At 35.1% G+C, this 72,089-nt stretch overlaps 2 protein-coding genes and 1 pseudogene across 2 annotated transcripts in view; 2 read left to right on the forward strand and 1 right to left on the reverse strand.

Moving 5' to 3' along the window:
- Positions 1-926: 926 nt before the first annotated feature.
- Positions 927-19,680, forward strand: LOC148942020 (uncharacterized; annotated as a pseudogene).
- Positions 19,681-28,878: 9,198 nt separating this feature from the next.
- On the forward strand, positions 28,879-29,301 carry LOC148942021 (zinc finger MYM-type protein 1-like). The gene has a single exon (XM_089103207.1). It carries the CDS (start codon positions 28,879-28,881, stop codon positions 29,299-29,301), a length of 423 nt encoding a protein of 140 aa, XP_088959333.1.
- A 6,499-nt stretch (positions 29,302-35,800) lies between these two features.
- LOC148942022 (neuferricin) overlaps positions 35,801-72,089 on the reverse strand; it is a 57,849-nt gene continuing 21,560 nt past the window's right edge. The window contains exons 3-4 of the mRNA XM_089102835.1: positions 42,890-43,076; positions 35,801-36,081 (exon numbers count right to left, since the gene is read on the reverse strand). Of these exons, the coding sequence (XP_088958961.1) occupies positions 35,868-36,081; positions 42,890-43,076 (401 nt within the window). The 3' untranslated portion in view covers positions 35,801-35,867. The remainder of the gene's footprint in view (positions 36,082-42,889; positions 43,077-72,089) is intronic.

The following is a 72,089-nucleotide window of genomic DNA, read 5'->3' on the forward strand; positions in this document are numbered from 1 at the left end:
TACAATTAAAACACATAATTAAAGCAATAAGATAATATACCAAATTTTGAGGCCTGAAACAACTTCTTTATACCGATAAATCGCAATAGCTTTATTTGGAAAAAACATTAGAGCTAGAGTTTCATAAAATATTTAGTTGGTATTTAGGCTATTCGGGGCAGTTATTATAATTCAATTATTTCGGCTCCCCCTCTATAATTCTTGTGATTTTCAAATAGATAAATATGAAGGCAAAATTTCTTGATTGTAACAAAAGGGCAAAGAAAAAAAAAATATTTACTGACATTTTGAAAGCACAACAAAAAAAAAGGCTCATAAAACCTGGGCGAGGAAGTGTTTATAAATTTGTTGGCCTTTAAAAAGGCCGTTGGGTAGGGGGACTGGGACGATTTAAAACGCATTTGGAAACCATTAACCACCAAAGCCATAAAATGTACGACCTTGACGCTTCAGAGCGTAAACTACATCCATGGCAGTTACAGTCTTTCTTTTGGCATGCTCTGTGTAAGTGACAGCATCGCGAATAACATTTTCTAGAAAAACTTTAAGAACGCCACTGGTTTTCTCGTAAACTAGGCGAGATATACGTTTTAAACCACCTCGGCGAGCCAGTCTTCTGATAGCTGGCTTGGTGAGTCCTTGGATAGTATCACTAAGAACTGTACGAGCTAGATGTGCACCTCAAGGGCACAGCCCATGCAAAACAGGGACAAGAACTGTATTATGTAAGTCAAGAACGTAGGCAACCTAAGAAACGTCCTTGTTAGTTAGAATAACTACAATCCTTTTAAGAACGTTTATTTTAAATGAAACAAGCTCTAACCAAAATCAGTTCAGATAATATCTCTTATAGCGCGCTTACGCCGATAATGCATTATGCCCTGTTTTACTTTGTTCATTCTATTAAAGAGAGGCAAACTATCAATATGGCTGGGACAAAACAAACAGCAATAAAATCAACGGGCGGAAAGGCACCTAGAAAGCAGCTTGCGACCAAGGCAGCAGGTAAGTCGGCTCCTGCTACTGGTGGGGTAAAAAAACCGCACAGATACAGGCCCGGAACTGTAGCCCTGAGAGAGATTCGTCGCTGTCAAAAGAGTACCGAACTCTTAGTGAGAAAAGGGTCCTGTGAGTGGCGTTTGCAGGATAGTGACAATGATTTTTAAAATTACTATAGCTTCCCTATCTTGGCTGGTAAGGCCCTACACGAATACAGCGAAGTGACTCTAGTTGTACTTGATGATGACAAAAAATTGCAATCTCTTACTGCAAAAATGGTGAAAAAAAATCATTAATTGAGACAATTCGCCCTACGTCTCCGTGTCTAGATATATGCAAGCACATAAGTCTCCGCTAAGGAGTCCGAACCCCCGGCCCTTTTAAGGGCAAAGCGCTGTCTTAAACACAAAAACGACCGCGAGCTCAACATCCCTCGTTTTCCTTGGGGGAAATAAGGGTCTGATTCAAGGGGTACAATAACAAAAAAAGGTCGAAATTAATCAGATATACGTCAAATTATTGTAAATATGAGTCATAGATTCGGCCTGGCATTCAACAAGATACAAACCATCTAATGAAAATAAATTGGCACAAAAGCCAATTTAGGCTAGCCTAAGAAATTCAAATATACCCAAGAAAATGAACAACTCCCAATGGGGGCCACGGGCCTATAAAAATGTTTTCTATGTTTTTCGATGGAATGTCATGAAAAAGCCGAGGCCCCCTTTTCTATTCTCTTCAACGATTCGTCGATAGATCTTAATTTCTATACAAGCAATTTGGGGCCTGCCTCCGAAACAGGAGATTTTGAATATAGAAGAGTTTTCTTCTTTTTTTTATAATGGTTTAGTATGGGTTCTTGTTTACCCGCGATTTCGTAAATCAAGGCCAGGAGCAATGAAAGCAATTTGAGAGCAGATTATTGCGGAGCGAGTTGGTGAAGGCACACCCGTTTACTTTGCAGCGGGTGTATTATCCTCATGTATATGAAGATGTAGGATTTTTAGCGTTAAGTGTGTTACATGGCCCTGAGAAGGACCGTTGTGCAGCTTAGTATACAAATGAGACAAAAATCACACCTTCGTTACACAAATTCAACTTGACTAAACGCTCTTGCTCAGCAGGGTCGCCAGTGTAGAGGGAACTGGTTGACAGCGCTGTCAGTCCTCTCCAAACTATGGGACATCAGTAGTAAGGCATCTAGTACCACTGGATCTACATTGAATTACACATGGATATGTGTGCAGTTTAACCGGTACATTGGCTTACCAGGGTCACTCACCTATTACTATGAACGATACTTGCCTTACTAGACGGGTTTCTGCAAAGTGTTATGGGCTTGCTTGAAAAAATACCAGTTTAAAAAAAAAAAAAAAATAAACACGTATCCATGATCTTTATTATGGCAAAAAAAAATACAAATTCCAATAAAAACTGGTCAAATGTGTTAATAACCTGTAATTTTTAGCTATCTGATAAATCGTTCAGTATCGCATTTATTTTTAGTGGTATCAATGGTATTTCATTTGCGTTAAGCTATCTCGATTTGCCGAAACTTTTATCATTCGCATAAAACTAACTCAATTTGCAAAAAAGGTATTCCATTTGCGTAACTCTTCTCTGAATGTTCTTAATGAGGATATAAATAATATAGAATGACATTGTGACTTGACCTAGCTTTACCTCTCCAATGTGGTCTGTATAATACACAAGTAACGTTTGAAAAGTATTGTCAATTTAAACAAGTTTTTCTGACACAATTTACAGACCAGATTTCTAGTTCATATAGTTTTTGATAACTTGATAGGTGATTTGAATAAAATGAATTCAAATATTTTGTCTATGAAATAGAAGCTAACTCAATTTGCGAAAAGATACTCCATTTACACTATTCTGATCTGATTGAATTGTCGTCGACATTGAGATTTAATCACTGCAAGGCCTCTTGTTATTGCGAGAGGATTACCCAATTTACAGCTTAGTGTTAATTGACAGAGTTTCAAATACGAACATTTTGAAAAGCAGACAAACAATCAGACATTATAATCAGAATTATTTGATTAACATTTAAAAAGAGGTAATGAGATATATGATCAGTATAATACACAAGCGATTTTTGATAAGTATTGTCGATTTAAAATGGGATCTGACGTCCCCTTCGTCCCCCCCCCCATTTCTAAGTGCCAGGGGCGTCGGGGTCAATTTCGGAGGTCCGAAGGAGTTGTTAACTCGGGTAATTTGTTATATATTTGAAAAATGCCTAAAGATGAATAGAAAATGCATTTTTTCTTTACATAGTGTTCGTTCAATAAAGCGAGGATTTCTGTTAAATAAATAATTCTTATATTTTTTCCGTTCAATTGAAAGCGAGGATTTCTGTTAAATAAATAATTGTTATACCTTTTAAAATAGCTTTACGGGGTTTGAGGGACTCTGTCGTTTTATTCCGTGTGATTTTTTCTTTACATGATGTTCGTTCAAAAAAGCGAGGATTTCTGTTAAATAAATAATTCTTATATTTTTTCCGTTCAATTAAAAACGAGGATTTCTGTTAAATACATAATTGTTATACCTTTTAAAATAGCGTTACGGGGTTTGAGGGGCTCTGTCGTTTTATTCCGTGTGATTTTTTCTTTACATGGTGTTCGTTCAAAAAGCGAGGATTTCTGTTAAATAAATAATTCTTATATTTTTTTCTGTTCAATTGAAAGGGAGGATTTCTGTTAAATAAATAATTGTTATACCTTTTAAAATAGCTTTACGGGGTTTGAGGGACTCTGTCGTTTTATTCCATGTGATTTTTTGTTTACATAGTTTTCGTTCAAAAAGCGAGGATTTCTGTTAAATAAATAATTCTTATATTTCTTCCGTTCAATTGACAGCGATGATGTCTTTTATATATTTTATTGTGTTTGATTCAAAATTCGCTTTTCGGGGTTTGATGAGCTCTGTCATTTTATTCCGTTTGATTTTTTCATTACATTCTGTTCATTCAAAAAGTAAATATTTCTGTTAATTAAATAATTCTTTTATTTTTTCCTTTCAATTGAAAGCAAGGATATCTGTTAAATAAATAATTGTTATACCTTTTAAAATAGCTGTACGGGTTTTGAGTGGCTCTGTCGTTTTATTCCGTGTGATTTTTTCTTTACATGTTGTTCGTTCAAAAAGCGAGGAATTCTGTTAAATAAATAATTCTTATATTTTTTAAGTTAAAATGAAAAAGATGATTTATTTTAAATAAATAATTGTTATAAATTTTAAAAAATATTTACGGGGTTTGAGGTGCTCTGTGGTTTTATTCCGTGTGATTTGTTCTTTACATTGTATTCGTTAAAAAAGCGAGGATTTCTGTTAAATAAATAATTCTTTTATTTTTTTCCTTAAAATTAAAAGCGAGGATTTCCGTTAAATAAATAATTTTTATACATTTTAAAATAGATTTACGGGGTTTGAGGGGCTCTGTCGTTTTATTCCGTGTCATTTTTTCTTTACATGGTGTTCTTTCAAAAAGATAGGATTTCTGTTAAATAAATAATTCTTATATTTTTTCCGTTATATTTAAATCGAGGATTTCTGTTAAATAAATAATTGTTATACCTTTTAAAATAGCTTTACGGGGTTTGAGGGGCTCTGTCGTTTTATTTCGTGTGATTTTTTATTTACATGGTGTTCGTTCAAAAAGCGAGGATTTCTGTAAAATAAATAATTCTTATATTTTTTCCGTTCAATTGAAAGCGAGGATTTCTGTTAAATAAATAATTTTTATACCGTTTAAAATAGCTTTACGGGGTTTGAGGGACTCTGTTGTTTTATTCCGTGTGATTTTTTCTTTACATGATGTTCGTTCAAAAAGCGAGGATTTCTGTTAGATAAATAATTGTTATAAATTTTAAAATAGATTTAATTTTTTTGAGTGACTATGTTGTTTTATTCAGTGTGATTTTTTCTTTGTATGGTGTTCGTTCAAAAAGCGAGGATTTCTGTTAAATAAATAATTGTTATACCTTTTAAAATAGCTTTACGGGGTTTGAGGGACTCTGTCGTTTTATTCCGTGTGATTTTTTCTTTACATGGTGTTCGTTCAAAAAGCGAGGATTTCTGTTAAATAAATAATTCTTATATTTTTTCCGTTCAATTGAAAGCGAGGATTTCTGTTAAATAAGTAATTGTTATACCTTTTAAAAGAGCTTTACGGGGTTTGAGGGGCTCTGTCGTTTTATTCCGTGTGATTTTTTCTTTACATTGTGTTCGTTCAAAAAACGAGGATTTATGTTAAATAAATAATTCTTATATTTTTTCCGTTCAATTGAAACCGAGGATTTCTGTTAAATAAATAATTGTTATACCTTTTAAAATAGCTTTACGGGGTTTGAAGGACTCTGTTGTTTTATTAAGTGTGATTTTTTTCTTTAAATGTTATTCGTTCAAAAAGCGAGGATTTCTGTTAAATAAATAATTGTTATACCGTTTAAAATAGCTTTACGGGGTTTGAGGGACTCAGTTGTTTTATTCCGTGTGATTTTTTCTTTACATAGTGTTCGTTCAAAAAGCGAGGATTTCTTTTAAATAAATAACTGTTATACCTTTTTAAATAGCTTTACGGGGTTTGAGGGGCTCTGTCGGTTTATTCCGTGTGATTTTTTCTTTACATGATGTTCGTTCAAAAAGCGAGGATTTCTGTTAAATAAATAATTGTTATACCTTTTAAAATAGCTTTACGGGGTTTGAAATAGATACCGAGAGTTCAATGACTCTTCCCCGCAAAGACTTCCAAGGGTTTTATGACTCCTCCCCACAATGAATTCAGATGGTTTTAGGGCTCATCCCCACATACCCATAACTCCATTCAACCTTGAGCGAAGGTATAAAAGTTTGATGAAGTATTTTTCTACTTAACAACTACATTAATAACTTCCAAGATGATAGGACTGTATGACACAGAATTTATCAGTTTGAAAAAATCATCTTATGGTGTTATATTTGAATGTGCATTTTTATTATTGTCTATGGAACTCGAAGAAATTAACTGTTATCATTGGCTAGTGAACTATAACATGTTTGAGTATGATAAAAGCTTGTGGAGTACTACATTACGTCATATAAACAGACTTGGATTCTATAATAGAGTGATTACACCGCTTGAAAATGATGGTCGGGAACAGAGAAATTTTCAGAAGGAAGTCAGTGAAATTTGCAGATTTGTCGATATTGAAGCGCTCTACATAAAGGGCAGTGTGCCTAACGATAAAGTTTTAATTAAAAAGTGTGACCCTAGGATCCCACTTTTCAATCTAGACGAGTTTAAGTTTCCTAAAATTGAAGGGGGCTATCACCATCCTGAAGACAAGGTTAGGTTCTTCGCACAGTGGATACCTAAGAGCATACCTGATCGTGATAAATCCATAAGATATGGTAAAAACTATTCTATATCATGAGACCATCGTTTGTGGATGTTTAAGAGTGAACTCTAAGTACTAACTTTTATGTAAACATTTGTTGTTGTGTTTTTTTTTCTCAAAAAAAAAAATCTTTTACTAAGTTTAAGCAATAAATATATTTAAGCTTAAACTGTCTTTATTATTTAGAATAGTTCTATTATTTTAATTAAATTGTTAAGAAATTGTAAGTAACAATAGCTTTCTTGAATTCGCTTCCTGGACACAATACAGATATTTAATTCGAGAAATCATGATAAAATCGCAAGTAAGTAATAAACTCTTTATTGTTTTGATATTTAATTCGAGAAATCCCATCAGTTGAATTCAAGAAAGAGTTTGCTACTTACGATACTTTGATTTTGTCAATGCTATCCCAAGTATCTGTCAATAGATGTCGATAGAGAATTTATTCATTCTAATACCTAGACTTTAGATATGTTAACGTATATAACTAATATATGATGTTTTCAAATTTTTTTTCTTATATCTCCTATGTTTTAAAAGACATTCTTGATGTTCAATCCGCGAGCTTACTCTTAAAATAATGAATACATAAGAATTTAAGGTATAATATATTTTTAATGAAATAATGTCATGTAGAATTGAATAACTTTGGATATTTTGAATCTGTTCCGTAAAATGCTTCACCATGTACTCTCTTGATAGTATAGCTATTGTCTTCTCTTAGTTCGTAATCAGTAGAATAATCATTATTCCATTTTGACTCATACACAATTTTTATAGGTGTGTCATCGACAGGGTCAATATGCTTTTCGTCTTTGGTATTATTTGATTCATTGACTGTTTGATCAATGGCAGTAACGTTTGCTGGTATTTTGTTTTTCATCGATTCATCTTTATATTCCTTAGTGATATTTTCTGCCAATGCCCTTTTTATTTTCTAGCAATTTCACTGTCTATTATCACACTATTTTTACACAGGTAACAGTTCTGGCACGTAGACAGGATATGGTTTATGATATTAGTAGAAGAGTAGGCCTTTCTTTTCGTCTTTGCTTTCGTTTGAATGCTAATACCCGAAAGCTGACGATATGGTTTAACACTGGGTAACATGTTACCACAAGCACTAGCAAGAAGATGCCCCTCTTTATCAACTGTTATTTTTATGTTGGCATTCTCTTTGAGTGTAATCATCTCCGGATATCTCAATCTTGCATATCCACCATCATAAGAGTTGAATTTTTTTGGTACTCCAAAGAAATTCAGTTCCTTACTGTCATGACAATGCACGCATACGTTTCCGATAGTACTACCACTTGCACTTATTTCATAGATTAAATACTTCTCCTTGTCAGCATTCAATGCTACAATAACACTATCATGTGAACACACGTTCTTAAAATGCTTCATCTTCACTTTTTTAGAGATATTAGTTATGTGTTTATCGTTCCACTGTGTAAAAAATACTGAAAATACTAGGCAGTGTCGATAACCGGCCATAGAGAAATAATGAGAAAGCCACATCGTGTCTCAGGGACAAGCATAGAGTACAATTGTTAGAGCCATAAAAATATCTGTCGAGGAGGTATAATTAGCAATAACATGTAGAAATTAAATTCAAGAAATTATGAAAAAATTCTCAGTAAGTAACCATTTCTTTCTTGAAGTCAACTCTTGGATACACAATACGGAAATTTCATTCAAGAAATTATGAAAATATTTGTAAGTAATTAACAAAATCTTTATTGATTTCACCTATTGGATATACAGTACAGATAATTCATTCAAGAAATTATGAAAAAATCGCAAGTAAGTAACTTTTTTCTCATTGTCACAAACAATTTTCACCTAGCTACACGATGTAGAAATTTAATTCAAGAAATTATGAAAAAATTCTCAGTAAGTAACAATTTATTTCTTGAAGTCAACTCATGGATACACAATACGGAAATTTCATTCAAGAAATTATAAAAATATTTGTAAGTGAGTAACAAGCTCTTTATTGATTTCACCTCTTGAATATACAGTACACATACTTCATTCAAGAAACGTGATTAAACACATTTTGAAACTACATGCTATTTGCATGCCTTTCCCTGGCACCTTTCCAAACGAGCGGGGATTCCCCACTGGTTCCTACACATTGCAAAAAGTGAGCAGTACGAAAACTCCACGTTTTCAGCCAGACTAGTTTTTTAGACAACACCCATTTTTAGGGACCAATCAGAGACAGAGCGGAGGTTGCTCAATATACAATAACCATGCAAAGTCGACATAGCTTTATTTCATTTTTTAAGGTCAATTTAGACGAAGTTACGTGCGCGCACGTAACCTCGTCTAAATTAACCTTAAAAAAATGAAATAAAGCTATTTCATTACTCTATTATACTCTTTACGCAATTCATTACGCAATTTATACTCTAGGCAGGCATGCCTTTCCAAAAACTAACCTGACAAATATGTGTCCAATAAGAGAGTCATTCATACTCCTGCCATTTACCCGTGCCCCAGCCATTTAAGCATTTGCCTCTCAATTACTTGGACTATCTGTCTTGGCTTTTCTCTGTCTACAATTACCCAGCCCAGTCTTGATGCAACCTATTGCCCAAAATACTTGATAAATTCAATTAAAAATCAACGGATAATTTTTTGAAGATATATCTTCAAAAATTGTAGTGAGAACCAGATAAAGAACCAGTTCTCACTACTTTTTTGAAGATATGTCTGAAAATTCCCTGTTTGACACACATTTGAGAAGTTCTCACTACTTTTTTCAAGATATGTCTGAAAATTTCCCTGTTCGACGCGCATTGCCAGCCCAGTCTTGATGCAAACTATTGCCCAAAATACTTGATAAATTCAATTCAAGTATAAATTCAATTCAAGTATATAGTATAAACAAGGAGGGTTGCTAGTATAAATTAATGGCGCTGTAGCATTTTAAGACCATGAACCATTTATTTGTTTTCCTAATTTGTTTCTAAGTGATGGATATATCAAATAAGCCCGCACAGGAAGAGGAAAGGGTGGTAAAGAAAAGGGACAGACAAAGAAACGTAAAATCGGCATTACTCCACGTAACAGTTTTACTGTGCCTAAGTATTCAGATGAAGCGCACCACTTAGAATCGAGAAGATTCAGACAGTCACGTGTATGGTGCCGCAGAGAGTTTATAGTTGGCTGCCGAGGTCCTTGAGCGTACTGGTCATGCTGCATGGGACAATAAAAAAACGCGTATCAGTCCTCGTCACCTTCAGCTTGACATTAGAAACGACGAAGAACTGAACAGTCTCCTCTCGGGGGTTACCACTGCCAAAGGAGGCGTTTTTCCCAACATTCAATCCGTCCTTCTACCAAAGAAAACTGAAAAAGCGCCAAAGGAGTTAATAAAACTAGCTTTGTAAAAATAACATAACCCAAATAAAAAAAAATCACGTGTAATGTCACCAAAATATTTGAAAGAAACAAAATAAATAGCCCAAAAGGGACGGACCTAGATATAAAATTAAGGCAAATGAACGTACGAAAATGGGGGTGGGGGGCATACAACGGGAGAGCGGCCCCCCGCGAACGAACGGAAGGGTGACGGTGGAGTTAATGGTCATGTCGTGTTCTTTTGTACATAGGTCATAAGAGTTACCAGCTAAGACTTACCTAGTAACAAAAGGCAGGAATTTACTGGAGGTGAGCGAGATATTTTTCTTAAAAACCAATAAATTATAGACAAGAAACCTTTGTATGTGTCTTTGATCGGGATGAAATAGGAACCTAAAGTTCAAAAGTACCGATTAACAAATGGATCTTATTTAGTGTATGCTTACTATATACAAAAACCTACTATCAATGAGCATAATCGTCTTTTAGTGTAGTCACAATACAAAATTTATTATTTCACAGTATTACAGAGAACCTTAATATGACTTTATTGTACGATAATAGGGTAAATGCCAATAGGGTAGCCTAGTCATCGAAGTTGGAAATATTTTGGGTGCTAGCCATTTTGTTTCAGAATAAAAAGATATTAAAAACAATAAATACACCTACTGTTATTACCTATTTACTTCGGTATTATTAAAACCATTATTAAAGAATCTATGAATTGTCATGATGTTTCTTATTGGTTTTTTGGGAAATTAATCCTTATGATACAATCCTTAAACGTACCTCTGTCAATCACCGTGAACAGTACAAAGTGTCGTCAGATCGTGAACTTCAAAACCCGTAAGACCAGGTCAGTGCTTAGATGGGTGATCGCTTGGGAAAACCGGGTGCTGTGGACATTATTTTTAGAAATTGTGATTTTTTTTTCTCTTTGACCCATTTCTTTTTAAGGATTATAAATTAATTGGAAATTATACTAATAGAGAACATCTTATTTAAACTTTTATATAAAAAAAAAAATTGCCAATTACAAACCACTTTTTATGTGATGCTACAACCCTTTGGCAATGACTCGTTCGTTTTAAGCTGATAATTGTTGCCACTTTATTAATAAGCTTGAACCTTACGAGCCAACCGTCACAATTAGTCAGGAAGAGTGTTCTTTTCAGAATGTTATATCCCTATAGTTATAAATTAATTATTGTATATAGTTATTGATGCGTGAACATAATATGAATAATATTTATTATTGAGTATTAGCAAATCTATTTAAAAATAAATATAATTTGAAATTTCTGAACATAAAGTTTCGAGATTCGAGCATTTGATTTCATAGCCCTTAAAAGGGCTTTTTTGTAGTAGATGATAACCTATTATGGAAATTACTTTTTTTGCTTTCTTGGCTAATGTCTTTTTAGATGCCACTTTCTTTGCGTGAGCATTTGTTATAGGATACATAGTCTGGTTTTTCTAGTTATGTTCTGGTACGGCTTCTTTGTCAACTGGGAGTTTCTTTTTAACCTTTTCATTTTAAGTTCTATTATACATAGTTTTTTCAAACTTTTTTTCGTTCTTTTACATTTTATATGTAGTAGGTGTGTCTGTTTTCGTTACTGTGGATTTCTGCTCTGTTGTATTTGTTGACTTTGAACTAATGGGATTTTCGTCCTCGAAAGTCTTTGAAATCTTTAAATAACCAGTTACGACAGTACCTTTTGGATTTATAACAAATACATTTGCAAGTCAACTATTCAAAGCTTGCTTTAGATGCATATTAACAACTTTTGCATCATTGCCAACCTGAAAATTTGCATGTATGTAGTTGAGAATATCTTGACGGCTAGATAAAAATCTTTCTGTTCTGTAAGTAACTACGTGGTTGAAAAGGTCCGGTGCTTGCTTGGGTTGTGCTGGTGTTTTGGCTTTGTGCGCACCGTTAGGTTTTTCAGACTTAGCTGGTTTTGGAGCCTTTTATTTATTGTCATACTAGGATGGTGAATAAAAGATACGGTTCAATGAATATGTATTTGATACATCAGCTTCAACTTAACATTACGACTTACTCTCAGTTGTATCTTTGTCACTTATGAGACTAAACTTCGATTGTATTCTCATTTTCAAAGTTTTAGGACTCTAGGTCACAACCACACCTGATATGGTTGAACATTCATTATGCGCTAGAGATACTTAATTCTTGCATCGATATTGTGGGTGTTCAAGGCCTTTATACCCTAATGCCAGGATATTGAGTGCGTGTGTGAGATAAAAACTCTTCCAGAGGGTACCATGAGTAAAATGCGATGTATTTAAAATACCAAACTAAAGTTCCTTCTTTCTAAAGATAATTCCGATTTCCTATAATTAAGTTAAACCTAGTTTCAAAAATGAAGTCCTTAATCAGCAAAGAGAAAAAGTGCAGTCACCCCAGACAAAGAACAGCGCTATCCAGGCTTAAGATTTCGCTAAGAGAGTGAGTAATAAAAAATATGCTACGTACAATATTTCTAAGGAAGTTTAAATGGCAAAAACCGTGTGAACGCTTGAATCATCAAAAATATTTAAAAGAATTTATTGGACGAATGGTTTGCATCCTTGAACCATTCGCGCCAATTACGAGCCAGTCATCATGACGTAAGACTGAAAAGCGATGTTCGATAGTGGAGTAAAAGTACTTTTTGAGATGATTCGTAAATCAGATTTGGAAGGATTCGTAAATCAGATTTGAAGGGATTCGTAAATCAGATTTGGAAGAAATCGTTAACTAGAGTCAAGATCACACAGACGAAATTCTTATATTCTTGTCACCGTTATTGTCAATTCGAGTGACCCAATGCTGTGCACCTAAGCATTTAAGTTCAATAAATCTATTGCCTTTTTTTATCTGTGTTTATTTCATTTTATATGTCTGCATCTAGTCTGATAATAGGTAATTAGTTCGCATATCTCCAAGGTAAATGCTCCCAGGGAATCGGATCTCCAGATAGCTCGAGAAAAAGAGGTAACGTTTACATGGCTGTACACTTCATTTTCAGCCAATAAGTGAGTGTGGCGCAGGCCTTGTTGGCACAATCTCCGGCGCTATAAGCGGCGCTATCGGAGAAATTACAAGGTGTAAGTTCACGACCTTTGGTTATAATATTGCCTTTGACGTGGTCAGTATTTAGCACCACACTTAGTACAGCCATACCAATTTTCCATCGCCACAAATACTAATTTTACTATCGCTACAAATGGCGTGTTTCGGAAATTGGAGGAAAACTGCGAACTAATTAGGCCATAAAAACTTCGTAATTTAAATTTAATTATTGGAGAGATACAGACATATAAGCAAAGTGATTAGGCCTATTGCCGCTAAGCTACGACAGGAAAACCCTTATAGCTCATAGGAGATAATAGCCTCCCCCAAAATAGGTTAAGTAAAAATAAATTTATTTTCAATTGATTCAAAAAAAAAAAATGGACGAACTTAATGAATTATTAATAGTGCAGAAGTTAGTCACGAAAAATATAAAAAGAGCAAAGTCTATACCAGAGTACAATGGTCAATCAGATATTGACAAATTTCATATCCGATTAACCCAGTTCGTACAACTAACAAAAACAAACGTAGCAGCGTTAAAAGACATGCTCCTACTACGATTAAAAGGCCAAACCATGACCTTTATAAAACAGATCGAAAAGACGATAGGCAATAACGCAAACTTGCCAATATATACGGTTGACGACTTGTTAAAAGCATTCAAAGATAGGTTTATAGAAACCAATTCAATAAACAAATTAAAACATGGAACAGTAAACTTTGACTTTTCGCAGAATATTACACAATTCCTGGATAATACACGCATTTCTGTAGAGGCAAAATACGGAAGTCGTTCAGGACAACTGTATGAAAAAGTCATACTAAACACCTTTTTGCAAGGGCTACCCCCAAAACTATACAGAATGGTAATATCCAAATATATTCAAACGTTGGATCTTGCAGTTCAGGAGGTAGAGGGATTGATCGAAGTTGATACGATGGTTGCTAATCATAGTAAAGCAAAAATAAATAGCCTAGGCGCTTCAAACGTGAACCTAATCTTCAAGGGCGATCAGGCATCCCCCAATTTCTTTTCAAGGGATAACTCCCCAATACCACAAAGAAATTGAACGCAAGAAACCGCTAGGCAGAAAACAGTACGTTTTCAGCCCATTAAAAAATCTAATTACGGAAATAACCCTACAATAATAAGGTGCTAAATTGTAATCGTGTAGGCCATATCGCGAGAGAGTGCCATTATGTCCCCAATCGCATACCAAGAATTGCTGTCGGTAATACGCAAAATTACGGCAATCATTTGTTTTGCGGAAAAAATTTTAGCACCAGTCGTGCTCAAGGCTACAGCCAGGGGGGAGCGAACGACGTAGTATTTTACAACAATTACAAACAAAATTTTTGTAGCCCGTCCCCGAACAGACAAATAAATAATCTGTGTCAAAATCCAAATACTCTCCATGACCAGTTTAAGGTAAGGCTGCAATATCGCAATTACGAAAATTTTCCAATGGGAAATGAAAATTTTGCAACCCAACGGCATTGGCAGTCAACGCCAGCAAGCGGCACCGACACGAGACATTCATGTTACCGTAATAATACAGAGCGAAGACAAAATTATGTAAGTAAATTAGATACGTATACGGAAACTCATAGGTCTCAAGATCTGTTAAATGCACAGAAACATGAAACAAATCCTTATGGACACACGTCTGGCCCTTCAGAACAGGAACAAGTACCCCGGAAGTGCCAAAACTATTTTACGATTGAACGACACTATTAGTACTGTATTGTAGTTGCTGTCATAACCAGTTAACACTAATTAATTAGTTTCGTGTAAAAAAGTCCTGTGCTAGGTCTTTCACTGAATCCAGTTCAACAAGTTATATCATAAACTCTAGTGTATTCAATATGTTGCCTCTATAAGTCAGGCGACAGAGGAACCCTGATAATCCCAATTTAACGAGTGTGACAGGTCAGAAATTGAATGCAAAAGGTTTAATTGGCCTAAACATAAAAAGAGACAATAGAACCTTTATGACAAAATTTTATTATATGCAACAATTTCTCATATGAAACTATTATGTGAACAAATTTTCTAACGTCTAAAAGAATAATATGAGACGTAGCCCATTAGAGGTATGTCTACCCAGCTAAGATAGGGGACGAAATTTATACCCAAAGAAATTATGACAGAGGTTGCGAAGACACAATAGCAGTAAATAGAATTTCTGGTGGTATAATGTCGCAATATTTTGAACCTCATGTCTTGCAAAGACATGGCGTAATTTGAAATTTGTTCAATTACCCTGAGAGATATTTCATAAATGAAGGAAAATTAAATTATAAAAGTATTGAATCTGCAAAAATAAAAATAGGAGATATACGACAATACAGGTCAAACGAAATTAAGAAAATAGCATAGTTATGGAAGAACATAATAAAACCCAACGTGACGCCACAAGATGCCGCAATGGCACAGCATAGCACCAGTATGAATCTAATAAATAATGAAAATAAAGAGAAATATTACAGATTCGTGATAAGGAAAACAAAAATCCCTCCCAAAACGATGCAAAAAATTCAAATATCACAGATTATTGAGCCAGTGATTAGCAAATCAGAAATATAGTTTGCGACCCCATCTGAAATACCCGAAAATCTGCTATGCGAGGAACAGATTATATCTTATGACAAAGGGGAAAGTTTTATTTGGGTAACTAATAATCACGAAAATGATACAATTACAATTAAAAAGGGGACGTGTCTAGTTCAAATCCAGGTTTTAACGGAGAATGATTTAAATAGGTGGGAAAGTTCTAAAAGAAACCTAGTTAACGGTTTTAAAACTTCACATAAAGAATATGCTTCAACTAAATCACAACTTTCAAACAAATTTAATAGGACTCATATTGCGGCCTTAGAACTTAAGAAAAAATTATGCGAATTATTAAGGAATTTTAAGGATGTATTCTCTGCATCTGAAGATGACATCGGGCTAATACCATTTTATGAACATTCAGTTTTAACGACTGGTAATCCCGTAGCAAAACAGCCATATCGTGTGCCATATAAGAACAAAGAGTGGTTAAAAAATAAAATCCATGAATTAGAAAAAAACGAAATTATACGCCCAAGTATAAGTCCGTATAGTGCACCAGTGATCTTAGTACTAAAAAAGAATGGAGATCTTAGACTCGTAATAGATTATAGAGCCCTCAACAAACAAGTAGTTAGCGATAAATTTCCTCTACCAAGAATAGATGAAATTCTTGACTCAATTTCAAGAAAAAACAAAACTTTTACTTCTTTGGATTTTACCCAGCGCTACCACCAAGTGAAAATATCCGAAAATGATGTCCACAAAACTGCATTTTCAGCATCTGAATGTGGTTCATATGAGTACTTAAGAGTACCATTTGGACTGAAAACAAGTTCAAGCGCGCTATTTAGACCCCTATTGCACCTGTTAAGAGGATTAAAGAATATAATTCATTTTGTTGATGATGTTGTATGCACGGGAGAAAACACTGAACAACACTTAGCAACGTTAGCCAAGGTGTTCGAGAAGTTCAGGCAATGCAATTTAAAATGCTGACCTGAGAAAGTAAATTTATTTCAACCTAAAATTAAATTTTAAGGAGTAGTAGTAACCCAGGGAGAGATATCCCCAGACCCTGATAAAATAAAATGTGTTGAAAACCTCAAGCCCCCCAGAACTATGAAAGAATTAAGGGGAATTTTAGGTCTTACTGGCTACCTTAGAAAATTCGTACGCAATTATGCCCAAATTCCGAAACCCCTCACGGAATTAACTAAGGGGAACTCCCATTATATTACCTGGTCCCAGGAAGCTCAAACGTCCCTAGACCGTCTCAAAAAGGCACTCACTTCTGAACCAATATTAGGACTCCCTGATTTCGAAAACGGAAGATTTGTGGTTACAACGGATGCTAGTTCAAAAGACATTGGGGCAATTATTTCGCAAATAATCCCGGTAGAAAACCCTAATCCTCTAGACGGAAAGCCTAAACAAAACAAATAGAAAAAGTTATATACTATTCGAGTAAAACCTTATCAAAAGGCGAAAGTAGTTATTCCGCCACAAATTTAGAATTATTATCTATTATCAACCACTTCGACAAATTTAGAAATGATTCAATTGGTGGAAAATTTATACTACGATCAGACCATAAAAGCTTGCACTACCTGCGCACATTTAAAAACCTCACGGGGATTCTAGCTAGATGTATTATGAAAATCCAAGACCTAGATTACGAATTTGAACATTTAAAAGGTAAACAAAATGCAGCTTGTGACTTTTTGAGTAGATACCCAGAAAATATTCCGTCGGAAACTGAGGAAAACGAAGTTAACGCTATAAATGCCAAGAGTAAACATGGATGCAAGAAAAACAAAGTCAAACACACGGTAAAAGAAAATAAAATCAACTATCGTCACTTGTCTTTGGAAAATACAAAAAGAAAGCAAAAAAAGGACGAAATGTGTGTAGCACTAATTGATTATTTTGTGAATGATGAGACGTTACCAGATAAATTAAAAACTCTTAGAAAAGAGATAGATAATTTTTACTAAGATTTTGATGAAGAGGTACTGCGTAGAATCGTGACTTCAGAGACAAGCAAAAACCAAACTTCAATAATACCTGTGCTACCACAAAACTCGATAGGGCCTGCATTTGAATATTTTCATTCAGATATAGGTGGACATTTAGGAGTTATGAAAACGTTCCATAAGTTAAAACAATATTTTTACGTACAATCTGCAATGACAAAAATTAAAGAATTTGTAAGTACATGCGAAGCATGTAACTTAAGAAAAATCCCTCCAGCTTATCATAATTCTTCAATGGAGAGGGTCCCAATAGCAAAGTACCCCTTCGATATCATCTCATATGACCTATGCGGAACAAGCGAAGCCTTGCCTATTTCCAGCAGAGACCATACTGGTATGCTATTGGGTATAGATACTTTTTCCTGATTTACTTTTGCAAATGCATTAACAAATCAAGTTGTTTATACCACCAGTAAGGTGTTAGCAAAATTATTTTTACAATTTGGCATTCCTAATAAAATTTTGAGTGACAACGGGGGACATTTTGTTTCGAAAGTAACAAGACTTAATGAGTTTTCTCAATATAGAGAAAATGGTGACAGCCCCGTACCACCCACAAGCTAATGGTAAAATAGAAAAGAGGCATAAAATATTTTCGAACGTCTTAAGTATTTATACAAAAGACAATAGAAGCGACTGGGATAAATTCTTACCTTATTTAACTAACGTAATCAACACTGCTTATTCAGAAACAACCAAAGACAATCCATTTTATTTACTTTTTTGTTGTGATTTTAAAGTCCCGTATGATGACATTATTGAATCTCGGCAGTATTATAACAACTCAGAAGATTATAAACAAGAATTCTCAAATAGGATGAGGAAAACTTATAAAATAGTTAGGCAAGAACTGGAAAAATGTAAAATAAACCAAGAGCTAAGAAACCAACCCAAAGTAAAGGGGAGTATAGATTTCAAAGTAGGAGACTGCGTCTACCTTAAGAACGAAGCAAAAACGGAAGGAAAAAAGCTTTCCAACAAATATTCTGGACCGTACAGAATAGTCAAAAAGTACGATAACGAATATACTTTTAAAATGGAAAACCCCGATAGTGGAAGAACTTACAAGGCGCATGTTAGCCGAATAAAAAGAGCCAAATTTTCAGAGAGATGGGTATCACATCCCTCCTCTACTGATTCGTCAGATGCAGAAAATGAGCCCCCTAGGTCAAGATTGGCAGAGCTAAAACCCTTTAATTTCAAGCAAGACTATTTCGAGAATGACAGTGATGAACAAAACTTTGAAGAATTTTTAGCAATGAAAAATCTAGTTGTTCCTAAGAAAAATCCCTAATACCAGGATTCTTTCCTGAAACAAAAACACCAAAAAGTCCAAAAAGTTATTCATCGGCGAGCGCAGGAGATTTAGATTATACAATATCCCCAAAAACCCAATTTTTCCCCGATAGAATTTCGACCCCATGTCCCCCCAAAAGATTTCCAGACGATATGGTTTACCCTGTAACTCCGTTAAAAAGACCCCTGTCTTTACAGGAGGAAATAAATAGAGCCGCAAAAAGCCCCAGTAATACTGTAAAGAAAACTCCTCCCAAAAATTTAACTAAAACAAACCTGGGAGAGGCTATGGATTTAATAAATTTTCCCATAAAAACGAGACAAAGTACATTACCCGAGAATAAAACTCCCAAGGATGACCAGCAAGGTCATCCTCATGATATAACTGTATCCAAGGTCAAACCTAAACAGTGGACTTCATGGAGGGAAACCCTAGTGCAAAAAATGCCCCATCCCCCTGAGGATATGGCATTCAAACAATGGAGGAATCCCGCAAAAACTCATGATTCCTCCCAAAGCTCCCAAGAATCTTTCAAATCTCCCGAGTTGAAGACTCAAGACGACGACCTAGGGAATAAACCTTCTACTTCCAGAGGAGTAGAAATTTACGAAGGAAGGGCAGGTGATACCTCAAAAAGTGCCATCTCTAAAAGTTCTAATCCGGATTCGTCGGAAACTAGTTCTGAAGAGTCTTACGGCAAATCAGACCATACAGTAGCTAAAGAAATAGAGAAATCAAGACCGGCCTCAGCAGCCGCACACGGGAAACAAACGAAATTAAAAGGGCAAGAATTTTTGAAAAAAAAATACAAAAAGTTTGACCTTATTTCGCTATAAAAACCGAAAAAGAAAAAACCGCAAGAAACAGAGCAGAAAATAACGACACAGTCAGGCAGAACGGTTAAAAAACCTGACAGATGGAAATATTCCTAATTAATGTAAAGACAAATTTCAAATCCCTTATTAAAATCAATTAGTGATCCACCATAATAAATTTAACAGTGTGCAAGTGAAGTTAACCAAGTAAATATTAATGAAAAAAAAATATATAATACAAGTGATGTCAAAACGTCGGTGATCAGGGAAAAATAACCAAAGGTAGGAAGCTCGTGGTTGACTGAAAACGACAAGTGGTGTTGAACCACGTTTTGTGGGAAGCCTGGGGAGGAACTCAAAGCCTATGCAGACTTTAATCTGTTGTGGGCGTGCTTGCCCTCGGATTTTCTATGAAAAATCGACCCATGTCCTAACTAAGATGGATATTATCCAAAACAAGAAATTATCAGTACAGAAGCGTCTAATTATATGAAATATTTTGTCTCAGTGCAGATTATAATTATTTTAGGCCTACACATAAAAATAGGATACCAGTGTAATTACGTGCTGCACGCTTGCTTAGTCATGTGTGTCTTACTCGAGAAATATAATGTTTCATACTCGAGAAATATATGTACCAATAGTTGGCTATTGGTACGTTTTTATGTAGAATTTCACGGCGGATGTGGAATTATATCTCAATATTAATATGTAAAATTTTAAAACCATTCCATCAGTTAAGATATATGGATTGAAACCCTGTGTATGTCCAGTGGCGACTAAGTAAAACCCACAAGGAATTCCCTATTAATGTGAAGGTGTTTTTCGCTTAACGGATTCTAATAAGACTTTAATATCATATTTATTTATTTATTGCTGAAGGGTTTGATCAAACAATCGCCTTCTAAAAAGATTTTGATGTCAGTTCTTCTTTACGCTTATATTCTTTGCCAAGCCTCTACTGGAATCTACGCGGGGAAGCTTGGAAATCCTACCTCTAATTACCTTATTCGAAAGGCAAATGTGAGGCACCAATGTTGACTTCTAATTATGGAAAAAGTCTGAGACTAACAAGGCGAAAACCAAGAGAAGAGCATGGAGAAACAGCTGAAATGCAGAGGTTAAACTCAGCACCCCATGAGAACGTCTAAGCCAAGAAATAGGGAAGACATTAATAAACGAGTGGGTATAGAGGTCTCCCCTTGTCCTTGTTATTTCTCGTTCCCTCATTGTAGTATCGTTTACGTAAAACCGTGTGGTTACGACGCTGCAACATGCGTTTCTTAAACAGACGGACGTGCGTGAACAATACAGGCATGAAATTTTTCGTAAAATTAGACCTAAAAAATTAACCACGTAGCATAAACTCTATTTAAATGATTATCTTAAATCTAATGTAAAATTAACTAAGTGTTGAAAGAAGTTAAAATAAAGTGTATGTAGTAGTGTATTTTAGAAAGTATAACAAGAGACCACGCTTAAAGTTGAAGGATTAATATTTGATGATGTCGCTAGGCTATAACAACTTAGAAAAAACTTCCATGCATTGAATTTCCCAATGGTAAGTATGTTGTTGTATCATAACCCAATTAATGCGTGACTTATTTGTACTATAAGTATCTACTTCAAACAACGTGTGATTCTACCTCGTTATTTTTATTACAGGAAATAAAGGGACAAATCGGCTATTGAACATCACAATGAGCTGCCCAGTGCAGATATAACCTAGTAGAATCTATTTTCATCATATTTCAACCAACGAAGAGCACTTGCTATGGAATCAAGGTAATTTTACTCCAAGCATCCTTTGTAAAAACAACAGTTACCTTTGATCGTTGTTTCTTCGACCATGAACCATATTACGTATCAGGTAACACTATATTTGAATATCAGTATCCAGTGGTTTATCGAACTATATAATCACATGTATTCTGAGAACCCATCGATCAGTACAAGATATAAATACATAGATATTGCCTTTGATACTCACTATAAACCCCGGAATCATTTGGAAGTATAGTGATGATACGTGAAGCTAAATGGTATTTTAAATATATCAGATGTTAAATGATATCTAAAGACATTTGAAGATATTTGATGTCAAATTTAATGACGCCTTGAAGTTTAATTCTGAGAACCCCATCAATTAGTAAACGATAACCGACACTTAAAAATATTAGAAGTTAAATGATATTTAAAGATGTTTGAAGTTGAACTTAAAGACAATATATTAAAAGAGTCACTATAGCATGATGACAACCCGTTCCAAATCCAAACTTCAATTACCCCGTGATTAACCTAAGAATCACCGCAAAGGCTAATCAACGCTAGCTATGAGCTAACAATTTTATAAAAGGCACAAATGAACAATTTTACGCGAGAATACATTCTCTATGTGCCTCAAAATATCCTAAAAATGATATGCTGAGAAGAAATATGCCAACACCTGTAGTGGGAAGCATCATTCCCCAGTTGACTATTAGAGAAAACTTGTCGTGTGAAGATAATAAGGCTCGAACTGTTCCATGAAGAAACCATAACGTAAATGCTTCAAAATTTTTACCAAGACAAAAAGAGTGAAGGACAATAATTTACAACAGAAGGATTGAGTACATTAAAGACTCGAAGGTGATGAATAGATGTGAATCTACATATATTACTTCCTAATAACTTTGATAACTCAAAAATCCCAATAGTGAAAGTGTTTTAATGTTACTAGTGAATATGGTAAACCCAATATTGTTTGTTATAAATCATTCATGTATGTACCGCTAGATAATCAAGTAGAATTAGGTATAGTGTCATAATTTGATTCATTTAATGTAGCGTAGATAGAAAGTAGTGTGACACATAGACAGCAAAAAAAGTGAATTAAAAAAAAACTTATGTAAAGGTAGAAGAGCCCCAACCTAATTAAAATTGTAAAAGTAATCAGTGTTAGACGTAGAAAAAAAATCTTTAGCATGGTAGCAAACCTAGAACCATGAATAATCTTAGTCCGGTAGATGAATTTTAGATAGGGATGTAGAAAAAAAAAGAAAAAGAAAAGTAATAGAGAAAAATTTTAGCACTCCTGATTAAGCCATAACATAAATATAAAATAATAATGTAGAAAAAATAGTTAATAAATGGCGAACATTTAAAAGCTCAAAGGCGAGCAGTTACTAATGACGGGGCGTCATTAATTGATGGGAAGGGGGATATGTACCATCAGTAAAATGCGATGTATTTAAAATACCAAAATAAAGTTCCTTCTTTCTAAAGATAATTCCGATTTCCTATAATTAAGTTAAACCTAGTTTCAAAAATGAAGTCCTTAATCAGCAAAGAGAAAAAGTGCAGTCACCCCAGACAAAGAACGGCGCTATCCAGGCTTAAGATTTCGGTAAGAGAGTGAGAAATAAAAAATATGCTACGTACAATATTTCTAAGGAAGTTTAAATGGCAAAAACCGTCTGAACGCTTGAATCATCAAAAAATATTTAAAAGAATGTATTGGACGAAAGGTTCGCATCCTTGAACCACTCGGGCCAATTATGAGCCAGTCCTCACGGCGCTAGACTGAAAAGCTATGTTTGATAGTGGGGTAGAAGTGCTTTTTAAGATGATTCGTAAATCAGATTTGGAAGGATTCGTAAATCAGATTTGAAGGGATTCGTAAGTCAGATTTGGAAGGATTCGTAAATCAGATTTGGGAGAATTCTTTGACCAGACTCAAGATCCCACAGACGGAATTCTTATATTCTGGTCACCGTTATTGTCAATTCGAGTGATCCAATGCTGCGCACCTATGCATTTAAGTTCAATGAATCTATTGTCGTTTTTATCTGTGTTTATTTCATTTTATGTATCCGAATCTAGCCTAATAATAGGCAAATAGTTTGTATGTCTCCAAGGTAAATGCTCCCAGGGAATCGGATCTCCAGATAGCTCGAGAAAAAGAGGTCACGTTTACATGGCTGTACATTTTATTTTCACCCAATAAGTGAGTGTGGCGCAGGCCTTGTTGGCACAATCTCCGGCGCTATAAGCGGCGCTATCGGAGAAATTACAAGGTGTAAGTTCACGACCTTTGGGCATAATATTGCCTTTGACGCGGTCAGTATTTAGCACCACATTTAGTACAGCCATACCAATTTTCCATCATCACAAATACTAATTTTACTATCGCTACTAGATTGGAGTAAGATCCTTAGTTTAGACGTACTGTATTTGGTTAGTGCTCGTTAAGGGATTCGTTTACTACAAATTATAAGTGAATATTAGAAATTCGCAATAAATTTAGATATTTACTAAAAAAACGCCTTTCTAATCTGACATTCAATCATTGATGAACAGTTTTTATTTTTTTACTAGTAAAATTCAGTACAAGTGCTTTCAGACAATGTAAGTTAGATGAATGTGCGTTTGCAAATTCGTATTGAAATTAATTCTAAAACTCAAACTAAAAACACAGAAGCTAAATCAATAATAAACTATACCAAATTTGGAGTAGTTTTTGTTAAATTTTTATTTTAATTAAAATAAATTTATTTGAAATATAGTATTAAATTAATAAAAAAATACATATTGTCTTACGGTGCTCTAGATGCGTGGGGGAGGGGCAAGTGGTTGAAATCGGGAATGAACCTACATGGATGGCGAACTGCATGTCACGCCTTGCCCGTGGCTAGATAGTCTGGTCTCTCAGATCGACATCTCTCCACCCCTCCCCCATGCCGAGCTGGGGAAGAGGTACACCTTCCCCCCCTCTCCAAGAGAAGGGGCATCAGAGGCTGTATATCCAGGTCCAGTCGTAGCAAGTACGGTCAAGAGGAGGGGTTATTGATCTCCTGTCCATAGAATCTTTTAGGTCTCAAGTGGCTCGATTAAGCTCCAAATTCACTTGAATACTTAATTTGTTGCTCCCGATATGCAGGTAAGGATTCTGCGGAATAGTTCAAGTCCAAAGATACAAAAATTTTTTAACTCAGAAATTGTATTTGCTATCAGTTTATCTGCCAAAACAGAATTTGAAAAGATATTTTTTTCTATTTAAATCAATATTTAAGGCAAAAAAAATATCTTTAAACTACATACAATTTTTAAAATAGCCTATGGAATAAATAAATTTGAACACTGGCTTAGCAAATTACCTAAATAATTTTGATATCGAAAAACAAAACTTTGAGGTTTGAATGTAGAGTAGTTGAATTGCCCTATCGCCGGAGGTTTGTACTCGGAGGTTTAAAAGAGGTGCCATCTTTTTTTAATATTTTTTCTATTCTCGCGCCAGTGTATGGCCCTTCTTTTCAGTATTTCATAGCTCTTACAAATTGTGAGGCAAAATTTGGTTGTTTGCGAATTTGCACAGTAACTTTTTCAAATGGGGCCGAGTCAGAATCTAAGGTAGTTGAATTTTTCCATCGTCGGAGGTTGGATCTTGTAGCTTCAAAATTTGCAATTGGTTCAAATTCCTTCACTAATCTTTTCACCTTTGGATCGTAACTACTTTTATTCATATTTGCCTTATCCCTTTTTCTTAATCAAACAAGTATTGTTTCTTTAGTATCTATTCGTCAAATAAACGCTTTATTATCATAATGTTACAATTGTAGTATCGGAAACCGCCGTACCCGGGTTAACATTTCTCTGTGCGCGAGCTAAGGAATTTTGGCCTTACTTGTGTTTGTTTGCAATGGCTTTATTCACATTTTTGATTAGAAGGTAGGATTTTGAGGAATGAAACTTATACTAAAGAATAAACAGGTCATTCTTCTATAGGTAGATTTTTTTTTCAGTGCTTCATCCATGGTAACTTGCCAGCAAATGTGTATATAGTATTTAAAATTCGTAAAAAATTTTGTTAAATGTAGTTACAAACATTTTTTCTATTAATGTTTATCATTGTCATCGACTTTTTTTTGCTCTTCTTACACGGTCGTGCAATTGATGGCTGAAAATATACGATCTATTACTGTGTGTTTGCGAATTAGCATTGAAATTAATTATAAAACTCCAATTAAAACACAGAATTAACTCAATAAAATACGATACAAAATTTTCATGCCTGAAACAACTTCTTTAGACCGATTCATCTTAATGTTTCCTTTGGAATTGACAGTTGATATAGATTTGACTTAAAGATTGATTTGGTATATTTTTAAGTTTAATCATTGATTTTACTGCGATCATGTCGGCCCCCCTTAAATACGTCCTCTGATTCTAGAAAAGAAATATAATAATTAAATAATTCTTGATTGTAACAAAAGGGCCATCAAATATTATCACTATATCGTGTTGTGTTTTCTAAAATATAGCTTTTTATTGACTATATATAAATGTATTACAGTAAATTCTTAAAATTAGTTAATAGATAAATGTGAAAGGCCCCCCCTTTTTACATTCCGTTTCCTTAATTTTACAGCTTTGTCCTTCCCACGTGGTCACATGCTATAGTATCATTGTATTTGGGGTAGTACATTGTATTTTGGGGTATTGTTTTGTCATTGTCATTTGGGGTAGGGCCAAAGTTAGATTCACTTAAGCCTTTCCCGCTTTTTCAGTCTTCTTGGGTAGAAGGACTGCTTGAATGTTGGGCAAAATGCCTCCTTGGGCAATTGTAAACCCGACAGGAGCTTGTTCAGTTCTTCGTTTCTAATGGCGAGCTGAATGTGACGAGGAATGATGTTACTAGATTAATATGAAATGGTAAGTAAATCTTTGTTACTAGGTTAATGTAAAATCGAAATTCCTTAGAAATATATTCGTAAGAAAAACATTATTTTTCTTATTAATGTAAGCTTATTAATGTAATGGAAATTCCTCTGAAATATATTCGTAAGAAAAACATTATTTTTCTTATTAATGCAAGCTTATTAATAAAGCTTAACAAATTCTCATATTAAACCTAAATCATAATAGACGTATGGGTATAGACTCGCCTTAAACTCGTTTATTATAAGGTTTGATATGGTACATTCAATTTCAGACAAATCTTTTATATGCTAGACTCATGACAAGGTTAGAGTCTGAAACGCACTAGCAATTCCCCAAAATGTTTCTACCTATTTTTTAGGTGAGCCAGTACAGATTCAGCTGGGCGAGTATAAAAATTCTATCCATCTTGTGAACCAGCGTTACAGTACCTTTAACCATATGTATGGCAAACCCAAAACATTACTTTTAGCCAGTGTACCCGAATCCTATCTTCGTGTTGATTTTGTCGGTAAATACCACTGGAACTATCGTTCTATTTTGACGATTCAGAATACTTACTAAAGGTGGAGGGATAAATCGCTCCACGCTCCAGGGATATTTTCCAATCGCAATGGTTCGCTTTGGAAAATACATTATAGCTATAGTTTAATTAAATATTTAGTTGTTATTTTGGTTAGGTTATGTATTTAATATAATGCGCTCATGGCGGCCCCCTTCTATAATTCCTATGCTTAGCAACTAGATCAATGTGAAAGCAAACTTTATTGCTTGTAACAAAAGGGCAAGCTTCAAATATATATTCAGATTTTGTTGGGGTATAATTTAACAATTTTTATGGAAAATATCTCCATCGCTTCAAGTAAATTCTTAAACTTTGTTGCTAGATAAATGTGAAAGGTCCCCTACAAAAATTATTTGTTGTCTATATAAAAAATATAGACAACAAATGCCTATGCTTTGTAACTAGATGAATGGGCAAGCAAACTTTATTTTTTGTTACAAAAGGACACGCCTCGAAACTTTATTTAGATTTTGTTTCGTAAGAACTCTTAAACTATATTCATATTTTTTTTTGTAAGAATTCTTAAACTTTATTTAGATTTTGTTGGGTAAGAATTCTTACTAAAGGTGGAGGGAAAAAATCCCGCCGCCCCCCTCCCCCCTCAATTGAGGCCAGTGGTATTAATAATATTGATGTAAACTGCTTTTAAGATTTCACGTCAAACATTGACACAATTTCTTATTTTGAAATTAACGTTACTAAACAATTTACTATCTTTATTCAAGCATAATGTTTTTATTATAAAATAAGTAAACTAATATAAAATAGTTTAATTAGGCACGGATAGATACATTTTAACCCAACACGAACCACACTAAACTAAATTTTTTTAATATCAATTTAATTATAATTTATTTATAATAATTTTAATTTATAATGCAAACATTAAAATGGATTGGATGCACATTTAGCTTTCTGAAAAAAGAAAAGAGGGGTTTCTCACTCCGTAAACACCATATCTGCATAGCCAACTTTAATTAACGCAAACTTGCGTTATTTAAGTAAACTAAACTACTTTAGACTATGTTAGGGGGGGGGGTGACCCCCTACCAATTGATCTAAATGGTGCCAAATGGCTAATACTATAACTACAGAAACTATTTTCGATTGTTACAAAAAACTTTGATGTTTAGATATAAATAGCTATACCTAAAATAGGGCGCGAAAAAACTTAATGAGAATATTATGCATTGTCTCAATATTTGTCATCTTTGTCCCTTAAACTCCTAAACGGGACATTTTACAATCCAGAATTGTCAAACAGAGCCAGTTTAACCCATCGTGGCCCTCTGGGGGGGTCAGGGCCCGATCCCGGGTGAGTGATTCCAATTGGGCACCACGCTGCCATGAAAATACACACTATTTTTTTAAAATAGTTGAATATTCTTAATAATTCCTGTAAGTGTTTCTTCTGGAGATAGATCATTTTCCAGGCTAAAACTAACAAAAAAAAATGTCTGATATCAACAATGAATCAGGAATAGATTCAAAGTTCAGCAGTTATGCTAATTAAAACTGAAGACGCAAGAAAATTGGAATTTCGGACTGTTTTAGAGGAATTTACAGAACAAAAAAATATATATAGGTACTTATGCATTATACGGGCACCGCTATATACACCGGTATATACTGTATAAGGCAAGGTCATATCCAGGGGGGGTGGTTAGGGGTTTTGAATCCCCTCTCCCCGAAATGTCCGAGAAAATTGCTTTGCGTGGAAAGCAATTACAGCATTTACAGCGTGGAAAGACGCGATTAAAACTTTCGCTTGTCACAGTAAATTGAATTTCCATATAGGAAGTGCTGTACTTGGGGAGGGCTTTGCAGCCGTACAGAAAGGCAAGCAAGACAATATTCTCTTCAAGTTAGATGATGCTCGAAAAGCTCAAGCAAAAGAAAATCGCATGAGACTAAAACCAGTTGTAGAAACTATTGTTTTTTGTGGTCGATAGAAGCTAGCCCTTCGTGGTACGAATGATCACGGTCTTCTGCGTTCCGAAGAAAAATGACCAGCTTTAAACGATGGACATTTCCGTGCTCTTTTGAGAATGAGAATGCGATGTGATGATGACGAGCTGAAAAAGCATATTGAAAAAAGTGTGGGAAATAGGATGTATCTGTCCCCAGTTGCGCAAAGTGAGCTTATTGGTGTTTGTGGAAATATGATTCAAGCTGATATTGTTAAAAGAGTAAACGAAACTGTGTGCTATTTGGTTTTAGCGGATGAAACATCTGACATAAGAAACACAGAGCAGCTGTCCATTTGTGTTCGGTATGTTTCAAACAGAGCTTTGCGCGAAGATTTTCTTGGGTTTGTTCCCGTATCAGATTTAACCGGACAAGGTCTTGCCACCACAATATTAGAAACCTTGAAAAACCATGGTTTGGATTTGAGCAAGCTTGTAGGACAGGGGTATGATGGAGCAACCGCTATGAGCAAGTATCTGATAGGGACTCAAGCTTGGATTGGACAGTAGTATCCTCGAGCAATTTATGTCCACTGTGAAGCACATACACTCGACCTGGCGATCGCTTCAGCTTTCTCCATTCCAGTCATGAAAACTTGTTTTGGGACAATATCTCGATCTGAAAATTTTTTGGCTCACGCCCCTCCCATACTCAGGTACTCAAAGACGGAATTCGTAAATGCATGCCGAAATCTAGAAAAACCTCTCATTACCATTTGTGAAACACGGTGGGTGGAGAGGCGCGATGCCGTTAACTACTATATAGAGCTCTACATGCCAATTATTGAAGCACTGGAAAAGCTTCAAGAAGGGAACATGAATGCTGAGACTTCCGTAAATGCCCTTCAGTTAGCAAGCTCAATAGAGCAAGGACAGTTACTGCCAATCTTATTCGTAGTAAAAGAACTCTTTGGTCTTACATTGCCGCTTTGTAAAGTTCTTCAAGCTGTTGAATGTAACTTGGCGCTTACCTAGAACCTCGTTGACACTGTGGTGTACACAATTGTGGCCCAATGTAAAAGCGCAGATTTCTTGGTTAAATTGTTGTATTCAAAATTAGAAGATTATACAAGAACTATTAAGGCAGGGTTAATTTTTCTAGAAAATGGTCACCGTCGAAACGACGACTATGACATCGGTTCGCCGAAGGAGGCGTACAGAGCTTCCATATGCATTCCATTCATGGACTACTTCATGTCAGAACTCAAGGAGAGATTTACGGTGCATCGTACAATTTTGATAACTTTAAGCGGCTTCATACCTGCGAACTTAGACAAAAGAAACTTGTCTGACGCAGAAATCAGTGAGAATACTGATATTTACTCCGATCTTTTACCAGAGCCAGATACACTAAGCCACGAACTGAAATTGTGGGAAACTAAGTGGCAGAACGTTAACAACAAAGAAAGATCAGTCTCAGCTTTGGCTCCACTTGATACGTGCAACACTGATTTCTTTCCAAACATCAGCCGCCTTCTTACAATTGTAGCTACTTAGCCTGTTTTAAAAGCTACATCGGAAAGAATCTCTCTACCTTGCGACAGCTTAAGACATAGCTACAGAATGCAACCAGTCAAGAACGTTTGACAGGTCTAGCGTTACTGTCAGTGTACAGGGATGTTGCTATTGACACTGATACGGTTATTGACATGTTCTCAAGTCAAAAAACACGTCGAATTGATTATGTTCTGTGAATTCATTTTGTAACTACTACGTTTCTTAACTTCAATATACCGTATTTTATGTTCCTATCTATTGTCTTCTTTTACCGTTAGACTTGGATTAGTTCCGACCCGAGGGGACCCCCCCTGAAATAATTTCCTGGATACGGCCTTGGCATAAGGAAACTAGACATGGAGACCCGTCAAACGGGTATTTGCTATCTAAATTGATTGCAAAGCGTGGTTTCTTATCGAGTTTACAATATTTAAACGATTGTTTCTAAGGGGTTTAGGGAGGGGGGGAAGGTACCTAGGTTAGGTTCGGTTACGTATTTAATATATGCAATGCTTTACCCCCCAGCCCCCCCCTAATGTGCAAACATATAGGCTAAATTTGTTTCTAAACTATTATATATTCATTCTATTTTATTTCGTTAGCATTAACCAAACTTGACTTCTTTCGTGGGGCCCGTATAATGCATAAGTACCTATATATATATATATATATATATATATATATATATATATATATATATATATATATATATATATATATATATATATATATATATATATATATATATATATATATATATATATATATATATATATATATATATATATATATATATATATATATATATATATATATATATATATATATATATATATATATATATATATATAATTCCAATTGGGCCCCGCTCTTAGTCAACCCAGCCCTGAGGGCATCTAAGGGGGAGGGGGGTATTAGGATGGCAAAGCCTCATCCAGTGGGAAGGTTAAAATAACACGAAACGAGTTTTTCGTTAAATTGAAATCAAGTTGTTGAACTGTGATGAAAAAGTTAAGAGCCATGGCTAATTGGAGAAAAGCCAAGACCGATAATCTGAGTTAGAGGCGAATTCAGAGGTAGATAGTCTGAGTGAGAAGTCCATGGAAATTAGGGGGCCAGGCCGTATCCCAGAATTTGTGTCCGACTTTTAAAAACGTAGCAAAAATACATTTAGACTGTAGACAGTATTGAAGAATAGATGGCCTTCAAGTACAATTCCAGTTTCATAATAGCATAATTTGAGCATAAACTTCTCAAAACACCCTACGCTTTGAACCCTAAAGAGGCAAGTTGATATTTTTCGCGGTTGAAGGCCTCTTTGATTTCTTTTTCAGCATCAATATCGTTGATACTCTTATCCATCGCAATCACAAATTCAGAAAGCTCGATTGTGCCGTTTCCTAAAAATTGTTTCTTTTATAGTTTTCTATTGCCTACAACAAATTCTTTTTGAAAGGGGCTAAAGCAAGTTCAAAGAAACTAAAGGAAGTCGGAAGGATCTACAATATTTAATTTCCTATCAACATTTTCATGTTTATTTTAAATAATAATTATAGCCTATTCTAAAAAGAAATATGCAACAGCTTTAATCCTTCCATAAACGGCATGATAATCATGCCATCCCTGTCATACCAACGGGCTGAAATATCTAACCACACTCCTCCCCCATAAACTAGGATTTAGACAAAAGGGACTAAGAAAGTAGAAATGGGATAAAGAAAGTTCAAAGAAATTTAAAGAAGTCAGAATGAACTACGATATATAATTTCCTATCAAAATTTTCGTGTTTATTTTAAATAATAATTATGGCTTATCCTAAAAAGAAATATGAAACAGCTTCTATCTTTCCATAAATGGCGTGATAATTAGACCTAAACCGACCCTGTCTACGCAACAATGTTTTCTTATTGACATTTTACAAAACCTTCTAAAGTTGTTGCGTGACCTTTTTGTGTTAACTTATAATTCACCCCCCCCCCCCCAGCCCTCATAATAAGTATGATCAATCAATTCGTTTAATGAGTAATCCAGTAGGATGTCTACCTTGGTCTGCAAGAATATCAAAGGCTTTTCGGGTTTTCAAAATACGCTAAAAGTCTTACTTCCTCGCTTTCAGGAATGGTTGAAAACTAATTTTGATATCGATAACCCTTGTTACGATTTTTTATTGGTGACAGTTTTTGCATTTTTTTTTCTTTTTTTATGTTTCGTTGTTGTTTTTTGGGGAAATTTGGACTTCTCCTTATTTTTAAAGGGGTCATTGTATTGGGGGAATAAGGGGGGATTGTATTGGACATCTTTTAATGCAGCTCCATATTATTATTGTATTACAAGTTTCGTTTTACTTTCCTCAGTTGAACTGTCGGTACTCAGTAGGCTGCTGTGAAAGACGAGAAAACTGTTGTCAACTTTTGCGATTTTGGATATTAGGTGACGCGACTTTGCGATGACGTTTTGCATCTCTCTGATGACAGGGGTGTAATTTTCAAGGTCCCAGAAAATTTTCAGAGAACCGAGGTTCAAGACCTCGGTTTGTATACCTTTATATAGTACCATGAAGTACCTTTATAATACTTTTAAAGTACTAAATAGTACCTTTATGGTACCAAACGGCTTATACTTTTAGTTTTTACTGCAATTTTCACTTGATTTGGGAAAATTGACTCCAACTTTGCCCCCCAAAATTACACCCCTGCCTGGTCATCATGTTCACCCTGTTGAATCATCAGTTTTTTAGGCGAAATCATCAAACAGAAAAAAATACCAAATTTGGTGATAAATCACCAACAGTGTAAATCCTGTGAACAAGTAAACTTGACGCCTAGAGATTATCAGAGGCAACGCTATAGCGTTTGTAGGTTTGCTTGGAATCTAATAAGAGCAGAGTTTAAAGTTATGTTTTGTTTCAACAGCTGAAGGACGGTGTATATATATGCCGGCAGGGGAGACTTGGTCCCAGCGGAGACAAAGCTCTATGTGGACCTTAGTTTTCATAAATATGGGCAAAATATTGATAACAGTATTCGGTACTTTGAAATTTCCCCTCTTCCTGTGAGGTACTACTTGTACTTTCCAGATAGGGAAAAAGCATTGCTAATAGAATCGTCAACGATATCTTTCAAGGAATTTTTTTTCAAAATGAGGCTGGCTTGGGATTGACCTTCTTCAAGTTTCTCTTGCCCTAACCCTGTTTATTGATTGCTTCCCATCCCTTGAATGTAATGAATAATATATACACATATATATATATATATATATATATATATATATATATATATATATATATATATATATATATATATATATATATATATATATATATATATATATATATATATATATATATATATATATATATATGTATATTACGAGTCAAAACCGTTTTGACATAACTTGCATTATTTTTCACCTTGTTGGAAGCGTAATTAACGTGTCAGTTATGGGCCTTTAAAAAAGGATTTTTTGACGTACCTGCGCATTCGCCTGTACTTTTTAGAAGAAAAGATTTAGAAAACGTAAAAAAAAAAAAAATAAATAAGAAACAGAAGATTAAATAGAAAATTGTTTGCTACTGTTAGAAATGTGAAGAAACATCTAGAACATGCTGGAAGGTAAGTATGATATCAACAGTTTCAAGTTTGGACTAAACCGTTTGTAGAACTCCCAAATGAGTCACCTCTCAGCTTAGCCTAGATCTAGAGTAAGCGATTTTGATGAAATATTGTAAAGTGAATTCAGGCACGCAAACATAAATAAGCAGCACTTTTTGCGCAAGAATTCTTGATGCTGCATACTAAATAAGTTAGCCTTATATAATAATAAAACATGATAATGCTAAGGAAATGCTTTTCTGGGTATTTGCCTAGAGAACTAACTGGAGAGAAGGAAATAGGTTAAGAAAACAATTCTTACTTCAGAATATGCAGAATAATCATATTTAACATTATTGCATACAGCCTCGCAACCCTTTACCCCACCCCCCGTAATGTGCAAATATATAGCCCAAATTATATATTTCCTATCTTTAGAAAACAATTCTTACTTCATAATATGCAAAATGATCATAGTTAACACATTTTGCATGCAGCCCCGCTATTTTATACCCCCAACCCTTCCTGATGTGCAAATATATAGCCCATATTATATATTTTCTATCTATTCTCCCAATTCGTCTCAGTTGTTTCAACCCATGTACCTGTAAATCGAATAAACTGTGACGACACAAAAACTGGAAAAACAAGTTACGGGTAGCAGAATGCATTGAAAGCATATGCTTTTCCGCTACATATAACTTATGGCATGCACTGGCGATGTTTTGGGCCGTTTTTTTTGTGTTTTCCTAATCGACATTATGTTTCTATGTTTTGATACCAAGAGATCAACTAAAAGTGCCAGGCCTTTTTCCTGCCTTCTAGCTATACCTACCCATCATATTTATTAATAGTTTAATATATGTACTTCTTTTAGCTCTGACGATTTGTCTTCTTTGTCTGGAAGCGATGAAAATCCTGCAAGCTTTGCAAGCCAGACCAATGATAGTCCTTTCTCAACAGATCCTGTTTATGCCACTCTTCAGCCAGAGGTATTTGAAATGTTGGTCCAGCCTGACCATTCACATGATGAAACTAATGAAATTGTGGCAGACATGTCCTTAGACAAAAGCAGTTTGAGTCCGTCCAGCTGAGTAGAATTGTCATAGGATGTGTCACCCTTACAAATTATAAATGACCCAGTAACAGTTGAGCCACTTGTAGGGCCATTGTCGGACAGTACGACTGTGCAGATGAAAAGGACCAGAAAAAGGGTCAAGAAAAAAATTGAATGTGCCAAGAATAAAATCAAATGGGCAGTTAATTCCGAAACCGTTTTATGTTGACCCTATTAAAAGTAAGAAGCATGGAAAAGAACCTCAGATAAAAACGACAGTTCAACATGTCCCTACTCCTGTCACACAATTAGCCAAGAAGAGCGACAAGAGATTTTTGAAGCTTTCTGGTCTTCGTCAAAAGATATGAAAGTGTGTTTTATCTTAAGACTATTAAATGCCTGCCAAAGAAGAGAAACAAAAAAAAAAGGAACTAGGAAAAAGAACACCCTGTTTTATTACGTGACAGCTAAGGAAAAAAAAACCGCTCATGCAAAGATTTTTACCTGTCAACATTGGACATCGACCAGAAACGGGGAAGCTTTGAACAGATGGGGATGGAGGAGGAGCGCGCGCAGCTGTGACGGCCTCAGACAGCTTGGTACTACAGTAAGTTGTTAGAAGTGGCCATAGTAGCAGTATTTTGTATCTAGTGTGTTCTAAGGTCATTAGTTTTAAGTCTTATTATTTGTTTTAGGTTTACATAAATATTTCTATATACAATTTTTTTTAACCAGCTGAATTTCAAGGATTCTTGAAGATTGAAAAATTGCACTTCCAAATTGAATTGCTTCGCGTCAACTTTTATTACAACTGAAAATGCCACTAACTCGAAAACCTACCTAGATGTTTAAAAAAATGTTAACCGTGATTTTTTATTATTAAATATAAAATTGTGTAATATGTGGGCTTAGTATAAAACTTGAGTGTACTACTAGTTATCATCACCAATATTGCAAGAAACGGCAGTGGGTTTGCAATCTTTGTATTCTTTCAAATTTGGATTTCCCAGGTCTCCAATATCAGAATCCGAATCTGGATCAGAACTAGGGGGTCCAGAATCTTTAATGCAGGCACAACGGGGATTACCTGATCCCGTCTTGAACAATTTTCTTGGTACGCCTACCCATTCCCGGCGAATGCCACCACTAAAATGGAAAGAGTAATAAAAAAAAATATAACAAATTTAAACAATTCACATAACTTAACCGACACATTGCAACAGCGCACAAGAGCAGATTCAAGACGATTAGTACATTAAAGACGAGAACATAAAGTAACAGTAATTATATTGAAAACAGGCTCAAAACGTTCTGCTAATTATAAATCAGGGTCATTACCCAGTGAGTTCATTATCCCGGGTTTAAGTAATCTACAAAATGGCGAATTAAAGTTCAATTGAAATCGACCACGTTAAAATTTATTTTGTGGGCCATAACTTCTTTCCAAACTTAATTATGTATCTGTGCAATGAATGCTTCCCAAGTTAATTCAATTAAAAACCTTTTACTCCAATAAATTTTGCCTTAAATTAAGAACAAACTTGTTCTAGAGATAATTTAATATTCTCTAACTAAGTAGCTATTAGTAATTTCGTTTACTGCAATAAAAGCTAATACAAATTGCATCATTTTGAAAATGAAAGACTTCTTTGAATGAGCAAGTGTTGGAGGCAGAAACTTCCTGAAAAAGCATTAATAATTTATTGATTTTCTAGTTTTGAGGTTCCCGTTACAAACCCCAAAACCCCCACCCCTAGCATAGTTAAATATATATTCTTCAAAAGTGAGGTTTTATTTTGTATGGATATTAGATATGTAACAAAGCAAATATATTCTATGCAATATTAAATGGTTTAACCAGCTATACCCCAAGACCTATTAATGTCTACGAGCCTCAGGGGGGCGAAGCGGGAGGGGGGTGATACCTCTCCCTTAAAACCCATAAGGATTTTTGCAATTATTTCAGTATTTCCCAATAATCTTCACATCATTCACATTGTCTTTTTTGTAAATGAGTATTATCTATTTTATTTACTGACACATAAAATCTATTTTAGAATGGGGGGGGGTCAAAATTCAGTACTCGTTAATTATTCAGAACACACTCAAGAATTTTGATCTGTAGATCTGTAAAAACCGGTTTCATATTTGGGTGACAGAATGCATTGGACTTATATAATGTGGGGTATACATTTGCATATTAGGGGGGAGGAGGGTAAAGTATTTGGACAGCACGCATTTAGAAAACAATTCTTACTTCATAATATGCAGAATAATTGTAACACATTTTGCATGAAGACCCTCTATACTTTATTCCAATCCCCCCTAATATGCAAATATAGCACAAATTATATAAGTCCAATGGGGTCGCTTGGGGGGGGGGGCAGGGGGGAAGTTGCTTGTTTTAAGTGTCAAATTTGCTCTTCACATTGAGCAGATCATTTTTTAAAATTAAGCCATGTTCTTTTTAACATAAGGAAAACATAAAAATAGGGGTCCATTAAACTTCATAATACGTAAATATTTTTTTTTTTCAAATATACTGCCTTTGAGACCTTATCATCAAGTAAAAATGTAAGCCTAGTTAACGGTAAAAGTGAAAAATGCTCTATGTTTCCTGTGTGGCCACATTTGCTCAGGTTAATTTGTTCCCCTGATATTTAAGGTGCTTTTACTTTTTAAAATCTATCAGATCAAGATTAGATTCTCTCGTTTTAAAACTTTCAAGATTGGGAATAAATGCAGCCTCTACATCTTAAAATAGGAAAGAAATGGGATCATAGAAGAATACAGTGAACATAATTTCCTGAATGAAAAGAAATCGTTGGAAAAAAGTAAGACTCGGTGCTTTTTATAATGATATTCATACTATAACCATATTCGTATAGATGTCAAATCGGTTGTAGTTTGGTAGAGGGGGATCCCCTCCAGGCATCCTTAAATTTTTTTTAATTTTTATTTCCAGTATTTAATTGAAACCCCGATTCTCTTATTTGTCATTGAAATGCCTAATAAGCGCATTAATAATAGCTAATATAAGCTCGAAATTCTGTTATTTGTAATTCAAAGGCCTAACAATCCACAAGAACATCCTATACCTGACGTTTCGGATTCGTGTACTAATCCATAAATGTAGAAAAGCCTCTATGTATAACACTATGCTGACTTTTTGCTATTTTCACCTTTCTAAATATTTCTTTTACCCAGCTAAAAAAAAAAGAATTGATATAAACGTGCTACGAATTATGACTGAAATTAGTCGCATTTCACACAACGCCAGCGCTACTTGTGGGACATTTATCTCTGCATCATCAAGCAGTACGAAATGTCTGTTGAGAATAGAATAAAGTGAATATACAAAAGATGTATATTTTTCTCATAATTTAGGAATTTGGAGTTCAAGTATAAGCGTGCCCACAAGAATAGCCCATTCTCTTTTTCTATTGTTATCAGTTTTATCATACTGCACTAGGAGACCAAGCTTTGCTTGTGAAGGGAATAATAGACGCAAAAACAACATTCAGTGTAACCCCCTCCGGAAATGTATACCCCCATACCCTGATTTACACAAGAAAACTTTTGTGTAGTTTTAATAAATTCTGTTTTCTTAAACAGATACAAAGGGGAAGGTAATTTTCAAACTCTAGATGTTAATTTTCTCTTCCAAATGGCATCTCTGGCAATTTTTAATTAATTTAAGGTTTCGGCCGCAATATTGTTAAGAATTGTTCAAGTATTTTGGATATGCTTCGTCAAACAATACCCAGTAGATAAGTTAGTAATTCTAACTTTGTTCTCCGAACATTTTCAAATTGGAAATACAGTCGCTATTTAAATGTGGGATAAATGTCAAAAGATTATGCTATACGATCTGTAGCAACACTTTGACTTATCCTGTATCTTTACTTAGACAGCGCCATTGCCCTGCCTATCTTTTTTGTTTCGGCTTTACGTGGCCCACTGATATCAATGCTATATATCAATATAAACTGGCTAACGCACAAACAAATCAATTTAATAAAAAATCATAAATAATATTCAAATAAATCACGTACATTAAAAGTTTTAGCACAACAAATTGAATTTTACAGAGTTAAAATCCATGCAAAATTACGAGCAAATGAATAGCGCGATACCCGGGGTTATTAGGGTAGAGCTTAGTTCAATTATGAGCTTGAGCATCCTGTGCTGGGCAAGGGGGGGGGGGGGGAGTGGAGGGATATAAGTGCTGCAGCATTAGTGGTGAATCTCGCAGACAAAAGCCGAGTGCATACGACATTCACTTTCGGCCAGCCGAAAGCTTGTTTATGCTATACCACTGTCGTCTGCAGCAGCTCATTGGTGACAAATGTAGTAAAATCCAAGCACAAGCACTTATATTTATGATTGTTTAATGTGGGTTTATTGCTTATAATGTATTGCGGAATGTTTTTGAATTCACCAAGTACCGTGTTTGTTAAATGTTACTTTTCTTCGCTACCGCTTGAATAACACCTACTTCGATAGCACCCCCTCTTGCCCCCCCCCCCAGTAAAAATACTTTAGCTATGCCCTTGTATAAGTCCAATGTGTTCTGTCACCCACGACTTGTCTTTGTGGCTATGAAACCGGTTTTCTCAGGTCTTACATTCAGATCAAGAGCTTGAGTGTGTTCTCAATAATGAAAAAGTACCCAAAATCCTTCAAACCCATGTAAAGCAAGCGCTTGAAATAGAGCATGTATACTTGTCGGCCATATTTTTATGACAAAATCATTTTTAGCATATTTTTGACATTTTACTATGGCGCATTGTTGCCATATATTTTTTTGTACGTATTTACAATTTCGTAGGCAACAGCTTACGTACATATTTACAATTTCGTCCTTTCCAAGCTTAATTATATGCGAGTGCAATTAGTGCTTTCGAAATTTACCTCCATTCAAGGTCTTACTTAAATCCAATAAACTGGGTCAAAAATAAATAGCTAACCCTGTCAAAAAATAATTTAATATTCTCCAATCTAAGGCACTATTAGTAACTTCGTTTACTCGAATAAAATGAACATAAATTGCATCATTTTGTAAACAAGACTTCTTTGAGTAAAATAGCATTGAACGCTTAGCTCTATCAAAGACAGCATTCATAATTTATTGATTTTCTTATCACTGAAATTGGTTATCTATTTTATTGTAAAATAATATTTCAAAACCTTTCTGACCATTGAAACAATTATAAGCATAAATTTGTCTTCTTAACCGCATTCTTAAGAAAGACTTCACAGCATTTTGCAGTAAGAGGTGCACCCCCCCTGCCCTTTGCGACGGGGTAAAAACTTATTTTTCCAGATAATGTCTCTGATTATTAGCAATTCTGCAACCAACCCCTACGGCAAACGAAATACATTCCTTTTGTAGTTTTTAACCTTGTGTTTAACTCAATTGGAAAACAAAATTAAAATGACGATATACTCGTAGCTCCTAGTTTTAGCGTTCTAAATCGTTCCCCCTCCCTAAATTCTATTTTAACTCTTGGAAATTCGATCTTTTGGGAAGTTTATTTCTTAAAAATTCTTATTCCATATGCAAATATCTTTGCTTTAATGCTGAGATTACATAGGAAGGTACATTGACAAATTTATCGTAAAAATAAGCAAATAAAAAACAGCTCTACAGAGCAGGCACCACCACAAAAAAAAAAAAAAAAAAGAAAAAAGAAAAACCATCAATTGTTTTTGATGGTAGGTACTAGGAAATTAGTCACATATTTCATCAACCATGTTTAACATAGTGATTTAGGTATGGCTCTTGGGAAGTTTCTTTCTTTCATCCCCCTTATTTCATGTTCAATTAAAATGTTCTATCTTGCATTTCCACATCTAGTCTTTTTTAAATCTTCAATCAATCAAAATTTCTATAGCCAAAAGGACCACTGGTTTTAGTAGGTTTCCAACCAATCATGTGAGCTTTAACCAGGCAATTACATAAATAAAGATTAAAGGCTAGCGTAGGCTAAGTGCTATGGGCTTAAACATCTCATTTATTTTTAGTGCCAAATTGCGAAGGGGAAGAGAAATCAGCTGAGTAATGACTCAGCTCAATTTTGTACTGAGCGCGGGCTTAACTCGTTTTCGCACGGAAAGTGGACTTAGCTCATTTTGTTGCACCAAGTGCCAGCTTGTTTTGGATAGTCGCCAAATTCTAGTTTTGAGTTTTGCAAAAGCGGGACAGCTCAAAGGCGGGATCACCAAATTTGGTTTTGCAAAGGCGGGACAGCTCAAAACTGAGCTCCTTGTTATGCCGGATCAGGACGTAGCTCGCTTCTCCAGCAACTTTTAACACGCTTTACTTCGAATCACCGAAGCTCCATAATCTAGAGTGCACTTCCTGCACCAAGTTTTTCGAATTTGTGCAAGAGGAGGGAGGGCCTGAATATCTAAATTTCCAAAAATAGTGAAATGGTTCTGTTTTGACTTCTAAATCAGTGCTTTTTTGTTATATTTTTTTTTTTCTTCGGAGGCTACCCAGATTTTTTCTGTTTCATATGTCTTTGAACGTTATATTATAGCCTTAAACTCCCTCTAGAATAACCTAAAATATTTTTGTTGCCACATACCACTTTCTATGTCTATATATATATATATATATATATATATATATATATATATATATATATATATATATATATATATATCAAGGCCGTATCCAGGATTTTTCGGGCGGCGGGTGGGGGAAGGGGTACAGAAGAAACTTTTGAAACCGCATTAAAAATTTTTTTTATATGCATTTTTGTTACGTTTCACGAGCCAGACAAAAATTTCGAATGGGGAGTTCACGCCCCCTATACAATTGTATATAAAACCGTTTGTGTCCTGTATACACGACTAAACTGTTCATCCAGTCACCAAAAAACTTTAAGGAAGTTGTTGAGTATACTCTTGCGAAGGATTTATGTATAAAATCCCCCCTCCCGATAATGACATTTTAATAATTTTCGCCCTGACTGAAATTAAGAACCCTTAACACAATAATAAACAGTCCCTTTAGGTTATATTATTCACATTTTCTGGATATTCAATTTATAGGTTAGTTGATAATGAATTCTGTCATCTAAGTCACTTCCGAAGTTACAAAATTGTTTTTCAAATAACCACTCTAAATTTGGTATTCAACACTTTGGTTGATTTGGTATTCAACCTAATTTTTCAAATACTTTTCTCATTTAAAAATACTATTGTTCTTACACGTGGGGAAAATTCACCAGGGGAAATTATCCGCGAGCAGGAATTCAGCGGAGAGAGAATTTTTCTAATCAAAACAAATTTGATATTCCTTTTGCAACTCTTTTCATGCGTAATTAAAATGAATTAATTAGGCAATTTTCATAAATGTAGGGTAAAGAACAATTTTATTTAGTTTGAGATAAACTATTGTAGAAACCATGACGTTTGAAAATAATCGACGTTCGTGTTTGTCGATTTAATGCATAATCATATTGTTCGATTTCTGGTGTCGATTCCCTAATGAACGTGGATTTTCGAAGGGGTGAATTTTCTACTAAGAAAGGGAATATTCTGCAGAAGAGGAAGAGAAGTTCTTCGAACGGAGAACTGTCCGTGGGGGAACTGCGGCAAAATAATCTTCGTTTCATTTAGTAGATTTTTTTTTTCGCGTTTTAAATTATTTCCCCTTACTGTAAATGACAAATATACCTGTGAAAATTTCTTTAGAAAACATTACGACTGATTGGTACGAGATAACACAGAAACTTCAATATTTATATTTAATCGAGAAAATGAAAAGACATTCGTTATGCAACTTTATTCCAGTTCTGTTTTTATTTCTCAACACTTTTATGGTGGAATAATGAGCTAAGTTTTACCTTTCTGAAAAAATTTCAAATGATTTTGCTATTTTTTATTTTCAAGCCAATATTTTAGCGAGTTTTGAAAGCCGCAGATTAATAAAAATATTAACCTCGATGTAGTGCACCAAACCCTAGTTCCTATATCTGGTTTCCACTCCATGTTGCACGGTGGAAACACAGCCATTTCTTCATCTTTTAGCATACGGGTCTTCAGGGCTTCTTCTCGCCACTGTTGATATGTATACCAATATTCTGTTGGAGATCCATCATTGTTGTAAAATCTACCGGCAACTTTACCTGCAAGATTTGTTGCGCTATAAAAAGATTTATATACTTAGTAAATCCGACTTGCCAAAAAGCCTCCCAACACCAGGCAGAAAAAACAAAAGAGAGCCGTAGCGTATGAGAGGACCGGAGGAAAAGAGTTTTGCCGCCGAAACCACTCCCCTACAAAAACTTCTAGAAAGATTCAAGCTGTGCCCCGCCCCCCCCCAAAAAAAAAAAACGAGAGAAAAAAACAGGGAACACATGAAATTCGTCCCGTTGTAATGGAAGCTATTGACTATGTGCAATCTCTTTAAACTGTATGCAATACTCACTGTTCGTATTATCAAATCACTTCGGTGAGTCTTTTTTTGGCTTTAAAATCTAGCTAGCCGTTGCATTTCGCACACGTCAGTTATGGACAATTCCTGACTATATAGTAAGATGGGCCAGACACAGACAAGAAAAAATCAACAAAGACAAATGGATAAGAATCAATTAGAGCAAAACCATAATATTGTTAATTCTTACACTTAACTGAAAATCCTATCTTTCTTCTAACAAAATGAAACAATATACGAATTCCGTGAGGATTTGTCAAGCTTGCTGTATCCGGAAGTGATTTACAAATTAGTCACCTTGACAGCTTGAAAAAAATTTATAAACACAAGACGGAATCTTTTCTTAATATTTTGCATTATATAACTTTAGATTATGGAAAACATAAAAAAAGAAAGTTCAAATAAATAAAAGAAACCGTTTCAAGAAAATAAAAAAAAAGTTCAGGGGATTTTTATTAAATCCAGTTTTGCTTAGAGCTAGACCCCATCCATCAACGAACAGAATTCATTCCGTATATGAGGGGGGTTGCCCCCTCTCTCATATACGGAATAAGTTTTGATGTTGCTCCTTACTTTCAGTTGATGTTTTATTTGAATTCTTATTGATTTGCAAATAATGCCGAGAAATTCTGCTCCCCTTCATGGAAAATTCTCTCTCTCTCTCTCCACGGTACATTCCTCAAAAACAAGTTCCTCTCACGTGAAATATCCCCTCCCTCTATCCAACGACAATCAATCCTCGCTGAAAATCTCCCAGGAAAATTTCTTCCGGACAATTCTGCCTGAAAAATTCTCCTTGGAATACTGTACTTTAATTTGAAAAAGACGTTAATTTCTTATCGGTTTTCAAATAATGTCGGGAATCCCTCCTCCGTGAAAATATTTCCGGAAAACCCCCATAGTGGAACATTGCTTTCGCGGAAAATTCCCACAAGGAGAATTTCCTCCGCGGAAAATTCCCACAAGGAGAATTTCCTCCGCGGAAAATCCTCCAGATAATTCCAACCCTGCTGAAAATTTTCCCTGAAACATCTTCACATGTTAAAAATATGGCAAGCAAAGACAAAGTAGTACAAATAAGAGAATTTCGTATGGGAATTCTGGCAAACCCCCCAAGCGTAAAACTTCCCCTGGAAATGTCACCCCCAGGAACTTCCCCCCACACGGAAATTTCTCAGTGTGAAATATACCCAAGCAGAAATCCCCTCTCCCAAAAAATGTGTATATACGTCTCAATGACAAATACTATGCTTAAACAATGGGTAAATTTCACAACTTATAGACCGTTCTTCAGGGTTGTGGGGGATCACATTATCCCCAAAGACATAGTTGTTGGACCTTCTAACTATGCTGAGCAAAGTAGCTATCTACAATTCTGATTAGACGACTTAGGGAAAAGGGGCGTCGAAGGGGGCTAGTTGTCCTCCAATCTTTTTGGTCACTTAATAAGGGCACTAGAACTTTTGATTTCTGATCAAATAAGCACTCTCTCGATCGTCTAGGATCACTGGCCCGATATGATAACCCCTGGGGAAAACAAACAAATAAACATCCATCCGTGATCTTTCTTCTGGCGAAAAATACAAAATTCCACATTTTTGTACATAGGACCTTGAAACATATACAGCAGGATTCTCTGATATGCTAAATATGATGGTGAGATTTTATTAAGAACGCTTGAAATTTTGGGGGTGTTTTCCAAAATGTGGCAAATTTCGGGCTCATAACTTTTTATGGGTAACACTAACCCAATGAACTTTATATATTTTGAATCAGCATAAAAATTCATGTATGAATTGCTATCACAACTCTGTTTATACGTTTCGGTTCCTACTGAGCCGTGTAACTCCTTGCAGTTCACTCCTTACAGTCTGTACTACTCCTTACAGTTGCTTTAAGAGTTTTGGTCATTCGTAAAAACAAAGCCAGCCAAGTCCCTTGGATAATCAGTTCCTTGTAATTATTGTGGTCGACAATGCCAGAAATAACACAGGCTGTACTATTTACGACGGACCAGATGATCAAGAACCTCAACCTCTATGCACAATAATACTTTAGGCGTAAGGAGCTACCAGACAGTTTTTGCGTTTTCATTTTCTAACTACAGGTCTAAATTAGCATAATTGAAAACTAAAGAGTTAGAAGTTGTTTTCTGTCTTACAAACTGCCTTAAACTACATATCATAATTAATTTACACCTATTAAGTAATAATTAGTTACTCAATTAATTATGATAAATAAAAGTTCAAATAGGGATAAAATCCTTTTAATAGACAGTGATGATAGAAATTCACAAAAATACCAGATATTTCGGTCACATATACAGTGACCGTCATCAGTAGTAAAACTGATTATCTACGTCAATTAATTATGTAAATTTACACTAGTATTCTCATTTTTCGGAACGCAGGTCTTTGGACCATGTGTCTACGTCAGTGAGACCACGTTCACTGAGTTTACCCCGCTGTATTTATTTTTGTTTTTTTTTTTTTTTTTTTTATTTATTGTTTTTTTTATGTACTATGAATTGAAATTTCGAATCTAAAAGATAAAATCAGTGCAAACTTACTGATATTCTATTATTCAAAATTAGACAAAAACAAACCAATCAATTGGAAGATGATTTACAGAAAAAAACAAGGGAATTTCCCTAGTGTAATTATGTACATTTTTAGAATAAAAGATTTTTAATCAACAATATTTCAGTGCAAATTTTCCAGATAAAAATATTTAATCTTTACATGTGAGCATAAATATGTATAGTTATATTTAAAACAACAAAAATGGATGTTTAAACTACTGCGACCCCTTCTCGACACCCTGGCTGACCAAAATATATATGTTGATAAATTTAATACCCAAATTAGACAGGTTATCAAAAATATATTGTTATAATGCTGTATTGATGGGTACTGTTCTATTAAATTGAAGCCACGCTAGAAATCGAGTTTGGTTAATACTAATGAAATAAAACAAAATAGAATGAAAATATGATAGTTTAGAAACAAATTTCGGCTATATATTTGCACATTAGGGGGGGGGGGGGGTCGGGGGTAAATTACGAAATATATTAAATACAAAACCTAACCTAGGTACCTTCCCCCCTAAACCCCAAAAAACTAAAGTTTAAATATTGTAAACGCAGTGAGAAACCCCTGTTTGCAATCCAATTAACCGTTGAAAGAACCTGTTTGACTAGTTTCTTTTATCTTCTATCTTGCGTGGCATCGAGCTAATAGAACAGTATGAGCATTGCCAACGCGGACAACGCGGTACAATTGTACCGTTTTTTGGTACAATTTAGAGGTTCTGGTACAATGCAGTAAATTTGAAAAATTGATGGTACAATCCACAATTTTAACGTCATTCACATCTCGTGAACGACGTTATTGGCGAAATGGGTTTCTTAGATCTGTGCGAAATCATCAAGAAGCAGAAATTCTCGATAATAGTTGATGAAAGTACCTTGTGCAATATAGTCGAAATACTCCTGTTAAATTACTTTAGTTCTGATTAGTAGAATAGACCAAGAAATTATGTAAGATGACCAGTGAATTATGTGGTCAACGCGTAACTCGCCGGTGGGAAGCCTAGTCCGTGGACCCATGGGAGTAGGGTAAGAGATTCCATTTCTAGCAGACATATAGCAAATACCATGTTATTCTAACAGACATATAGGAAATATCATGTTATTCTACGACGCCCCCGTACCAAACAGGTTTTTCTGGTAGTTAATTCTAATCTAGAGGTCAATACATCTTTCAAAGAGGAACGAGTACGCAATACCGGTCCTAGTGTGATTGATTTTTTGGACAATTGCCTTTAGTCAAGACTAGTTTGTTAGGAATGTGTCGTTGCTAAAGCTAACTCTCATTGGAAAAAAGGGGTATAAAGCTTTTTGTTTTTGATAAGAATTGCACAATGAATGTATCGTTTGACGTGGGCATTTTTTATGAGCCAATCAGAGGTTGTTTAATATACGAAAACTTGATTTGTGGTTGGGATTTGAATAAAAGAAATAGTTATGTTATTTGCTTGCGTCTATAGGAATTCACAGGCTATTTGCTTGCAGGTATAGTTATTCCCGTGTTATTTGCTTGCATGTATAGGAATTCCCATGTTATTTGTTTGCATGTATAGGAATTCTCAGTTTATGTTCGTGCGTGTATAGGAATTCCCAAGATATGTGCTTGCATGTTTATGTAGTCCCTTGTGAAGTGCTTGCAGGTATAGGAAGTCCCATGTTATTTGCTTGCATGTATAGGAAGTCCAATGTTATTTGCTTTCGGGTATAGGAATTCCGATGTTATTTGCTTGCATGTATAGGAATTCCCAGGGTATTTGCTTGCATGTATAGGAATTCCCATGTCATTTGCTTGCATGTATAGGAATTCCCATGTTATTTGCTTGCATGTATAGGAATTCCCATGTTATTGGCTTGAATGTAAAGGAATTCCAAAGTTATGGGATTGCTTGTATAGGAATTCCCATGTTATTTGCTTGCTTGTATAGGAATTCCCATGTTATTTGCTTGCGTGTATAGGAATTCCCATGTTCTTTGCTTGCATGTATAGGAACTCCCATGCTATTTGCTTGCATGTATTGGAATTCCCACGTTTTTTTGCTTTCATGTATAGGAATTCCCATGTTATTTGCTTGCGAGTATAGGAATTCCCATGTTATTTGCTTGCGTGTATAGTAACTCCCATGTTATTTGCTTGCATGTATAGGAAATCCCTTGTTATTTTATTTAATTTATAGGAATTCCCACGTTATTTTGCTTGCGTGTATAGGAATTCCAATGTTATTTGCTTGCGTGAATAGGAATTCCCTTGTTATTTGCTTGCTTGTATAGGAATTCACATGTTATTTGCTTGCGTGTATAGGAATTCCCATGCTATTTTAAGGGCTTATGTCCCCCCCCCCCATGCGATTATAAGAGTTTTTGCCCCCTTCCTATGCTATTCCAGGAGCTTATGTTCCTTCCTATGCTATTATAAGGGTTTTTCCGTGTGGTTTTTCTTTACTTGTTACCCATTAAAAACAAAATTTTTGCGTTAAATAATTAGCTCTTATATATTTTGAAAGAGCTTTTCAATATTTGAGACTCTCTGGTGATTGAGTCTATTTGTTATTTCTGTACCGATTTCTCATTAAAAACGATATTTCGTCGTTAACTAAGCAGTTCTGTTATCTTTAAAAATATCTTAAATGGGTTTTAAAAAATCGGTTGTCTGATTCCGTGTGTTTTTTCTTTACTTGGTGCCCATTAAAAAAGTTGCTAGCGAAAACCCCGTGTGGATGAGTTGAAATAAAAATTTTTAACAAGAAATGGCTGAAAAGTGTTTTGGGGGAGATGGGTTGATTGGCAGAAGGATGTATTAGCGAATTTAAAGTGGAGGGCGAGTTGCTAGCGAAAAAAATCTAAGCTAATAGGGGTTTTTGACCGTAAACTCTAGTTTTTTTGTAAGAAAATTATGGAAAATACAATTCGTTGGTTCATAGGTGAAACTTAAGTCCAGGTATGGATCGAAAAATAAATTATTTCTGTAGAATCTGAGCTAATAAGAGTTTTTGACCATAAACTCTAGTTTCCTGTAAGAAAATTATGCAAAATACAATTCTCTCGTTCAAATGTGAAACTTAGGTCCATTCTCTGGTTCAAATGTGGAAAAACCCGTGTGAATGAGTTAAAATAGAAATTTTTTAACAAGAAATGACTGAAAAGTCTTTTGGAGGAGATGGGTTAATTGGCAGAAGGATGTATTAGCGTAGTTATAGTGGAGGCCGAGTTGCTAGCGAAAAAACCCGTGTGGATGAGTTGAAATAAAAAATTTTAACAAGAAATGTCTGAAAAGTGTTTTGGGGGAGATGGGTTGATTGGCAGAAGGATGTATTAGCGAAGTTATAGTGGAGGGCAAGTTGCTAGTGAAAAATCTAAGCTAATAAGGGTTTTTGACCGTAAACTCTAGTTTTTTGTAAGAAAATTATGGAAAATACTATTTGTTGGTTCATAGGTGAAACTTAAGTCCAGGTATGGATCGAAAAATAAACTATTTCTTTAAAACCTGAGCTACTAAGGGTTTTTGACCATAAACTATAGTTTCCTGTAAGAAAAATATGGAAAATACAATTATCTCGTTCAAATTTGAAAATTAAGTCCATTCTGTAGTTCAAATTTGAAACTTTAGTCCAGCTTCGGAGACTCATAATAATGAGGACTGATGGTGCTAATTCAATATTTTTTTTTCATAAAAACAAACTATTTTCTTTAAACTTCGAAATTATTCAACTTTTTTTTGTACGTATCTTAAAATGACAAAATATACTTACGGCTCTAACGATTGTACTTTGTGATTGGTCAAAGACACAATGTGGCTTTCCCACTGGCGTTCTATGTCTGGATATCGACAATACCTAGTCTATTGCATGTATTAAATCAGTATTTTTTACGCAGTAGTACGATAAACACATAAGTCATATCTTTTAAAAAAGTGAAGATGGAGCATTTTAATGAAGTGTGTTCACATGTCAATGTTATTGTAGTATTGAATGCTGACAAGGAGAAGTATTTAAACTATGAAACAAGTAAAAATGGTAGCACTATTGGAAATGTATGTGTGCATTGTCATGACAGTAAGGAATTTAATTTCTTTGGAGTACCAAAAAATTCAACTCTTTTTATGGTGGATATGCAAGAGTGTGATATCCAGAGATGATAGCACTCAAAGAAAATGCCAACATAAAAATAATAGTTGATGAAGAAGGACATCTTCTTGCCAGTGCTTGTGGTAACATGCTACCTATTGTTACAACCCATCGTCAACTTTCGGGTATTAGCATTCAACGGAAGATCAAAAGAAGACATGCATACTCTTCTACTAATATCATAAACCATATCTTGTCGACGTGCCGAAACTGTTACCTTTGTAAAAATAATGTTGTAATAGACAGTCAAATTGCCGGAAAAATAAAAAGGGCATTGGTAGAAAATATCACTAAGGAATATAAATATGAATCGATGAAAAATAAAGTGGCAGCAAACTTCACTACCGTTAATCAAACAATTAATGAACCAAATAATAGCAAAGATAAAGTGCATATTGAACATGTGGATGACCCCCCATTAGAAATGAGTTCACATGCTAGTGTTATTGTAGCATTGAATTCTGACAAGGAGAAGTATTTGAACTATGAAACAAGTACAAGTGGTAGCACTATAGGAAACGTATGCGTGCGTTGTCATGACACTTTGGAATTAAATTTCTTTGGAATACCAAAAAAATTCAATTAAACAAATGGTGGATATGGGAAAGTATCATTTCCAGAGATGTTAGTACTCAAAGAGAATGCCAACATAAACATAATAGTTGATGAAGAGGGGTATCTTCATGCTAGTGCTATAGGTAACATGTTACCTATTGATAGAACCTTTCGTCGGCTTTTAGGTATTAGCATTCAAATGAAAGAAAAGTGGAAAAGAAAGGCCTACTCTGCTACTAATATCATAAACCATATCTTGTCTACGTGCCTAAACTGTTACCTGTGTAAAAATAATGTGATAATAGACAGTGAAATTGCCAGAAAAATAAAAAAGGGTATTGTCAGAAAATATCACTATGGAATATAAAGATGAAACGATGAAAAACAAAGCACTAGCAAACGTTACTGGCATTGATCAAACAGTCAATGAATCAAATAATACCAAAGACGAAAAGCATATTGAGCCTGTTCATGAGACACTGGTAAAAATTGTGTATGATTCAAAATGGAATAATGATTATTCTACTGATTACGAACTAAGAAAAGATAATAACTACAATATCAAGAGAGAACATAGTAAACCATTTTATTGGAATAGATTCAAAATGTCCAAAGTTAATCATTGATATTAATAATTTATCATAATATATTTTTGTATTAATATTCTACATAACACTATTTCATTAAAAACATTAAATTGTTATGTGTTCATTATTTTTTAGAGTAAGCTAGCAAGTCAAGCGTTTAGAATGTATATTAAAACATCGACGATGTAAGAAAAGGAATTTGCGTACATCTATTGTCAAACACATGGGATAACATTGTCAAAATCTAGGTATCAGAATGAAAAATTGTAGGTAAGTAAGTAAGCAAGTAAGTAAGTAAGTAAGGAAGTAAGTAAGTAAGTAAGTAAGTAACAAACTCTTTCTTGAATTCACCTCATGGATACACAATGCAGGAATTTCATTTAATAAATTATGAAAAAATTGTAAGCATGTAACAAAAAATTGTAAGCAAGTAAAAAACCCTTTTCTGAAGTTACCTCTCGGATACAAAATGAAAAAGCTTCATTTAAGACAGTATCAAAAAATTGTAAGTAAGTAGCAAATTCTTTCTTTAATTCGCCTCTTGGATAAACAAATAAAAGACATTTCATTCAAGAAATTATGAAAAAATTCTAAAAAAGTAACAAATCCTTTCTTGAAATTACCTCATGGATACACAACGCAGAAATTTCATTTAAGAAATTATCAGAAATTGTAAGTAAGTAGCAAATTCTTTCTTGAATTCACCTCCTGGATAAATAAAAAAGACATTTCATTCAAGAAATTATGACAAAATTCTAAGTAAGTAACAAACTGTTTCTTGAATCCTCCTCCTGAATGCACAATAAAACTGTAAGTAAGTAGCAAATTCTTTCTCGAATTCACCTCCTGGATCAATAAAAAAGACATTTCATTCAAGAAATTATGACAAAATTCTAAGTAAGTAACAAACTCTTTCTTGAAGTTACCTCATGGATACATAATGTTGAAATTTCATTTAAGAAATTGTGAAAAAATTGTAAGGAAGTAACAAACTCTTTCCTGAAGTCACCTCGTGGATACACAAAGCAGAAATTTTATTAAGGAAATTATGAAAAAATTGTAAGCAAGTAGCAAATTCTTTATTGAATTCACCTGCTGGATAAACAAAAAGACATTTTGTTCAAGAAATTATGATAAAATTCCAAGTAAGTAACAAACTCATTATTGTTTTCACGACTTAGATACATGATGTAATAATTTAATTCAAGAAATTATGAAAAAATTCTCAGTGAGTAACCATTTTTTTTCTTAAAGTCAACTCTTGGATACACAATACTGAAATTTCATTGAATAAATCATGAAAAAATTGTAATCAAGTAACAAACTCTTTCCTGTAGTCACCTCTTGGATGCACAATGCAGAAACTTCATTTAAGAAATTATCAAAAATTGTAAGTAAGTAAAAAATTCTTTCTTGAATTCGCCTCTTGGATATACAAAAAAAAGTTATTTCATTCAAGAAATTATGACAAAATTCTAAATAAGTAACAAATCCTTTCTTGAAGTTACCTCATGGATACACAACGCTTGATTTATTTCACGACTTAGATACACTATGTAGAAATTTAATTCAATAAATTATAAAAAAAAGAAAAGTAAGCAACACACTATTTATGGATTTCCATCTCTTGGATACAGAAAAAGAAATTTAACTAAAGATATTACGACAAAATTTTAAGTAAGTAAAAAACTCATTCTTGAATTCGCCGTTTACATGCACAATACAGAAATTTCATACTATGGGACCTCTACACGTGATTAAACACGTTTTGAAACTTCATGCTATTTGCTTGCCTTTCCTTGGCACCTTTCCAAAACGAGCGGGGATCCCCCACTGGTTCCTACACATTGCAAAAAAGTGACGTCTCTGTGTCGTCTCTGTGAAGACACACACATAGAGACGAGACACGACACACAAACAGAGTCATAGTGAGAGAGATAACCGAAAAGTTGGGTTGATCTAGGTTCACTTAGAGTGGTGCGCCACACTAAGTGAACCTACATCAACCCAACTTTTTGGATATCTCTCTCACTATGTCTCGGTGTGTGTATCATGTCTGTGTGTGTCTCGTCTCTATGCGTGTGTCATCACAGAGACGACACAGACACGTCACTTTTTTGCAAAAAAGTTAGGTTAGGTTAAGTTAGGTTAGGCTAGGTTAGCCTACCTACGCGCGCGTACGTAGGCTAACCTAGCCTAACCTAACCTAACCTAACTTAATCTAACCTAACCTAATCATACACCTAACTTTTTGCATGTCTCTCACCTAACCTAAGCTAACCTAAGTGAAGCGTACGTAAGCTAACCTAACCTAACCTAACTTAATCTAGTCTAACCTAACCTAACCATACTCTTTCTATCTTCCACTGAAAAAATTAGAATTGAACTTTAAATTTTTTATTGGGGGAATTAGAATTGAATTGTGTTCTTTGGTAAAATTCAGAATAGAACTCGAATATTCACGATCAAAGTATAACTTTTCCTGTCTTCTATGAAAAATTTAGAACTGAGCTAACTTTTTTCACTTCTTTAAGAAAATTCAGAAGAGAACTTGAACATTTTGCACTTCTTCGAGAAAACTCAGAATTAAAGTGATGCTCCTTATCTTCATGTCGAATATTCACAATCACTGTATAACTTTTTCTATCTTCTATGAAAAATTTGGAACAGAACTTTAAATTTTTCATCTCTTTGAGAAAAATCAGAACTGAATTTAAGAAAAATTATAAATAAAGTGAAACTTTTGACCTTCATGGAAAACAATCGCAGTCATAGTATTACTTTTTCTATCTTCTATCTAAAAATTTAGAATAGAACTTTAAGTTTCTTTTATTTCTTTGGGGAACTTAAAACTGAAGTGGAAGATTTTTATTTTCTCTGGAGAAATTAGAGTTGAAGTGTCTTCTTTGGTAAAGTTCAGAAGAGAACTTGAACTTTTCTTCACTTCGTTGAAAAAATTTTAAATTGAACTAGAACTTTTTATCTTCCATGAAAATATTCACAAGTATGGTATTACTTTTTCTATCTTCCAACGAAAAATTTAGAATTGAACTTTAAATTTCTTTATGTCTTTTGTGAAATAAAGAACTGAAGTGGAATATTTTTATTTTCTCTGGTGAAATTAGAATTGAATTGTGTTCATTGGTAAAATTCAGAAGAGAACTTGAATTCTTCTTCACTTCATTGAGAAAATTTTAAATTGAACTAGAACTTTTTATCTTCCGTGAAAATAATCACAAGTATGGTATTAATTTTTCTATCTCCCACCGAGAAATTTGGAATTGAACTTTAAATTTCTTTATGTCTTTGTGAAATAAAGAACTGAAGTGGAAAAATTTTTGTTTTCTCTGGAGAAATTAGAATTGAAGTGTGTTCTTTGGTAAAGTTCAGAAGAGAACTTGAACTTTCCTTGACTTCGTTGAGAAAATTTTAAATTGAACTAGAACTTTTTATCTTCCGTGAAAATATTCACAAGTATGATATTACTTTTTCTATCTTCCACCGAAAAATTAGAAATGAACTTTAAATTTCCTTACGTTTTTGTGAAATAATGAACTGAAGTGTAAGATTTTTGGTTTCTCGGGAGAAATTAGAATTGAAGTGTGTTCTTAGGTAAACTTCCGAAGAGAACTTCAGCTTTTCTTCACTTCGTTGAGATAATATTAAATTGACATATAACTTTTTATCTTCCTTAAACAAACTCACAAGCATGGTATTACTTTTTCTATCTTCCACCGAAAATTTGGAATTGAACTTTAAATTTCTTTAGTTTGTGAAATAAAGAACTGAAGTGGAAGATTTTATTTTCTCTGGAGAAATTAGAATTGAATTTTGTTCTTTGGTAAAATTCCGAAGAGAACTTGAACTTTTCTTCACTTCGTTGAGAAAATTTTAAATTGAAATAGAACTTTTTATCTTCCGGGAAAATATTCACAAGTATGGTATTACTTTTTCTATCTTCCATTGAAAAATTTGGAATTGAACTTTAAATTTCTTTATGTCTTTGTGAAATAAAGAACTGAAGTGGAAGATTTTATTTTCTCTGGAGAAATTAGAATTGAATTTTGTTCTTTGGTAAAATTCCGAAGAGAACTTGAACTTTATTATCTTCAGTGAAAAATTTGGAACAGTATTTTAAATTTTTCATCTCTTCGAGCCAGATCTGAACTAAAGTGGAAAATTTTTATATTATTTGGAAAAATAGAAATGATCAATGACTAATTTCTTTTTCCTTGAGAAAATTCAGAAGAGAACTTGAACTTTCCTTCACTTCGTTGAGAAAATTTTAAATTGAACTAGAACTTTTTATCTTCTGGGAAAATATTCACAAGTATGGTATTACTTTTTCTATCTTCCACCGAAAAATTTAGAATTGAACTTTAAATTTTTTATTGGGGAAATTAAAATTGACTTATGTTCTTTGGTAAAATTCAGAATAGAACTCGAATATTCACGATCAAAGTATAACTTTTCCTATCTTCTATGAAAAATTTGGAACAGAACTTTAAATTTCTTCATCTCTTTGCGAAAAAAAATCTGAACTGAAGTGGAAATTTTTATATTATTTTGGGAAAATAGATTTGATCAATAACTTATATCATTTTCATTGAGAAAATTCAGAATTGAAGTTGAACTTTTCTTCTTCCGGGAAAATATTTGGAACAGGACTTTAATTTTTTCATCTCTTTGAGAAAGGTCGGAATTGAATTTAAGAAAATTTAGAATTAAAGTGAAACTTTTTATCTTCATGGAAAATAATCACAATCATAGTATAACTTTTCCTATCTTCTACGGAAAAATTTAGAAGTGTCCAACTCAGAAAAGCCCGAAAACGTAATTTACATATCCCAAATCATAAGTTTCAGACAACACTCTCCTATGAACGGCTAAGAAATCTAGCTCAGAAAAGCCTGAAATAGCAAACTACTCATCCCAAACTATTGGTTTCGGACAAAAAAGACCTATGATGGACTAAGAATCCTAGCTCTGAAAAGTCCAAATAGCAAACTACACATCCCAAATCATAATTTTCTGACAACACACACCTATGAAAGACTATGAAACCTAGCTAATAAAAGCCGGAAATAGCAAATTAACCATCCCAAATCATAAGTTTCAGACAGCACTCACCTATGAACGGCTAAGAAATCCAGCCCGGAAAAGTCAAAAAATAGCAACCCACACATCCCAAATCATAGGTTTCAGACAACACATAACTATGAAAGACTAAGAAATCCAACTCAGAAAAGCCCGAAATAGTAATTTACATATCCCAAATCATAATTTTCTGAAAGGACACACCTATGAAAGGTTAAGAAATCTAGCTCAGAAAAGTCAAAAATAACAAACTAGTCATCCCAAACTATAGGTTTCAGACAACGAACACCTATGAAAGGCTAAGAAATCCAGCTCAGAAAAGTCAAAAGTAGCAATCCATCCATCCCAAATCATAGGTTTCAGACAACACACGCACCAACGAAAGACTACGAAATCTAGCTTAGAAAAGCCCGAAATAGTAATTTACATATCCCAAATCATAGGTTTCAGACAACATTCACCTATGAAAGGCTAAGAAAACTAGCTCATAAAAGTCAAAAATAGCAAACTAGTCATCCCAAACTATATGTTTCAGACAACAAACACCTATGAAAGGCTAAGAAATTCAGCTCAGAAAAGTCAAAAGTAGCAATCCACCCATCCCAAATCATAGGTTTAAGACAACACACACCTATGAAAGACTAAGAAATCCAACTCAGAAAAGCCCGAAATAGTAATTTACATATCCCAAATCATAGGTTTCAGACAACATTCACCTATGAAAGACTAAGAAACCTTAGCTCAGAAAGTCCTGAAATAGCGAAACTACTCATCCCAAACTAGAAGTTTCAGACAACACACACCTATGAACGGCTAAGAAATCTAGCTCAGAAAAGACAAAAATAGCAAACCACTCATCCCAATCATAGGTTTCAGTCAACACACACCTATGAAAGGCTAACAAATCCAGCTCAGAAAAGTCAAAAATAGCAAACTACACATCCCAAATCATAGGTTTCAGTCAACACACACCAACTAAAGACTAATAAACCTAGCTCATAAAAGTCAAAAATAGCAAACTACTCATCCCAAACTATTGGTTTCAGACAACATTCACCTACGAAATACTAGAAAACCTTAGCTCAGAAAAGCCTGAAATAGCAAACTACACATCCCAAATCATAATTTTCTGACAACACATGCCTATGAAAGGTTAAGAAACCTAGCTCAGAAAAGTCAAAAATAGCAAACTACACATCCCAAATAATAGGTTTCAGACACCACACACCTATGAAAGACTAAGAAATCCAACTCAGAAAAGCCCGAAATAGTAATTTACATATCCCAAATCATAAGTTTCAGACAGCATTCACCTACGAAATACTAAGAAACCTTAGCTTAGAAATGTCTGAAATAGCCAACTACTCATCCCAAACTCGAAGTTTCAGACAACAAACACCTATGAGTGACTAAGAATCCTAGCTCCGAAAAGTCCAAAAAGCAAACTATACCTCCCAAATCATAATTTTCTGAAAGGACACACCTATGAAAGGCTAAGAAATCTAGCTCAGAAAAGTCAAAAATAGCAAATTAACCATCCCAAATCATAGGTTTCAGTAAACACACACCTACGAATGGCTAAGAAATCCTGCTCAGAAAAGTCAAAATAAGCAATCCACACACCCCAAATCATAGGTTTCAGACACCACACACCTAAGAAAGACTAAGAAATCCGGTTATGAAAAGTCAGAAATAGCAAATTACATATCCCAAATCATAGGTTTCAGACAACACTAACCTATGAACGGCTAAGAAACCTTAGCTCTGAAAAGCCTGAAATAGCAAACTACTCATCCCAAACTATAGGTTTCAGACAACAAACACCTATGAAAGGCTAAGAAATCTAGCTCAGAAAAGTCAAAAGTAGCAATTAACCCATCCCAAATCATAGGTTTCAGACAACACACACCTATGAAAGACTAAGAAATCCAGCTCAGAAAAATCAAAAATAGCAAACTATATATCCCAAATCATCGGTTTCAGTCAACACACGCCAACGAAAGACTAAGAAACCTAGCTCAGAAAAGTCAAAAATAGCAAACTACTCATCCCAAGCTATTGGTTTCAGACAACATTCACCTACGAAATACTCGAAAACCTTAGCTCAGAAGAGCCTGAAATAGCAAACTATACATCCCAAATCATAATTTTCTGACAACACATACCTAAGAAAGGCTAAGAAACCTAGCTCAGAAAAGTCGAAAATAGCAAACTACACATCCCAAATCATAGGTTTCAGACACCATACACCTATGAAAGACTAAGAAATCCAACTCAGAAAAGCCCGAAATAGTAATTTACATATCCCAAATCATAAGTTTCAGACAGCATTCACCTACGAAATACTAAGAAACCTTAGCTCAGAAAAGTCTAAAATAGTCAACTACTCATCCCAAACAAACACCTATGACAACCTTCAGACAACAAACACCTATGAGTGACTAAGAATCCTAGCTCTGAAAAGTCCAAAAAGCAAACTATACCTCCCAAATCATAGGTTTCAGTCAACACACACCTACTAATGGCTAAGAAATCCAGCTCAGAAAAGTCAAAAATAACAACCCACACATCCCAAATCATAGGTTTCAGTCAACACACACCTACGAAGGACTAAGAAATCCGGTTATGAAAAGTCGGAAATAGCAAATTACATATCCCAAATCATAGGTTTCAGACAACACTCACCTATGAACGGCTAAGAAACCTAGCTCAGAAAAGTCAAAAATAGCAAACTAGTCATCCCAAACTATAGGTTTCAGACAACAAACACCTATGAAAGGCTAAGAAATCCAGCTCAGAACAGTCAAAAGTAGCAATCCACCCATCCCAAATCATAGGTTTCAGACAACACATACCTATGAAAGACTAAGAAATCCAGCTCAGAAAAGTCAAAAATAGCAAACTACATATCCCAAATCATAGGTTTCAGACAACACACACCAACGAAAGATTAAGAAACCTAGCTCAGAAAAGTCAAAAATAGCAAACTACTCATCCCAAACTATTGGTTTCAGACAACATTCACCTACGAAATACTAGAAAACGTTAGCTCAGAAAGGCCTGAAAAAGCAAACTACACATCCCAAATCATACTTTTCTGACAATACAGACCTATGAAAGTCTAAGAAAGCCAGCTCAGAAAAGTCGCAAATAGCAAACTACACATCCCAAATCATAGGTTTCAGACACTACACACCTATGAAAGACTAAGAAATCCAACTCAGAAAAGTCAAAAATAGCAAACTACATATCCCAAATCATAAGTTTCAGTCAACACACACCAACGAAAGGCTAAGAAACCCATCTCATAAAAGCCTGAAATACCAAACTACTCATCCCAAACTATTTGTTTCATAAAAAATTAACAAAGTAAATTCTATGAAACATTAGCTCATAAAAGTCTGAAGTAGCAAACTACACATCCCAAATCATAAGTTTCACACAACACACATCAACGAAAGACGGGGCTCGGGGAGAGCCTTTGAGGGTCTGTGGGTCCCTTGAGGGCCGGGTGGTCCTTTGGGAGCTTGGGGGGCCTTTGAGTACCGGGGGCTTCCTTCGGGGTTGGGGTAGGGGGATTAGAACCCTTTGGGGTTGGGGTAGGGGTATCGGAGCCCTATGGGGTTGGGGTAGGGGACCTCACGACATTGTTCAATGGAACTTGTGTATTGTAACGACCACAGGGTTTCACCCTCAAATCCTCTTCTAAAACCTCTTCTAAAATCATCTTTTAAAATGTCTCTAACTGTTTCGCTGAAATAATTCCCTAAAATAATAATTTATTCTGAAAGGATATAATAAAGCCTTAAAAAAGTATTAAAATGGTGTCTCAGGAGCCTTTGGGGCGCCGGGGGGCCCTTTGTGAGCCCAGAGAACCTTTGAGGACCGGGACCTTCCTTCGGGGTTGGGGTGGGGGGATCAGAACCCTTTGGGGTTGTGGTTGGGGGATCGGAACCCTTTGGGGTTGGGGTAGGGGACCTCACGACACTGTTCAATGGAACTTGTGTATTATAACTACCCGAGAGTTTCACCCTCAAATCCTCTTCTAAAATCTCTTCAAAAATCATCTTTTAAAATGTCTCTAACTGTTTCGACGAAATAATTCAATAGCCTGTCTAAAACGGTTTCGCCCAAATAATCCCTAAACGTAATTTCAGCGTGTTCCTTTTGTTTTTGGCATCTCTGCGTTGACGCATTTCAAATTACTAAAAAACCTGATTCCCGCGCTAAAACAATTCATCGCTAAGATGTTTCTTGGAGAATTGTTTCCATGGCGTTTGGTTATTAATATCTTTGGAGTTCGACCAAAAGAGTTGTTTCCGAGGCAAAGACATTAATAACTTGGATCTATTCCTGGAGAATCGTTTCTAGGCGAAAATTTTTAAAGTCTGGCAGATGATGTCATTGGTTGATTGATCTGTCAAGAAATGGGAATTAATTTGTTGTTTCTAAGGGGAATTATTGATTCACGATAGGGGAATTGAGGTTGACAGCACAGGTGTTCCAAATTCCTGGAAACTCGTAACATTCGCTGAGAGCGTGCCAAAAACACACCTGGAGAAAGAGACCACGAAGAAAGAGGTCATTGACCCCATTAACCACGTGTTCTCCCTAGGGACTCTATGCCCATATTTGGTGCCCCGTCACGACTGACATTACCACGTGTTCTCCCTAATGACTCTATGCACATATTTGGTGCCCCGTCACGAGTGACATTACCACGTGTACTCCCTAGGGACTCTATGCCCATATTTGGTGCCCCGTCACGACTGACATTACCACGTGTTCTCCCTAATGACTCTATGCCCATATTTGGTGCCCCGTCACGACTGACATTACCACGTGTTCTCCCTATGGACTCTATCGCGTGCTCAAAACAACAACAACAACATTGACCCCATTAACCACGTGTTCTCCCTAATGACTCTATGCCCATATTTGGTGCCCCGTCACGACTGACATTACCACGTGTTCTCCCTAGGGACTCTATGCCCATATTTGGTGCCCTGTCACGACTGACATTACCACGTGTTCTCCCTAATGACTCTATTGCGTGCCCAAAACAACAACAACAACATTGACCCCATTAACCACGTGTTCCCCTAATGACTCTATCGCGTGCCCAAAACAACAACAACATTGACCTTGACCCCCATTAGACTCGATCGATAATCCTTGCATAAACAATGTAAAAAAGTTATAGGTGGCAGCACGGGTGGGCAATCGGAGTCAATAAGGCCCTTCTACTACATGGCAAAATGTTAGCTATATCTCGCCTACAGCTTTGCATACATGAGGTTTGCGCGAGAGGACTGGAACGTAAAAGATTGGTTACTAAAACTTAAGCTGATTACAAAACTAAATCTCTGTTCTTCCTCAGGAAAAGTTTGTCCCTGAACTTGGTTGCCAAGTATATAAGAAAATACTTGGCATTGGAAAATACCGAGTATAGAAGAAAATATAACGCAGAAAGTGACTGAAAAGTTTAATGATGCAAGGTCGATGAAAGAGCCTGCTGAACTAATAATCAGCCAGGTTTATAATGCAATCACACTCGAATTTAATCCGAAGTTTGCGAAAATCGAGCAGGCTTTAAAAGGTTGCCAATAGGTTGCATCACAACCTAGTTATATGATTACATTTTCAACTTGGCATTTTCTCTGTAATCTCCACTTTTAGAGAGAAAAAAAAACATGGTTTGCGCAATACACCGTATATGTGAGCGTTCTCATGAGTACAATTTTTTTTTCCTGATAGACAACTTAAACTAACCAACCTAGAAATGTGAAGCTTGATTCAGAATAGTTTCGAGACCTAGGAAATGACAAAGGCAAAGGAAATCTGAAAAATATAAATCACGAAACAAATCGGAAATGTGGTGTCGTGACAACAAGTTCACGAGGGCCAAGAAAAGTTAGGCCCCATTTGAAAAAGCCCAGAATTTGGCCGAGGCAAGGGGGAGAAGGCAATTTTGCACTATATCTGCGTGGTCCGAAGGCCTGAGTAAGCTAAGGTAAGCGACAAATACCTGGCCGTCTCATCTGATTCGTACTTCCCGCAGGATCGAAAAAAATTTATGTCCACGAGGATCTCGTTTTTGTTTTCCTTCGAGGCGGGATATATATTAACTTTTGTCAGTGGCAAAAATTAACAAAAAATAATAAACTTTTTTTTCGCTACGGCTGGTAAGATATAAACAAGACCAAGACAGTACAATATTTCGTGTATTTTTAGTTTCTTGGAGTCAATGTAGCAAAAGCTTATTATTTACTGCCCTTCATGGGCGCCGGCAGGGGGGCATGCCTCCCTGGAAATTTGGGACTATAAAGTAATTATAAGGAAACCAAAGGAAATAGAGCAGAATAGGGAAAAAACATGGAAAAAGTGTGTGTTGCCCCATTGTTGGCTGCCTACCAATAGATTTTGACCCTTAATAAGGAAAATATAAGTTCTAACTTGTGACTGAGTGACGCCTTTCAAGTTTTCCACAAACATTTTTCTATATGATTTGGTTGGAGCAAAAAAAAATCCAAGTCTTCAAAGTAATGAATGGTAAGTAAATAACGATCCTTGTCAATAAAGAAAGTATAAGAGCCTAACTATTGATAACATTAAATCAAAGAATCAGCTTTTCATGGTGATCCTAAATATGTATCTGTTTATTAGTAATTAGTGCAGTTATTAGAACACAAGGAAGTTCGTATAATTATAGAAAACACAAGGAAAACAATTTAATAAGGGGAGATTTCGGTAAAAATATACTGCCAACTTTCGCTTGCATTGCAAGAGTACCCATGAGCTGATATATGAAACCACTATAATCAGAAATATTTCCCCTGAACGAAATGCTGGGAATTTCTGTATTTCCCCCTGAACGGATACGTTTTTGTCTTATATTATCATTTTTTTTTTCCAGAAGCGATTGTATTTATCTAGTTGTCACTTTGAAAAAGATTTAATTTTTTACAGTTATGAAGTATAAAGATGTCAAATATACTGGTTTTTGGTATTCAAAATTAAATTTAAAATACTGAATTAAAAATTTTATTCGATTTTCTTAATCTTAGTTTTAATGTTTTATTTTGAACAAACTACTTTGATGATGCGTTACTTTTTATAAACGCTGAGTCTAAGAGCATTAAAAATTTTGGTGTTTGATAACCAAGCTAGAAACTGTCTATATTGTTAAAAAAATATCCGTCCAACGCTTCGGCATTGCTCAACAAAACTGAGTGCTGGGAGTTTATATCTTAGTTTTTGTACGTAGGCTATTGCTTTTGTGTATTTTTTGTAATTACTTACTTTTTTCATTTTTGTATACTTTTACTTTAATTGACATATTTTCTCCATTGCCTTTAGAAAAATGTTTGTCTCTAAACAAACAAGTCTTTTCAACTGAAAGTAAGGAGCAACATTAAAACTTAAAACGAACAGAAATAATTACGTATATGAAGGGGGTCGCCTCCTCCTGAACACCTCACTCTTCACGCTAGAGTTCTTCGGCACTTGAATTTTCTTTAGAGTTCTTTGGCAATCCCCTTCATATACGTAATAATTTCTGTTCGTTTTAAGTTTTAATGCCGCTCCTTACTTTCAGTTGAAAAAACTTGTTTTTTTTATATTTCTGATCGTTTCTTAAATAACGCCAGGATACATGGCTCCACCTCCACAGAACAATCCCCTCCCCATAGAAACATCTTCTGGACAATTCAATCCTGGCGAAAATTTACCCCGGACAATTCGCCTTAACATCTCCACGCGTAAAAATGAATCGGTAAAGAGAAAGCAAGACATAAAGAAATTTCGTTTAGGAATTCTGGCAAATTCCCCCAGTGTAAAATTTGCCCTGAAAAGTTCAACCCCTGGAAACTTCCCTCTCCAGGGAAAATTCTCTCAGCAGAAAATTCTTCCTCCCCTCCCCCACCCAGAAATGTATGCATACTTCCCAATAACAAATAAAAAATGGGCAAATTTTTTAACTTCAAAACCTTTCCCTAGGGAGTGTAGGGGGTCATTTTATCTCCAAAGACAGAGTTATTGGGCCTTTATACTATGCTGAACTAAAAAGCTATCTCAAAATTTTGATTGGACGATTTTGGGAAAAAAGTGGTGTTGGAGGGGGTCTAGTTTCCCTCCAATTTTTTGCCACTTAGAAAGGGCACTAGAACGTTTTATTCCCCTTAGAATGAGCTCTCTTCCGAAATTATAGGCCAATTGTGTAGAAAATATCACCCCTGGAAAAGAAAAAAACAACAAATAAACACGCATCCGTGATTTTTCTACTGGCAAAAATTACAAATTCCACATTTTTGCATATATGAGCTTGAACCCTCCACAGTAGAGTTCTTTGATACGCTGAATCTGATGGTGTGATTTCATTAAAATTCTATTACTTCAATGGGGCCTTTCCCCTTTTTTTCAAAAATCAGGCAAATTTTTTCAGGCTTGTAGCTTTTGATGAGTAAAACTAAACTTAATGCAACTAAAATTTTGTACTAACGAATGGTATAATTAACGAACTGGAAGTTCGTTACCAAGGACTGTTTGATTACCCCTCAGAGATCATTGAAATATTGACAGTTTTTCTGCATTACCAAAAGTATTGTATTCATAAAACTTTAGTTTCATGAAAAAATCACTTACATTACAGTTTCTGTGTATAAGGGGGACTGCTCCCTTCTCAACACCTTGTTCATTAAAAAAAAAATTTTGTGCTTTGAAAATTCTTTGTTTCGAATCGCAAATTTTCTTTAAAAATTTGGGAAAAAGCCAAACTTCAAAGTAAGAAGTAAGGAGCTTAGGAGGAGACAGCCCCCTTCATACAAAGAATAATATGTTCAAATAGGTTTCAAATCTGTCCCTTGTTCTCGATTGAAAAGCTCTTTTTTATTTAATTTCTGATTGTTTTCCAAATCATAGCCAGGCCTAACCAAGATATAATTTGAGGTAACGGTCCCTTAAATCCATGGTTAATTGCTTTTAAAATGTGTAAATCGATAATAGCACATTGATTCGTACCGCCCTACGTTTAAATTTGAAATTTCAATTTTGGATAAAATTTGAATATACAAAAAAAAATTGGGGATGAATAGTAATTTTGGTTAAAAGTCCTCGTTAATATTACTTCTAAAGAATTTCGGCTGAAAACTAAGTTTCTAGCAGTATTTGCCACCCCAAAGAAATTTTCTGGCAGGGCTGATGATGACCTGCGTTGCCTTATCCACCTCTGTGCTGGTAGATATGGGAATTTAACATTTTAGCTGTATAGAGAAACATTTTGATTAATTCCTACTCTCCGCCTACCTCTTTCAAAATTTATCTGAAGCCTCATGAAGAGTAAGCAGTTTTTCCATTAAAATGTAGGCCTCTTATGCCTCTTATGCAGGAATCTACCCTACCCCCACCTAAACAATGACTCACCCCCCCCCCATTAAAACTGATACGGAATTACAGATCACCAAACGTAGCCTAATTTCAACAAACAAAGCGAATCAACTTGGTTGAATCCAGTACTGCCACCGTGTGGCATTACTTCTTTTGCAACTGGGAAGCCTAAAATATAGTTATTGATACTATCAAATCAATTAGCTTCTCAGGATTTTAAATTGATTTCAAACTCGTCCTCTTTGGGGTAAAGTCGTAGTTTGGTGCCGTAAACCACCTAAACTGTTACCCAACCGCCACTGCAATTTTGATGTCTGCCCCCCCCCCTGGAAAATTTTCTGTCGGCACCCTTGCTCCCCTTGATGTTATAATGAAAATAACAGATCGCAGATACCCCACTTTTTCATTGTCTCCATACTTGAACTGTTTCCACGATGACAAGAAAAGGCTTTTAATGTTCAACACTCTGTAATCAACATTAATTTGGATAAGAGCAGAAGCTGGACCCCAAGAGGCTTTTTCTAAAGGGAAATATTGACTTGAAGATACTTCGTACGTGGCATCACAGTTCTGATGTTAATCGCATTTTCCAAAACACATTATATTTCTGTTTGCTGTCTATCGGATAGGAAACTCTTTTGGTACTTTGAATAACCATATACTGGCTGGTAGAATCATAGTTTTGAATGGATAATTCAAGATTATTTTACTTGCAGTCTCCTAAAATTCATGAAATATACACCATTACAAAATGTACGCATTACGATTTTTTCACATTCTCACTTCTAAAAAAAAACAATGTTGCCATGTAATTTTGATTAACCAAAAGCAGAAGTCAAAAGTGGGTAAAATATCAGCCAACTAGAAAAAAATAACAGCCAAAAACTTCAAAAAACGGATAAATTTTACACCATTTAACAGAAGTTAAATGGTTAACTTCTGTAAACAGAAGATAAGCTAGAGATAAAGTATGGTCCACCTTGGTTTCTTCCAGTGTTGCCCCTATTTATAAGCATTTAGTTGCTACTGAAGCCCAGCTAGAGAAGACAAAAAGTGATTTTCTTGAAAATATAACGCAAAAAGTGACTGAAAAGTTTAATGATGCAAGGTCGAGGAAAGAGCCTGCCGAACTAATAATCAGCCAGGTTTATGATACAATCACACTCGAGTTTAATCCAAAGTTTGCGAAAATTGAGCAGGCTTTAAAGGGTCTGAGAACTCAAATTGAGAACCTCGAGGACAGAATCATTCGAATTGAAACAAACCTGGATGATTTTGATCAGGAGTCCCTACTCGACAGCCTTGTATTTCATGGGGCCAAACAGTTACCCAATGTGGAAGTCGCACGGCAATACTTCAAATTCTGAACAGCAAAATGTCTCTGACTGAACTCTCGCCTTCTGATCTGATCAATGTGTACCGTCTCCGCCTGAATAATCAGACCCCACAGACTGAAGAAAGTTCTACTAGAGTTGCTCCGATCATTGCTAAATTTTATAGCAAAGATGTAGGCCGAAAAGTGTTTAAAGCAAAAGCTAGACTTGCATCTACTGGTATTTTTATATCGAAGTCCCTAACAAAGCGTCGCCGGGACATTTTGAATACGGCTAAAGACAAGAACGGTCAGCGTCATGCGCGGTCAGATCAGGATCAGATATTGGCAAAGCTTAGTGTAGGGTCAGCAATAAAGAAAATAAGGTCTATTGCTGAGTGCATTTAGTATTAGAAGTTATGATTTGTTTGTTTGTTTTGGTTTTTTCTCTTTTTTTCGTTTTTTCTTTTTTTTATTCTTCTGTCTCTACTTAATTTTCATTTTTTTTTTCCTTTGTGTCCCTGCTTTTTTTTCTTTTTTTCGTGTATTTCTGGCGTTTGTTTGTATTTTTTTTCCCCTCTCCACTATTCCTTATTTCAGATTTAATTGTTTTGGCTTTATTAGTTTATTTCTTTGAATTTGAATTTGTTTGACTTTAGTTCGGGTGACATCTCCTCCTTGGGTGAGTGACTGCTTCAATTTGAAAAAAATCCAATAGATTTTCGTAGCTTGATTAATAATTCAGTAGGTCAGTCTAATAAATCACTATCAAATCCCCATCTTTCAGTTAGTAGTAAATATGTAGTGGATTTTGGTCAAGTATCCAAACGCGATGGTAGTTTCTCTGTGCTTCAGCTTAATGTACAAGGCCTTTTTTCTTCATTTTATAAGTTGAAAAAAATAGTGCGTGGGGTCATACTGATTCTATTGGTCTTTGTGAGACTTTCCTTGATTAGAAAAATTAATGTCTATTGCATCTCTCGGGGTACAAGATGGAATGTTTAAATCAAAGTAAGATGGTTAGAGGTGGCATTGCTGTTTAAGTTTCGGAATGTCTTCAGTACTCTGTTAGATGTGACCTGTCAAGAAATGAAGAAGGAATTTTTGAATCTATATTTATTGAGATTAAAAACCCAAGCTAAAACTTTGATTGTTGGTAATATATACCGGTGTCCTAGTGGGTCTGTTCCCTCTTTCCTTCAGATTATTGATGAGGTTTTGGAAACAATCCAAGTTCATTCATGTGAACTTATCGTTATAGGTGACTTCAACCTTAATTTGTGTGACTGGAGGTCATCCTCGTCCTTGGATTTTCTTTCAACAATGCTCGCTTGTGGAACATTACCTTCTGCATGCATTCCAACTCGCATTACTAACACTACTGCTTCTTTGCTTGATAATATTTTTTCATCGTTGACCTTGGTGCAAAATTTTGTGTTGACGAGTGATATCTCAGACCATTTTCCTCTTTTTTCCACGTATGATTTTTCCGATGCGTTGCCAAGGAGAAACCAAGGAGCTGGTTTTTCCTCTTTAAAATTTAATGATCAGGGATTGCATCTTCTTAAGTCACGGTGGGCGGGTTTTTTGTGGAGTATTTCAGAAAACGAATCTGATATAGGTTCTTTGTTTAATTCTTTTTATGAGTCTTTGAAAGAAGTTACCTTGGATACATGTGTTGCGCTCCAGTCGAATCCGGCATCGAAAAGAACAACCCCTTTGAATCCTTGGATGACTCCGGGACTTTAAAAGTTGGAGGAAGAAAAATAATCTTTGGAAGGCTTACAGGTCCTCTAAGCCATCTTCTCGTGATTCTCGAATTCAACTTTTCAAAGCTTATAGAAGAGTTTACAATTCGCTTTGCCGAAAGAATAAACTGTCATTTTATTACTTGAAATTTTCTGCGCATGGTAAAGACACTAGAAAGAATGGCCAGTGATCGAATTTGTTATCAAGCCATCGTTTCTACCTCCTTCCGCCCCTTCAAGCATTACATAGGAAGGCGAAAATGTAGAGGGTGAGCTAAAAGTTCGAGATGCGTTTACTTCCTATTTTGCTAATATCGGCAAAACTACAGCCTCTTCTGTAAGTCGTTCTTCTTCTCTACCTGACTTTAGGTCGTAACTTGGACCGCCTTGTCCTATATCAATGGCATTGGAGCCTGCCTTCGAAGCTGAAATAGCCAGAATTGTCAATGGTTTGAGGGGTTCTTCATCTTCTGGCCCAGACCATATTCCGACTAAGGTTGTAAAGTTCATTCTTCCTGTCATTATTTCTGCTCTCATTAGACTTATCAATCTTTCCTTTGAAAATTGTTTTTTTCGATGCGCTTTAAAGTGGGCTCGCGTAATTATTCTTTTTAAATGTGGGTAAAGGAATTATCATACAAATTGTCGTCCCATATCTCTTTCATCAATGTTTTGTAAAGGATTTAAAGGAGTTGAGTCTTTTTGACTATTGAATTTTTTTGTATATAGACACTTTTTTCATGATTTTCAGTTTGTTTTTAAGGCGAAGCACTCAACTGAACATGCATGCGCAACCCTTTTGAATTATTAATATTCAGTTCTTGATTATGGTCTGGTATCTTCTGCTCTGTTTATCGATGTACAAAAAGTATTCAAATCATTAACACACAAGATTTTTCTTTGGAGATTATCCGTTATTGGAATAAGAGGGACTTCTTCTTCTTGGTTTCTATCATATCTATCTGGTTAAGTCTTCTTGGTTGATCCGCAATTTTCTAACCCTTCGGGAATACAGTTTGGCGTTCCACAAGGATCTGTTATTGGGCCGATACTCTTTTTAATCTACATCAATGACCTTATTAATGCGGTTCAAAATTTAAAACCTCCTATTTGCTGTCGTCTTTGTCAACCACCATCCGTCACTAATTGTGACAGGAGTTCGTCCTTACCGGATGCACTTATTGCTTTTGCTGAAGACAGTACTCTTGGTACAGCTGGTAGAACTGAGTCTGATCTTCGTTCAAATATATGTGCCCTTTTTGAAAGAGTTATCCAGTGGTTTGATGTAAATTATCTTGCCTTAAATGTCGGGAAGTCATTTTTTCTCATTTTCTCCAGAGTTTCAAAGGCTAGCCCTGACTTAAATGAAATATACGTATCAACTGGTTCTCTGAGTAGACCTAGGGATCGTTACATCCGATTCCTAGGCATCTTGCTTGACGAAGATCTTTCCTTCAAGCATCATATTGACCTGATTAAAATGAAAATCTCCAGGAGTCTTGGAATCGTTAGAAAGCTCAAATACATTTTTCCATGGTCGATTCTTAGAATTTTGCTCTACAGCCTAGTTCAGTCTTATTTTCATATTGTTCTGTTATTCAAATGTCAACTTTTCCCTCGTCTCTGATGCCACTTTCAAAACTTTATGATAAAGCAAGGACTCTTATTAAGGAAACTAACTTATCTTCACCTAAAACCCTTACTTGATTTGAAATCTCTCTATTTTCTTTCTTGTTCTTCTTTCATCTTTTTACAGTTGCACGGCCATTTTCTTGCTGCTCTATGTAATAATATATCTTTTGTTTCTGATCAATCGACTTATCATCTCCGCACTTCCAGCAATTTACAGATTCTTCATACTCCATCAGTGAGGTCTGAATTCAACCCTCTGACAACTTGCAACAGGATTTGGAACACGCTCTCTGTGTCTGCACGAAGCTGCCACTCGTTTGGTATGTTCAAAAATTATGTTAGGGATTTTCTAGCTAGAAATTTTTTTTTTTTTTTTTTTTATGTTGATCATTGTTCGTGGTGTTTTGCCACCAGTGTTATGCCGGTAGGCCACAACGCCACTGGCGTGGTAATATACGGGTGTCACCACTTATTGGAGGGGAAAGCCCCGGCCCCAAATTATAATGCCATGCCCGTGTCTACCATACCGGTTCTGCAAATATCGGGTTTGGTACTACCCTGTTTACAGTATACCCTGTCCCAGGGTATGATAACGCGGTCGAGTGGTCAAATAGCCATTTTCTAAAGCCAAATGTAATTGAATGAATAATGCTCGGCGATGAGGGATGAATATAATATTGAAGACTGGAAAGACAAGACTTCAGTAAAGGGATCACAACTTGTCCGCCAGTTGTGCATTGAGGAAAAGGACCATCTCTCGCGACTTCCCAAAAGGTATCTTCCCCAAGGGATTCGTCCCCCTCATAAAAGAACAACACCTCTTTTCAGTTGATCAGACCAATATCAAATTCTTTCCCAGATTTTTCCAATCCGATTTGACATTCCATATCTCCCATCTTTCCCCCAACCCGTTGTAGGTCATTCATCTCTATTTTGTAACCATCTTGTTTTATTCCCTACGGGTCTTTGACCTCTTTTTCCCCCTTATTATTTATGTTATCAATACACAGCCCATCCAACATTTTATTGTTCTCCCTATTATTTATGTTTTCAAGGGACAGCCCATCCCACATTTTTTTTATTTTTCGCCACTGAAGGCTGAATCTCCAAATTTTGTCTCTTCTTTGCATTCCTCTTTTCATCTCTACATTTCTCAATTTCGTCATTCTCTCAAAATACTAAATCATCGTTAAATGTGATTTGGACTCCAGTTTCTATCTTCTTTGACTGCAAAACTTCATTGTAGGTCCGTTTAATATTTCTTTTCTCTCTTTTAGTCTTCTTTATTCTTACCGCCGAAACAAATATTTCATCATCGAATGGGAATTGAACTCCGACATTTGGTTTTTCATATTCTACTAAAATTTCTCGAACTTTCCGAGGAAAGCGCGTAAAATAAATTTTGTCTCCATATTCTCTGTTGCAATCAGCGCTTCGTTTTGGGAATTTTTTTTTCGGCGTCTCGCACTCGTTAAAAGCCTTCTCAAGTTTTCCATTTTCTGGAAATTTGGATTTCCGATTTCTGATATCTCCAAAGTCTCCTCATAGTAAAACATCCACTGCTAGCATAGGTACTAAGCCTACTTTTATCGTTTTTCTCTGGACTGTACCGTCCTTCTTTGCAATTTCTATTCTTACCCAAGCAGACGGGTATTGGTGCTTGTCTCCATAATAACACACTG

The sequence above is a fragment of the Artemia sp. Qi Xiang Cuo genome, chromosome 17 (assembly GCF_049724085.1).
Source record: "Artemia sp. Qi Xiang Cuo chromosome 17, ASM4972408v1, whole genome shotgun sequence".
In the NCBI taxonomy this organism is placed as follows: domain Eukaryota; kingdom Metazoa; phylum Arthropoda; class Branchiopoda; order Anostraca; family Artemiidae; genus Artemia; species Artemia sp. Qi Xiang Cuo.

Excerpts from the sequence above, each read along its gene's own strand:
- LOC148942021 (XM_089103207.1), top strand. The coding sequence starts at position 28,879 with ATGCGATGTGATGATGACGAGCTGAAAAAGCATATTGAAAAAAGTGTG.